This window comes from Candoia aspera, chromosome 1 (genome assembly GCF_035149785.1).
Source record: "Candoia aspera isolate rCanAsp1 chromosome 1, rCanAsp1.hap2, whole genome shotgun sequence".
NCBI classification, from domain to species: domain Eukaryota; kingdom Metazoa; phylum Chordata; class Lepidosauria; order Squamata; family Boidae; genus Candoia; species Candoia aspera.
In genome coordinates, this window is record NC_086153.1 from 293,970,628 (window position 1) to 294,042,716 (window position 72,089).

At 43.3% G+C, this 72,089-nt stretch overlaps 1 protein-coding gene across 1 annotated transcript; it reads left to right on the top strand.

Annotated features, from left to right (window-relative positions):
* Nucleotides 1–6,516: 6,516 nt before the first annotated feature.
* TTC6 (tetratricopeptide repeat domain 6) lies at nt 6,517–44,215 on the top strand. The gene is made up of 12 exons (XM_063288907.1): nt 6,517–6,574; nt 10,820–10,980; nt 14,262–14,411; nt 19,464–19,604; nt 20,101–20,214; nt 33,580–33,699; nt 34,451–34,524; nt 36,152–36,362; nt 40,053–40,205; nt 41,357–41,527; nt 43,281–43,506; nt 44,070–44,215. Exons 1-12 carry the CDS (start codon nt 6,517–6,519, stop codon nt 44,204–44,206), a joined length of 1,716 nt encoding a protein of 571 aa, XP_063144977.1. The 3' UTR covers nt 44,207–44,215.
* The last annotated feature ends 27,874 nt before the right edge of the window (nt 44,216–72,089 follow it).

Consider the following 72,089-nt stretch of genomic DNA (forward strand, 5'->3'; position numbering starts at 1 on the left):
CAGAGATACAAGGACACTTCTAGATGCTATCAGATTCTGCTTCAGATATTGGTGAACTATTCTACAATTGGAACTTCAATCAATATTAATATGATTAAGCTTCTTGTATATAGGAAAACCTCATTTTTCCCCTTTTCCTATCAAAGTTATTAATTTTTTTCAGAAACTCAAATTAACTCAAATTCAAGATTATAAGATATTGAAGCTTCTACCAGATCAGTGAAGAGCAAATTAACTTGATGCATGTGATTCAACATGCAAGTGAAACTTGTGCTTATATAGTATCACCTTGATGCAGTGGACTTTGCATGCAGCAGACTAAATTCTGCTATGCTTCTTTTTCATGACGACACTGTGATGCAATTGACAGCATTTGTGTCATTTGTGTGATGTGATGCACAGTGCAAACGACATCTTTTGTGTGATGATGTCACACGCATGATATAAAGTTGCCTTGATGATGTATTCTTCAATTGATGGGACTTTTGCCAATAAAGGATTGCCTCCTCCCAATTAACTTATTAAAATGAAGTTCATTTGGACCCCAAAATATATTAAATTGGTGAATATTTAGAGTGTTCTTCTCTTCCAGTCCTTCTCAATCACCAATACGAGAATCTTGGTGCTTTCCTTCATCGTGGAATCTTGTATGCAGAACTGAAACAGTGGATGCTGGCCATCTGTGATTTTGAAAATGCAATTGCTTTGGACAGGTATTCTTTACTGGCTTGCTTGCTTCTCTTAATCGCTCGCTCTTTAGCTTAGCATTTAGTCATAGAAACCAGTTGCAAAAACAACATATCCCAGAATAATTTAAGGCACTGAATAACTTTCACAAACACCCATCAGAGAAATTAATTAAACAGTGCTTTTCTACATTCTGAAATTTAAAACAAGCATAACCAGGTAGCAGCCTCTTATATAGTATCACCTGTAAGTCTTGAAATTATAGAGATATCGTTACAGTAGCCACAGAAAATGACAGTCTTGCATTCTTTCCCATTTTATCAGGCATATGCCTAACCCCAAGGTAAGGCAACAATTTCACTCCCTCCTAGCACAGCAGAAATTCTGCCATTTTCTACTGCAAATGGTGTTGTTCCTTCTCCAGTCATAATCTCCTTTGATTATGAACTTTTTCTCTACAATGGTTTTATCATCTGCCTCTACTCCAGTTGCACTGGTACCAACACAAGTGTGTTTCTTTATTCCTTTAGTGTTAAGTATTTTGATTAAATAGAGGACACACTGGAGCCAGGTCTGACTCCCAGTGACTAGATCCATCCAGAAGTGTAAGAGAAATAGTTCACTCCTGCTTTCTTCCAGAGGTTTTGTGACTTCTCAATCTAGAACAGCCCTGAAATTCTCGGGTAGTCTCCATCTAAGTACTAACCAGAGCTGACCCTGGAAACCTTCTGATATCAGTTAAGGACTGCTGGGACCACTTTAATTGCTGTGTTTTATTGTATATTTAAATTGAACTTTAGAACCTTACCATAAGCTGCCCTAGGAAAAACTGGTTTTGTGAGAGACATGCATTTATAAGCAAGCAAACAAATCAGATTTAATCCATCATGTAATTGCCTTTATTCCTATTGACCTAAACTATCACAGTACTTTTTTTTCTTAGATTGAAGAGCATTATAGGAGCATATTATTGTAATGTAGCAGAGATCTTTTGAAATCATGTTTTGGATCATTTTAAATTAATGCCTTCCAGCAGCAACAACAAAATGGCTTCATTCCGAACCATTATTGGGAGTGGGAATGGAAAAGTCACCCAGATGTCAGGTTCCATCTAGCCACCTCCGACCCACCCAGCCCCTGGTCATTTAACACTTTAGTTTTTTTTCAGGTTGCTTTGATTATTCAAGCCCCAGGCTTCAAGTAGTTTTATAGTCTACTGAAGATTCATGATAAAAAACAGTATCCAATCCCTTGATATCATGCTCAGAAATAAATAAATAAATAAATAAAATGGTTTGCACAACCTGATAACCTAAAATGTGTTGACTAGTTTGTGGCTCAGATAATTCTATTTCTTCAGTAAACTATACAGTTAACCACGGATTAAAGTAGTATACAACACTGCCTAAAGTTCAAGAGCAAGACTTCTTTTTACTGTTGAACCATTTCCATCTAATTTGCTGTTAGCATGTGCTGGCCAGGAAGAAGCTTGCATCTCACTTGGCAGCTACTGACTAAGAGATGGAAGAATAAAAGTTGTATATCAGTTGCTCTTTCTCATTTCACCTTTAGTGGTACAAAATAAACAACCCACCAGCAGAAGTCAAGAAGAATCTGCTTAACTTCCCAAAGCTATTTTTTAAAATATTTATTTTTTTATTTATTTAATTTATCCTCGCCCATCTCCTCCCATCCATATTCTAGGATGGGCCACATGTAATAACTAGATTAATTTAATGAAGTCCCAGGACTAATTTCCAAATCTCTAGGCATTAAATTAGTTCAAACCTCGGATAAGTGTTAACTGTTCCTTCCCTTCAGCTTGCTCCATGGGGGTGGGGGGGGTGGGGCAGGTTTTCGTCTGTCCCACCTGTAGTCCCCAACAGATCACCCTTTAGGGAATATCATCCTTGAGAGAAAAGAGGTTGCACTCTCCTTTTGGTAGCAGGAGATAAACACAATGAGGCATGTAGTAGTTTCTGGGCTCCATCCAACATCACGTGAGTTCGCTTTTACTTATGCAATGGGACATCTCCTTACTTTCTTATCTTTGCCCTTATCCTCTCCAGATCTTTTAATCTTCTTTGATCCTTCTTATAAAGACACAAATGTCTTTTGGTTGTCCAGTTACATTTACCAACTGGCCAAGTATCCTCAATCTATCAAGCATCAGTTTATGCTGCTGGTGTATATAGACCTGTCATATGGATCATTTCTTCATTGCTAAATTTTCCTACTGATTGTGTTTGTTAGGAGGTGCTAAAGTGGCTAGATAAAGAAAGGGCATCATTTCTTTGAATCTGAATGGGGAAGTACAGTATCAGAGACCTAATTAGAATTCGAAAAAGGACATTATAAAGGCAACTTTTTTGTTATAATATTTAAAAATGGATTGGATACAGGATAACACTGAAACCTTAAATGCAGTCTAGTAAGTAGCTGTTAAGCAATACAGGATCTTCAACATTGTAAGATGTGGTCCCATCAGTCTCTGTGTACAAGGAAACAGCCCCATTGTTGCAGTTTCTGAACTATTTTCAAAGCTGACTGTGAAATGCTACATCTTGCTGTAAAAGACATTCTGAAGTTCTCCTTGTACTTCAGGAAGAAGGGTGAAAATTAAGGGAGAGAGCATTGTTTTTGTCATGGAAATGCTTTTTGTAAAACTGTACATATCAGTGCTTGGAGACAGTAAATACTATGAAATGACATGCTGCAAAATGTAATATGTATACAATTTTGTCTCTGTTTTAGGAGTCTCACAACAGCTTATATAAACATTGGATTGATCATGATGTTGCATATTGATCAGTATTTTGATGCTATTCAACAGTTCACTGAGGCTATTCAGGTTGATCCATTAGATATTAGACCTTACTTGTGCAGGGCACAAGCTTACCAAAGGGTATTTATTCTATGTATTTAAGAATTTTGATTATACATATTTATCCCTAAACAGCTATTTGCCTGTCTATTTGTCATGAGAATGGTGAGAGATGTTTGATTCAGGGTTTTTGTCCTTCTGAATTGTTTGTGAACTCTTCTAGTTTTAAAACTATAACTAAAAAGGAACAGGCCTTCAGTCTTCTCATAAAAAGATAGGCAGCTGCATTCAACTTCCATTACATAGTCCAAATACTCTCTAAGAACGTCTTTTATCGTATTCCACGATCTCTTTAACAATTTCCCCTGGCTTGCCTCTATGCCCTGCTTCCTCTGTTTGGTCTTTGTCTAATTGCAAACCTGGGCACCAGAATCCTGGCAGCCAAGTTATTTCCTTGCTTCGCATGGCAAACCCCTAGCAGTTGGCACTAGTTTCCTCATTTTCCCAACTTTATTGCTACCTCCTGGTTATACTGAACTTATCATTTGACTAAACATTTCCAACACCATTGACAAAAAAGATTGATACGAACATATTATATGGAAACATAAATAGCAATAGGAAGCAATAGTAATTGGAGAAGTGGGCTTATGAATAAACACAGAAGTCCTCTGTAAGTGGGCCACTTTAGGAAGCTTCTAAGAATCCGGTTATCTAGATTAGGTACGACAGGGTAGATAAACTTTACATTTACAAGATCTCCTTGCTTTTTATTAGCATTCTTAGATCCACTGACTGCAGCCTGGCAGAACAGATATGCACTCTGAATTAAAGATTCTCATCCTGTGAATTTGATTTGACTTGAGAATCAAAACCAAATGGAACTTGCAGCCCCGTTAATAAAAACATTCACTTCTTGTTATTTCAAGCTTTCATTTCAACAGTATAATTTCCTACAGAGGGAGGGGGAGGGCATTTTTGTTATCAGGCATTGATGCTGATGAGGCATCTATAAGTAATCCAAGCCAGTCTTTTCTCCATCCCTGTGTGAGGAACTTATTCTACAAAGTGTGCCCTTATCCAAACTGTGTTTTCTACCATTTTTTTCTCCTCTGCACACCATTACTAAAACATTGTGTCACTGAACACAGCCTCTTGTTTCTCTCTCACCTTCATAGTGCTTCTTAGTCATCCAGGATTTGTCACAATATTCTGGTTTCCTAATCTCTTCTGTAGAAAATATATTGCTGGTGGATGCATATGCACTGTAGTATCAGATCACTGGTATAATCAACCACATGCTAAGGGAGAATGGGAAACTGAACAGCCACAGTTTAGGCAAGACAGCTTTTAATATTTCATCTAGATTGAAGAGAGCCAGTTTGCTGTAGTGGTTAAGGCACCAGACTGGAAACCGGGGGACCGTGAGTTCTAGTCACACCTTAGGTACAAAGCCAGCTGGGTGAACTTGGGCCAGTCAGTCTCTCCCAGCCCTAGGAAGAAGGCAATGGCAAATGACTTTGAAAACATTGCCAAGGGATTAGTCCAGACAGTTGCGAGGAGTCAAGACTGACTGGAAAGTACCAAAGAAAAGAAAAAAGATCTAGTTTGATCCTAAACATTGAAAAAAGAAAGAAATATTTGTTTTCAAACAGAATGTACTTAATGTCATATCAGCATCCAGACCTGAGAAATAAAAATGTCTGTCTTTTTTTCTTTAAAAAAAACAGGTTCATGATTTAAGGAATTCGGTTAAAGATATAAACAGAGCCATTCATCTCCATCCCAACTTACCCCATTTATGCTTAACAAGGTAAGCATTTATCATGATAATGGTCAGCGGCAGAAGTGTAACTTAGTGATGCATTTCTCCAGCACCTTGCTTCATTTTATTTGTTTTCCCTTTTTTCAATTTTCAGTATAAGAACACATTTTCAGTGGATGATAAGGACAGGGAGGGCAAAAGATGGAAAACCTGGTTGCCCCTCATGTCTTTCTTACCTTTCTTTATGCAATTTCCCCAACTATTACAGGCAGTCTGGCTCAATGAGTAGATTTTAGGCCTTCAAAAAGTGATTGTCTCCTTATAAAAGTTCTCAATTCTTATGTGCCATAGAAATATTAGTAATCAATCAGGAATGCTGTTCAAATTAAAGTGCTTTTTAAATGAGAGATTTTGGAGTGGATAGGAGCATGAAGGCAGTATCTGTTTTGCAATTCTTTAAGGCAGCCATAATCTTCGTTGGGATTATGCAGCTTCTCTCTGGAGCTGGTACAGGATACCAGGAAACGATGTGGCTACTTTAAAAAGTTGTAGAGAAGGGTGGCATTTATATTTCATGAACACCTCTTTGGAATGGACTCTGAAGCTCTGCACAGCAATAGTAGTTGATATCCTTCTTAGTGTGTATGAATTAAGGAAAAAATGAACTTTTAAAAAATTTGAGTAAACAAATTTCTACCTAAACCAAAAAAGATATTAATTTGATAATTAGAATCAATGGAATGCACCACTTACTCCTGAAGGATTTTTTTAAAAATCTAAGTAAATGAACTATTGTTGATGTATAATTAAATTTCTGACTCAGGAAAAAGTAAAAGGTTTTTTTTGGAAATTATTTACAGTAATAGAGCATTTCTAACCACAAGGACTGTTTAGATGAATTGTGGAAATACTAGAAATGTCCTCTTATTTTCATAGAGGAGTTCCACTGAGAGGACGAGGCAGTGCTAGCTTTCATATGTCTCTGTAACAGTCCATGATCATAGGGTTAGTACAGAACTGTTTCTCCTTTTGTGTTAGGCCTTCAGGAATAACATGGTGTGATCCCAGGATTTAGTTATTTAAAACTGTAGGCTTCCCTTTTGAAGCCAATAGAGGATTAAGCAGAATAATTGAATTTAGGAATGCCTCTTATTAAGATAGGTTTTAATAGCTTCATACATTTCCTGACCAATTTGTCTCTGTTAAAATGTTTTATTACAGGGGGCAGTATTTACTACAAATGAAACATTTTCAACTTGCAAGTTTCTGTATATACCAAGTGGCAGAAATGGACAAAGGTACAGCTTTTTCAAAGCACTGTGCAACTTTGGTCAGATTCAGCATTTGTTTCCCTTGCTTTTCTTTTTGCATAGTAGATCCCCATAACTGATTATAATTTTTTGAGATACCCTGGGCAGCTATATAAGCAACCCATGCTCCACGTACTGCAATTCTCTGGATGCTACCCAACAATCACTGATTAAGGACACCATCTAAAATACAAAATGGTGTTAGTACTATACTTGATATCCCTACATTTTTGTTTTGATACTCTCTCCATGGTCTTAAGCATATTTACATGGAAATAAAAACTGATCATTGAAAGAATGTACTGCTAATATGTGGTTCATGTAGTAGCTTGCAGTACTATTGTGCATGTGATGCTTATAGGATGTATGTGTAATGGTTTGTGGGAATGACCTTGGGAGACAGGGCAACAGTCAGATAAAAGGCAGCTAAGCCCACAGCAGGAATGTAGGTGGGGAAGAGGTTCAGAAGAGATCCTTCCTAGTTTCTTGGGTTGTAAAGGAAATGGGGGAGAGGTATACTTTCAGACTTGCAAGATTCTATTAATGTAACCTCACAATAAAGTAGAATTAGCTCATCTTGTCATGTTTCCTGTCTGGTCTACCTAGTAAGGCTGTGTAATTTGTCTACAATGTGGAATCCTTGGTGCTCTCTGAGCCTTGTTTTTTTGCAGATGCTTCATTGCCAGACTAGGCAACATCTTCAGTGCGAAAAGGGAGTGGGCCTTGCTCTCTGTTTATACAGTATACAGTTTGCTCAGCTTGTGTCGGTGGAGGAGCTTGCCATCATTTCCTCTACTGATGAGGATGTCCAGGAAATCAGTAGAGAAAATGATGGCAAGCTAGACACTCAAGTCTACCAGAAAGCTACCCACACTAACCAAGTGCTCCATTACCAAAGCAACAACCCAACCTCCCACAAGAGGAGCTGTGTAAGAACATTATTCAGACAAGCACCAATGCACTGCAGCAACCCAGAACACCAGAAGAAGGAAACAGACAACCTATACAGCATCTTCCAGCAAAATGGATACCCCCTCAAATTTATCAAAAAGTGCCTGACCACTCAACCCACTACAACCCAACCAACAGAAGCTATGAAAAGGATAACACTGCCATACATCAGAAACATCTCAGAAACTATCAACAGACTGTTACAACCACATGGCATCACCGTAGCACACAAACCAACTAAAACTCTTCAAAACATCTTAAATAACCCAAAAGACCCAGTAGCCCAATAAGAAAAAACAGGAGCTATCTACAACATACAGTGTAAGGGCTGTAGCAGCCACTATATACAACAGACAGGCAGAAGACTAGCAGAGCGCATCCACGAACACCAACTTGCAGTCAGAAGACACAATGAAAACTCCTTAATCTCACAACACATGGACAGTATTAATCATACTTTCAGCTGGGAAACTGTGAGCATCCTAGACCAAGCTAAATCCAAAAATGCTAGAGAATTCCTGAAAGCTTGGCACTCGGACAAAGCAGCCATCAACAGACACACAGAGGTAAATGACATTTATATACCATTCAAAAGAGACAATAGAAAAGCCAGAAGACCAGTACACTCCCTTGCCAGCAATCAACACCCAGAGATGCAAAAATCAACACTAGGATTAACACCAGATGAACCATCAAACAGCACAATACACCCTAATCAAGGAACTATTAACTCAGACAATCAACCAAGCTGCAAACAACAGCCCAATCAAGGAACTCCCAAGGAGAGAACGACATCTCTACCAACACAAGCTGGGCAAACTACGGTATACTGTATAAACAGAGAGCAAGGCCCACTCCCTTTTTGCACTGAAGATGTTGCCTAGTCTGACAATGAGATGTCTGCAAGAAAACAACAAGGCTCAAGAGCACCAAGAATTCCACAGTTCAACCCTGAGCTACAAATACTCGCTTCGATTGTCTACAATTTTTCACAGTGTGTCAATACATATAATAATAACTGTTTTATGAGAGTTTAATGTTTATATTTCGCGCTTGATTTTATTGTAAACCCCCCAGAGTCCCTCTTTTGGGGGAGATGGGCGGTGGCTAAATTTGATTAATAAATAAATTTAAAAAAAATAAAAAAAATGTATGAATGTTGCCTAAAACACAAATAGTGTCACAGTCATAGTCAGCAGCATCTGCAGGTGGGGGCAGTGGGGATCAGAATGATGACAGTAACATTGCAGCATGGTGATGCAAGCCCCATCCCTTTTGTACATGTGCACCTACAAAAGGGGCAGAACGTGTGGCACAACACTGCCTTTGTCATTCTGTCAAAAGCCATAACGTCCTGCGGATGCCACTGATCATAATTAAGAAGCTTGTATAGGTCTACTTTCCACCATGCATAAGTCTTGTTGTTATAAAGGAATATGTGAGTTATTCATGCAAAATATGAAGCTAATAGAAAATCCAGATCTGATCCTCTGAGTAATTACTGAACAGAAGTAATTACTTGTGAAAAGAAGTGGGTGACAGGAGAGGATTCAAATCATTTCCCTATTTGCTGTTTCCTTCTGAATCCATTGCTTCAGTCAATTTCCAAACGTGGAAAATATATTTGGAAACCTGTCGTCCAGGACTTGTCATCAACAATTTTCTTCCCCATTCTGCAGATTAAATATTTTTTTAAAGAACTAAATATTTCAGCCATATCACCTGTGGATTTACAAAAACCCACTTTGCCAGGCACATGCTGTATCTTAAAAGGTTACCTGGATAATTCCTGCATTCCTGGCTGGAATTTGAATTACTGAAGAACACAAGTCAAAGCTGCCATTCTTTTTGTTGTGCTTTGGCATCTGTTATTTCTTGATGAATAAAAATATAATAATAATAATAATAATAATAATAATAATAATAATTCATAACCGGGTAATACTTCTCTTTAGAACAAAAAAGGAGCGTGTAAGTTTTCCCATTCTGCAGACTCCTGTACCTTTAGGGAAAGAAAATGACAAAAAATTAATCCAGGCTGTAGTTCAAAGTTAAGTTTCAAGTTAAAGACTGAATACACAGGGTGTCTCAAAAGTCTTAGTGCAAATTTAAGCTTTCATGATTTAAAAATGCACTAAGACTTTTAGGTCACCCTGTATTCGTTGATGATAAATGTCACAGGTATCAGGTTCTGCTGTCTTGTATGCAGGAAAGAAAAAAAACTCTTACCAATGGGCTGTGATTGCTTTTTATATACCTGGGAAAAAAATTATGCTGCTGATGGGGTAAAATCTACCTTAGGAGAAAAGGGGTTTTCTGTGTCATGATGATGGACTTTACATGTTGGGGTTTTAATTCTGTTTAACCATTAGGCTGTATTATTCTGCTGGGCTTAACTGACTTGTTACCCAGTCTACTACCCAAAATTGTTCTTTCCTATCTAAACCTTTAATGCTTGTTTATTTCTGCTCGTTGCTAGGCCAGGCTAGGCCAGGAGCCTGTGAACTTCATCCATAGGCAAGAGGCAGAATGAAGACTTATGATCTTTGTGTTTTCAGAGCTGTGGTTTGGGAACCAGTTGTTTTCTTTGGTGTTTCGCCTCTTTGGAATGACACAAATGCAAGGAGACAAACAATAGAACTTTTTTTAAAAATTAGTCAATAAATCTAAGTAAGAAAAAGACAGAAAGATTTATCTGATTATAATAAAATAGCCTTTTTATTAAAATATTCAGTGTCAGAAAGTTCATGCATCTTTAAATCTTGTTTCTTGTAAGCTTAGTATGAGATTTACCCATGGGCAGCTTTTCCAGTAACTACCTGAAGTATTTAAAACTGAGAAAAGCTCCTCAGCAACATTTCCCAGGTTATTAAAGACTAGGAAATATTCCATCTGAAACCCTTGGGAAGCACTGGCAGTCAGTATAGCCAATATTGAGTAAGATAGGCGGGTGATTTTATACTGTATAAACCACCTTCTTATTAAATAGAACATGGATGGGGTTCTTTGGCATTATGAATGTTTATATTAAGTGTGCTTATGTTTTAAATAAGTATAACAATATTGATATAATTATAACTATAAAACTATAACAATTATAACTATAACTATAACTATAACTATAACTATAACTATAACTATAACTATATATATATATATATATATATATATATATATATATATGAATAAACAGCTTTTTCTCTCTCTTTCATTCTCTATATACCAGAGTGTACAATTATAACAACCTGGTCTATTATTATTATTTTTTAAAATATGCTACAGGATCTCTTGGATGTTCACTTGTTCAAGAAGCACTTGTTCAGTCATTTTGTCAGAACTATAACAAGGCTATTGAGTGTGCAATTGCAGCCACCAAAAATCAACCTGATCCTGCTATGTTTACTCTACTTGGAAAAATCCAGATGAAAGCCCGAAAATTCAAGGTTAAGAAAACAGTCATATTTATGAGCTTTTGGGGAAAAAATGCTTTGTAAAAAGCCAAATCCCTAAAGAATGAGTGTGGTAGAAATACTGTTTTTTACAATGGGATTTGATTAATATTTGCCTCCTTCTTCAGCTCTAATTCTCTATATCCAAATATTTTATTTTTCTGTTTTGATATCTAACAGACAGTGCTTTGCTAATTAAGCTGTCATCCCTTTAGTTAAGTAGTTTTTTTTAAATTCTGGTTTCATCTATACAATATGTCTAAAAACCAAGCAGTCATCCCTATTGGAAAGTAATTAATCACCTGTCTGTTCCTTCCTGCTCTCTTGCTGTGGATGGTGGACTATAGGATGTGTGTACAAACACTCTCATCTGTCCAAGCAAGAGAAAAATTTCCCTTTTAATTCCTTCCTGCCAATTTCCTATTCCTCTTTTTTTTTCTGCTGCAGCAATGGTGGCACTTCATCTTTGGCTATGTGAGAAGTCATATGAAAGGGGAAAGAAACTTTTCTCTCCCTTCCCTTCCCTTCCCTTCCCTTCCCTTCCCTTCCCTTCCCTTCCTTGACACTGATATTTATTTATTCAACTTGAGTTGTTCCCAACTCAAAGTGACTATGGGAAGTATAGTAAAGGTAAAGGTTTCCCTTGACATTAAGTCCAGTCGTGTCCGACTCTAGGGGGCGGTGCTCATCTCCATTTCAAAGCCGAAGAGCCGGCGTTTGACCGTAGACAATTCCGTGGTCATGTGGCCGGCATGACTAAACGGAACGCCGTTACCTGCCCGCCGAAGCGGTACCTATTAATCTACTCACATTTGCATGTTTTCGAACCGCTAGGTTGGTAGGAGCTGGGACTAGCAACGGGAGCTCACCCTGTCACGCGGATCGAACCGCCGACCTTCTGATCGGCAAGCTCAGCAGCTCAGCGGTTTAAAGCAATTATAAAAAACCCACAGTACAGATCAAAATAGCAGAACAAATTGGCAACTGAAGACAATAACCAATATACTAGCATACTTCCTACAGATGGGCTCATTCAACACTCCAGCCCTGTGCCCAAACAGCAGCCAGGTCTTTAGAGTCTTATGAAAGGACAATAGGATTAGGACCATATGAATCATGGGCCAAGCTGTTCCACAGGCAGGTGCCACGACAGAAGGCATACTTTCTGGGTCCCATCAAATGGCATTGCTTGATGGAAGGGACCTAAAGCATGTCAACTCTAGTATCCAACTAGGACAAAATTCAGTCCATTCTTCCTTTGAACTGTGCAAATCAGGCAATCAGAAATGTTCTGCAGGAGATTAACATTCACTTTTTCTTCAAAGAAATATTCCTACAGTCTGAATTCCAAGTGGGTAAAATATAATTAGGTTTTTGATTTTATCAAAAATTGATCTTTTGTTTTTCTTGTGTATGATCTGGTATCTTCCTTTCCTTCCCTTTCCCAAATAAATCATCTTTGTTTGAAAATCTCCATCTCACTGAATATTCTTTCAACTATAACGTTTTTATGCTGCCTATGTGGCATTCATAGCATTTTTGGAAGGTCCAGACAATGTTAGCTTCTGTTTGCAATCTTGCTTTGTCACATGCTGCTTCTCCTGTCTTATATCTTAGCAGAAAAAAGATTCAGTTGGGAAGAATAATGGAATAGTAGAAGAGCTGTGGACAATGCCATTTGGCTGGTGGTGCTATCAGTTAACAATATACTGCCTTTTTATTGCAGGATGCTCTGTCCAGTTTTAATGAGGCTTTGATGCTGCTAACTGGCACCGATAGATCTCCTCCTAATACTTTTGAGGCTGCAGAATTATATTTTTTAAAGGGCCAGTGCTACATGGATCAAGTCTTTTTATTAGAGGTATGCATTTTGACTTTGGCCTTATTCTTAACGAAGCTGGACATTCAGAAGCTTACAAGAATCTCATGGGTGTCCAGTTCATTCCCTAGCCCTACTCACAAACTGGTGATTATGATCCTTAACAGCCTGAAGTATTAAGACCAGGCTGACTAAAGAACTTTTTTTTCCAACATGACTTTTCCCACAGTTTCTTCCAGCATCTAATTTCCTCTGTGTGAACCAAGGAAGGAGTGTTTTTGGAGATTGCTTTTCAGGTTCAGAAAGGCTCACCTAACCCCACTGTTGTCACCTTGCTTCAGATGGCAGATTTCCTTCTCTTGCAGCAAGCTTTTGACCTGACAAGTTAAACTTAGTCTTGTCCCTGAGTAGAATTTATTTGATACACCACTCTTAATTTCCTACATGTAATCCTCGCTTAACGACCACAACTGGGACCAGAATTTTGGTTGCTAAGCAAAGTGGTCATTAAGTGAATCTGACCTGATTTTATGACTTTTTTTGCAACGGTCATTAAGCAAATCACCGCGGGCATGGGCATTAAGTGAACCATGGAAGATTGTCCATATTCCCAATTTTAAAGTTGCTTTAATGAAATGTATCAATTCTCAGCCTTTGAATTAGCTTTGTATCACTGGTGAGGCAAGGCCAGAAAAATCTGATTCCAAATGGTCTAGGCTCAACTCATTGTTTAAGAACTAAATCCCAACTTGGAAAAAAAAATAGTAGTAGTAATTCAATAACTATTTATCTTTTAATCTTTAAATGGACTTTTATATACATATATACATATTTTGAGAAAAAAAGTCAGATATTTAGGTGTTTTTCTCATATCAGTCAGACCTAAATATCTGACTTTTTTTTTTCTCTCTCTCTCTCTCTATATATATATATATGAGAGAGGGTTAGGTATCTACAGGCAGTCCTCAGTGATTGCCCTGTTTAGCAACTATTTGAACTTACAACAGCGCTGAAAAAGTAGTTTTACGACTGGTCCTTGAACTTACGACCATCACAGCACCCCTGTGATCACATGATTGCCAATTTACAAGGGTCGTTAAGTGAGGACTACCTATATTCTCAACTATATAGTAGTATCGTATGTTACTATAGTCTCTTCTTTGGGGGGAGATGGGTGATGATAAAATTTGATAAATAAATAAAATATTACATTATTATATTGTTACTTAGTTTTTATATAGTATCACAGTTAACATTTAAAAAATAAGTATTAATTGTAAGTTTTTTGAATATATATATTTTTAATGTTGGGATTGGAACTAAAAATACCAGCTTGTTTTCTCTAACTTAAACAAAAATGAAATATGAAAAATATAGGAAATATTCTCTAAATGTTGGCGTTTTATTTATTTTGAAGAAGCATGATTCAATTAAACCTAATGTTTAATCATTTTAGGCCTGTGATGCTTTTACTTCTGCTGTCAGGCTATATCCGCGATACGCAGATGCATTTTATCAGCGAGGGCTGTGCAGAATGCAACTCCGACAATCTAAATGCATCTTGGATTTTAACAAAACACTTGCTATTTTCCCAACTCATTTTCAGGTAAGAGAGATGATTTTGCACTTCTGAAGGTTTAAAATAACTCTTAATAATAAAGTTTTAAAAATAAACCTGAAAAATAAACCTGAAACAATCTTGTTTTTCTTCATTAATTGACTGAAAATGGAAGATTCACTTTTTTGGAAATTTAGCTCAACTGTAGAGAGTGAGATGGCCTTGTCAGAGATAGGCAGGATGTGTCACAAAAGTGATGTGGGAAAAAAACGTATCTTAAGTCCGAGACAAGCAGAAAATATGCAGAAGAGGCTCAGACAGACACCTCCCTAATTCATGGCCATAAGAAGGGGAGGCAGCATAGCACAATCAGACTTGCAAGATTCTGTTATTGAAGCCACTCTCAATAAAACAGTTGTAGCCTTCCTCGGGAATTGATTCTTGGTCTGGTCTGCCTGGTGCAGCTGACATTAATTAATTTGGTCCAGATCATCTCTTTTTGTATTCATAGATAAAACTTCCATTTCTGCATACATTTGTTTAAATGCTGGCAGGTTGTCCACAAGGGGAGTCAAGAAAATCAAGATGTCCACAAAAGGGGTTCAGAACAGGCAAGGTGATAGATGCTGGTTCATGATGCAAGCTCTGTTCCTTTTATGCAATAAGTGTGTGAAGTGCAGGACCCCCAAATCAGCAAACATTAGCACACAAAACCCTATTTAGGGTGCCCAATAGAATAGCCATTATAATTATAGATAGGACGCACAAAACAAGGTACTCCAGGGAAGGCTATACAAAAATTAGAAACAGGCTTTGTTTGTTCAAACTGCTGCCCTGTACAATTTGCAGAGAAAGAAGCAAATTAGAAATAAGCATGTATGATCTTGACCAAATTCATTATTGTCTGTTCTTAATTAGATAAGCCAGAAACGTGATGTACTGTTTGTAACCACCATGATAAGTTACTTGTTGGCTTGCTTGAAAAATTGGCATTACCTGTAAATTGGAATCAATATATTGCAGTGCCACATCTGCCATCTTGCTTAATTTGATGCACACAGTGGTGGAGTCAGGCGCAGTTTAAACAGCCAGCCGTGTTCTACTTTACAGTGAGCATTATAGGAAAATGTGGAGTAATTAAATTCACCTTTTAATCAATTTTCCCTTTTTGTGCACAGTTCCCCTGTGCTTCCTTCTAGTGTCAAATAGGCATCCAAGCATTATACACAACGTAGCCAAATTTTGTGCAGTAATGTAAAACCCAACTTATTATATTTTATGCTACGTTGCATTGTTATGACCTGTGGCTATACCAATAAACCTATTTACTTACTAAAACCCAACATGAGGAAACAATAGGCTGTCTGTAATATCCATATAAAATTTGGAGAATTTGGTTAAATTCAGCCTCAATATAGTTAGTATTGCCTTTGTTTTCTGTATGTCTTATTTATTTATTTATTTATTTATTTATTACTCATATTTAGCCACCGCCCATCTCCCCCAGAAGAGGGACTCTGGGCGGTTTACAATAAAATTCCCCATAAAACATAAAGATTAAAATCACATAAAACAATTATAATAAAACCCAATAAATAAATAAAATCCAAAAGAAATGTAAAATCCAGGCTGGTGGGAGGGAATCTAGGGTGCGAGCCATCCCCAAGAATGGTTATTCCCTTTCCCACCCCAGGCGAGATGGCAAAACCAGGTCTTCAGGGCCTTCCGGAAGGTCAGGAGAGAAGGGGCCTGCCTCACCTCCGGGGGCAAGGTATTCCAGAGAGCGGGGGCCACCACAGAGAAGGCCTGCTTCCTGGAAACTGCCAGATGAAATTCTCTTATGGACGGGGTCCGTAACATGCCCCCTCTGGATGATCGGGTGGGGCGGGCCGATGTAATGGGGATGAGACGGTCCCTCAGGTAACCTGGCCCTGTGCCATGTAGGGCTTTAAAGGTAATAACGAACACCTTGAATTGGACCTGGAAGCAAACTGGCACCCAGTGCAGCTCGCACAGCAACGGTGTTATATGTGCCCACCTAGGTGCACCAAAAATAGCCTGCGCGGCTGCATTTTGGACCAGCTGAAGCTTCCAGATACTCTTCAGGGGTAGCCCCATGTAGAGCGCATCGCAGTAGTCTATATGGGGATAACCAGGGTGTGAGTGACTGTTCGGAGGGCTTCACGATCCAGGAACGGGCGTCACTGGCGCACAACCCAAAGTTGCGCAAAGGCCCTCCTGGCCACGACTGCCACCTGCTCTTTGAGCAGGAGTCGTGAGTCCAGGAGAACCCCCAGATTACGCACTGAGTCTGTCTGGGGCAGTGCCACCCCATCCAGAACTAAAGATGGCAGTTTCCTGGAAGATGAAGCCCCATCAACCCACAGCCACTCCTTCTTACCAGGGTTCAGTTGAAGCCTGTTGTTCCCCATCCAGACCCCCACAGCCCCCAGGCACCAAGAAAGGGCAGTCACTGCATCACTTACCTCACCCAGGATAGAGATGTATAATTGGGTATCATCAGCATACTGATGGGACCTCAACCCGTGGTGACGGATGATCTTACCTAGTGGTTTCATGTAGATGTTAAACAAGAGAAGAGAGAGAACCGAACCCTGTGGCACCCCACAATGGAGGGGTCGAGGGCTGGATCTCTCCTCTCCTATCACCACCGACTGGAACTGGCCCTGGAGGAAGGAGGTGAACCAGCACAGAACTACGCTGCCCACCTCCAACTCCCTGAGCCATCCCAAACGGATACCATGTTTGATGGTATCGAAAGCCGCTGAGAGATCAAGGAGAGCAAGGATGGATGCACTGCCTCTGTCCTGCTCCCACCAGAGATCATCCATAAGTGCGACCAATGCAGTTTCTGTCCCATATCCTGGCCTGAAACCTGACTGAAAGGGGTCCAGATAATCCGTTTCCTCCAGGACCCTCTGGAGTTGTAACACCACCACCTTCTCAACCACCTTCCCTAAAAAGGGGAGGTGGGAGACTGGACGAAAATTGTCCAGCACAGTTGGGTCCAGAGATGGCTTCTTGAGGAGGGGGCACACTAGTGCCTCCTTAAAGGTGACCGGGAACACCCCCTCCCTCAAGGATGTATTTACCATCGCTTGGACCCAACCGCACGTCACCTCCCGAGCTGCCTTCACCAGCCAGGAGGGGCATGGATCTAAATAACAGGTGGTGGCATTCACAATCTGGAGGATCCTGTCCACTTCCTCTGGTCCAACTGCTCCCAAATAACAAGGCTAAAATGTTCCCTCGGTATCTCCACAGACCCTACTTCATGCATGGAGTCCAACTTAGACCGGATCTGAGTAATTTTATCCTGCAGATGCTCAGAAAACTCTTCCTCATGGCCCTGTAGGTGGGTCACTGGGCCCACCCTCCCCAAAAGGGCACGTGTGATCTTAAACAGGACCTTTGGATGACAATCTGCGGATGCAATAAGAGCGGAGAAATACTGCTGTTTCGCCGCTCTTACTGCCACAAGGTAGGCCTTAATAGTGGCCCTAGCTTGTGTTCGGTCGGATTCGGTCTTTGTCTTCCTCCAGCGGTACTCTAGGCGTCTCTTAAGCCTCTTCAAAACTCTCAGCTCCTCCGTGAACCATGGGGAGTGTCGGGTTGGATGAGGAAAGAGAGGCCACACAGGCGCGATCCTGTCCAAGGCCCCGGCCGCTTCCCTGTTCCAGGCAGCAGCCAGGGCCTCCGCTGGACTGTGCAGCAGATCCCTGGGCACCTCCCCCAGCTCCCTCTGAAACCTCACTGGGTCCATCAGTCGCCAGGGGCGGGCTAATCGAACGGGTCCTGCCTCCCTGTGGAGGGGAGCGGCATAAGAGAATCTCAGGGCCACCAGGGCATGATCTGACCATGACAATGGGGATAGATGCAGCTCTCCCCTCAGATCACGTTGCCACTGCTCCAACAAGAAGACCAAGTCCGGAGTGAGACCACTGTCTCGAGTCGGGTCCTGATGATCTGGGACAGGCCCATGGCTGCCATGGTAGCCATGAACTCCTGAGCTGCCTCCAAGGCACGCCCCAGGGAAGGCAGATTGAAGTCCCCCAAACCCATAAGTTTGGGGAGCTCCACCGCCAAACCCGAGATGGCCTCCAGCAGCTCAGGCAGGGAGGTTGCTATGCAGCAGGGGGGCTGGTACAGTAGCAATACTCCCAGCTGTTCTCGGGAACCCAACTTGAAGAACAGGGTCTCACACCCGGCAACTTGTGGGGCAGGGCCCCTGAAGGCCACAAGAGACTCTCGGATGACAACAGCCACCCCTCCTCCCCTACCCTGGTATCTCGGCTGGTGCCACACCCGAAACCCAGCTGGGCACATTTCCGAGAGGGCTACCCCGCCTTCTGAGCCCAGCCAGGTTTCAGTGATACATGCCAGGTCTGCCCTCTCCTCTGCGATCAAATTGCATATGAGGGGGCCTTTGTTGTTGACTGACCGGGGCTCACAATATTTTCTAGACAGAGGGCTATATGTGGCTTTTGAATGACATGTTAGAGTCCACACTTTAAAAAATAGCGAGTATAGTCAGAATAAAATCTAAATTGTATTTTATCTTCAATTTACTTTATAGATAGCTAATATGCTTGCTCTCCAGTTGTGTATTCAATATTTTTTTCTTTCCATCACATTATACTTTAGAGTTTAACAACTTTTGAAGGCCCCTGTGAATCACTGTCAAGGTTCATTGACAGGTCTTTATAACAAATCATATATGTCATGTATGGGGAAGTTCGTTTTTCTCTTTTAGAAAATCATGAGAATACCCATATTTGAAAGAGATGGTATGCTAGTGAAGAGTGTTACATGTTAAAGGACAAAAGGAGGGTGATTTGCATTAAAAGATAGATTCTTGGGCACTTTACATTAACAGTTTTATGACTTTGGAAAAATGATTGCAAAGCCTCTATCTGTTGAGAATATAAATGGTTCTAATGTTCCTATGGATTAAAAAAACTCATGGAAAAATCTGCTTGGAATCTGCCTTGTTAAGTACCACTGATAGAAGAAATATCCCTGGATATTTCTTCCCTGTTGTGTTCTTCAATGAGCTTGTTGTTGTTTTTTTCTGTTAAGGCTTACTTAAGTCGTGCTGCTTACTACGGTTGTAGAGGAAGATACTCTAAAGCAATAATGAACTGCACTGAAGCCCTCAAAATTGAGCCGCAGAGTTTGAGAGGGTATCTTTACAGAGGAGTACTGAAATTTTACAACAGGGTAAGCATGCTTACTGCTGTCTGAATTTGGGATACATAAGTGGAGCCTTTGCAGTTGTCTTATGAGTAAAGAAGGATATTTGAACATCAGAGCTGCTCGCTAGCTGTGTCCAAGAAAGTGAAATCTTGATTCATAGACCAATATTGCAATTAGTTGTAACACAACATGACTTCTGCATTGTAAAATCGTTGCCATTACATGGAAAAACATGCACTAAGGGAAAGTAGAGAAAGGAAGGTGCTGGGAAAATCAGGGATGAGGGTTGGGAGACTGATTAGATCTGCTGTACTTCCACTGAAGCAGAGTAGTGGCAGTGAGGGAGGGCAAGGACAGTGCTGAAGAAGAGAAGGGAAGTGAGGCCAAGGCACAGCAGGTTTGCCCTCATTGTTTCTGTTCTGCGCACACCCCTCACAAGGACTGTAATAAGTAAATGTTACTTTATTCTATGTGGTTTAAATAATTAATGCTATTACTATTATGCCATTTTTTCCCATAGACTTACAAACATGCTGTTGAAGATTTAAAAAAAGCCATAGACCTGGATCATGTGTGCGTTTTGGCATATTATAACAGAGCAATTGCCTTCCAACAATTGAAGGACTATGAACATGTATGGTTTGTTTTCTTAATAAGCAGTGATTTGTCATTGTTAAGTTGTTTTGACCCTGGATGTCTACTTACAAACTCGCTTTCCTGTCTTACTCACATTTTATGGTGGATCTAGGGAACAGACTTTGACCCTTGTAAACTTCTAGGGCTTGTTCTGTCTTTTTTTTTTATTATTTTCCACAGATAAATCTGGAGGAAAGGATAAAATAGTTGCATATCTGATTCATAATATTAGCATCTATCCATCATCTATGAATATAAATATCATTCTTTTAGTGATCATGCGCTTTATAGCTTGATTGTTTTTTTTAATCTGTACAATTGTGTCCGATTCTCGGAGACTGCCTGGACGAGTCCCTCCAGTTTTCTTGGTGAGGTTTTTCAGAAGTGGTTTGCCATTGCCTCCTTCCTAGGGCTGAGAGAGAATGACTGGCCCAGGGCCACCCAGCTGGCTTTCTTCCCAAAGTGGGACTAGAACTCACGGTGTCCCTGTTTCTAGCCTGCTGCCTTAACACCAAACTGGCTCTCTTCAGATTAATGATGGCTTTTAACACATTGCTCCAGTCCAGATTTTTAAGTAGCTCCAATCCAAAAGTTCATAGTACATGATAATATGCTGATTACATGTGCAAAAAGTGCACTCTCAGGGTTTTTATGGTACAACAGGGGTATCTTTAGGGCCCAATAATGCTCCCTTGCTTCTGCTATCACTGGCAGCCTCCCCCGCCTCCCCCACAGCTTTATCCTCTGCCGGGCTTCCATTCTGCTGCTTCCTCTGCCGCCTCATGCTGTAGGCCAAATGTTTCTACCTTCTCACTGGCTCTCCACTGCATATTTCTCACTCTCTCTGCCTTTTCACTTTCTTTGATTTTTCACTAAATTAAGCTCTTTTCCCTTCTCTGACTTTTCCTGTTTTCTGTGTCCTTGCTGGGTTCCCCACGCTGGCATTGTCTTCTTCCATCTGGATCTCTTCTTCTGTCCATACCCTGCTGCTGCTTCCGTGTTCCCAATCCTTTCCCTTCCATATTTTCTTATTCCTCTGAAGAGCTCTTTCTCCTACCACTGAATCTACTGTACAAAGGACAGTACAGAGGAGCGAGTCTGTGTGTGTTTCTGTCATGTTCCCCGTTTCAATGTTCTGTTAACATCGTAACGTTTCACATGTCAAACCGTTTTTTCCGTGTATACCCGCCTTCCTCATGGCTGGGTTTTTCCATTCCTGCGCTCTGCTTTGTTTTGGAACTTTGGAATGTATGTTTGAGTTTGCAATCCTATTCAAGGTTACTTTCCCAGGCGCGTGTAACGGTTCCTAGCACCTGGGAGGGGGTGCGTGCTGACGGGTGCTTGGTAGGGACTGGATTGAAGGCAAGGCTTTTAAGTTTGTATTTGGCACGCTTTTGCTCATTCTCAGCTTTCTCTGTATTTGCATACTATTCCTTTAATAAATCAGTTATCTTTAAGCCCGAGCTTGTGAGACTGAGTGTAATGGTTGCCTAATCCCAAATACTCAGTCTCACAAGCTCGGGCTTAAAGATAACTGATTTATTAAAGGAATAGTATGCAAATACAGAGAAAGCTGAGAATGAGCAAAAGCGCGCCAAATACAAACTTAAAAGCATTGCCTGTGAGCAAGTTCCGCCCCAATCCCTCGTCAGTGCGCACCCCCTCCCAGGTGCTAGGAACTGTTAGACGTGCCTGGGAAAGTAACCTTGAGCAGGAGCGCAAACCCAAACACACATTCCAAGCCCTCAAAACAACGGAGGGCGGAGGAATGGAAAAACCCTGGATGGGCGAAGGAACACAGAACAGCAGATGACATGTGAAATGTTACAATGTTAACAGAACATTGAAATGGGTGACATGACATATCGCCCCCTCCCCAAAAGAATGCTATGGAGCAGGTTTGTCAGGATAGGCAGAGTGAAATTGGGCCACTAGACGAGGCGAGAGTACGTCAGGAGCGGCGACCCATTCAGGATGAGGGAAATGTTTCCAACGAACGAGGTACTGCAAAGTGGAGTGCTGGCGGCGAGAGTCCAGGATGGATGTCACCTCGAAATGTTGCTGGTTATCAATCATGAGAGGAGGTGGTGGAACGGGTTGGGGATGCCAGTGGTCCGACGGCAGGTAGGGCTTGAGTAAACTACAATGGAAAACAGGATGTAAACGTTTGAGGTTGTGAGGCAAAGCAAGTTTAAAAGTAACAGGGTTAATTTGTGCTACAATTGGAAAAGGACCCACAAACTTAGGGCCAAGTTTTTTGGAAGGTTGTGGGGACTTGAGAAATTTGGTTGATAAGTAGACTTTATCTCCGACAGTAAAAGATGGTTCAGGTGAGCGCTTTGCATCAGCATGGCGTTTGTAAGTAGCCTGGGCATGGAGGAGAGCTTGTTGAATGTTGAGCCATGAGTGTTTGAGAGAGTCAGCCCAGTCAGTGAGTGAGGCTGGTAGAGGTTGTGGATGAGGAAGTTCAGGAATAGGAATGAAGTCGCGCCCAAAAACTGTTTTAAAAGGAACTTGACCAGTGCTTTGATGAACAGCATTGTTATAGGCGACTTCTGCAAAAGGGAGTAAGTCGACCCAGTTGTCTTGTTGGTAATTAACAAAAGCTCTGAGATATTGTTCTAGTGTCGAGTTAACCGCCTCTGTAGAGCCGTCCGTCTCCGGATGCCACGCGGTGGAGAGGGCTTGTTTGGTGCCTAGAAGTTTTAAAAATGCCCGCCAGAACTGTGACGTAAATTGTGTGCTTCTGTCACTCACCAAACGGGCGGGGATACCGTGGAGGCGGTACACGTGGATGAGGAAGAGGCGTGCCAGCTGTTGTGCAGTGGGGATAGAAGCGCATGGGATGAAATGGGCTTGCTTCGAGAAAAAATCCTTGACTACCCAAATGACTGTTTTACGTTGACTAGGGGGTAGATCAACGATAAAGTCCATGGATATGTCCTGCCAGGGGACAGATGGGGTGGCGACGGGTTGAAGGAGACCCTGAGGTTTGCCCGTTTTGCACTTTGTTGCTCCACAAACAGGGCATGATGTGACATAAGCTTTAAGGTCTTTAAGCAGTGTTGGCCACCAGAATTGTCGGCGAACAAGGTGAAGAGTTTTTAAATAGCCAAAATGTCCAGCCAGCTTGTCATCGTGGCAGCGCTGGAGTATGGTTTTTCGCATAGCATCTGGTACATAGAGACGATTGTTGTGCCAGGCAAGATCGTCGGTGAAAGTTAGACTGTTTCAATTGGCTTGTAACCAAGTATCTGTTTTAAGGTGGAGAAGCAACTGTTGTTGCAAATCTGATGGAATTGACAAGCGTGGCGAGTGGCTGGGAGGCGGAGCGGCTGGATATTGTGTTCGCTGCGCTCGCGTCTGGCTGCGTGTCACCGCCGCCAAACTTAATTGTTTGTCGGTCCAGACGGTGCCTTGGACCGTTGGCCCTGGGCCAGCATCTTGGGGTCGGCGGGAGAGCGCATCAGCCAAAAAGTTTTTCTTGCCTGGTATGAATTTAAGGGTGAAGTCAAAGCGGCTGAAAAACTCAGCCCAGCGAAGCTGTTTGGGGCTGAGTTTGCAACTGGTGCTTAGAGCCTCCAGGTTTTTATGGTCAGTCCAGACTTCAAAAGGGTTGGAAGTCCCTTCCAATAAGTGTCGCCACGTTTCTAAAGCCGTTTTTACAGCAAAAGCCTCTTTTTCTCAAACATGCCATCTCCTCTCTGTTTCAGTGAATTTGCGTGAGAGGTAAGCACAGGGTTTTAAGGCGCCAGAGTGGTCAGATTGCAGCAAGAGTGCTCCGATGGAGAAATCAGAAGCATCCACTTGTACAACGAATGGTTTAGAGGGGTCTGGATGCTGTAAAATTGGCTCTGTGGTGAAGATTTGTTTGAGCGCTTCAAACGCCTGTTGACAGGTTGGAGTCCATTTAAGGAGCGCTCCTGGGTTTTTTGAACGTCGCGTATCCCCCTGTGCTTTGGTTTTTAACAGTTCAGTGAGGGGGAGGGCGATTTCAGCAAAATTTTGGGCAAATGCCCGATAGAAATTGGCAAACCCGAGGAAACTTTGTAATTGTCTCCTGGTACGGGGAGGCTCCCATGCTATAATAGCTTCTACTTTTGCAGGGTCCATTTCAATGCCCTTAGCGGAAATTCTATAGCCCAGATAATCAATTTGTGACTGATGGAAGGCACATTTAGACAGTTTAGCATACAACTCTGCTTTTTTCAATTTAGCCAGCACCTGACGCACCAAGTGAATATGTTCTGACATGGTTTCAGTATAAATCAATACATCATCCAAATACACCAGTACCCCCTTAAATAGGTGGTCATGCAAGACCTCATTGATTAGTTGCATAAAAACCCCAGGTGCCCCTGACAAACCAAAGGGTAAGACTTTGTATTGGAAAGCCCCGAGAGGACAGTTAAACGCTGTTTTCCATTCATCCCCTTCCCTTATGCGAATACGAAAATAGGCTTCTCTCAAATCCAGTTTTGAGAAGATTTTGCCTCTGGCCAGATGTGATAACATATCTTTGATCAGGGGCAAAGGATATTTATTTAATATTGAGACCGCATTGAGCCCGCGAAAATCAGTACAAAGCCTCAATGACCCATCCTTTTTTGGTCTGAATAGGACAGGAGCTCCTACCGGGGAGTTAGCAGGCTCAATGAAACCCCTAGCCAGATTTTTGTCAATGAACTCCCTTAGCGTAGTGAGCTCTTTGGGAGACATGGGGTATATTTTTGGGTGAGGTAATTTTACATTAGGTAAGAATTCAATGGCACAGTCTGTTTTTCGGTGGGGTGGCAAGCGATCTGCTTCCTTTTCCCCAAATACCTCAGCAAGGTCCTGATATTGACTGGGTAGTCCCTCAAGGGGTTGAAGCGTTTGTACAGTAGTGTACGCTACCCCTCCACCCTCCATGTCTTCTAGAAGATCTTTTTCGGGTACTTTGTAAAATCCATCCGCAAAAGTCACAGTTCTATGTAGCCAGTTGATGAAAGGATTTTGTTGTACAAACCAGGGCATACCTAAAATAACGAGAGGACCCCCCACTGGAGCTACAACAAATGGCAATTTTTCCTGATGGGAGCCCATCTGCAAGGCGACCAGTCCCGTGGAATGAGTGACTGCTTTCCCTCCCGCCATAGTTCCATCCAACTGGGTGAAGATCATAGGTCTTGGCAAAGGAAACGTGGGCAGTTCCAGAGCCGCTACGACATCAGGGTGCATAAGGGAACGGGAGCAGCCCGAGTCGAGCATGGCCCAGACTTCCACAGTTTTGGTTTTTGATCCCAGTTTAACTTTTACAGTCAGTGTAGGGAAGTTTCCACTCACCGAATCGTGGTCACGCCCAGTTTCTTCCACCTGCCCTAGGGCACCCTTCAGGGCAGGTGGTAGGCTTTTCCCGCCGGCTGTTGAAATTGCAATTCTTCTTCCTCTTCCCCGAAGGGTAGTTCTGGTGGGTCCAATTCTGCGACGGCAGCTTTCAGTTTCCGCAGCAGAGCAGGCGACTTCACTGCAGGTTTCGTCTGCCGTTCTTCTGGACGGCGTCTGGGGCACGAAGTGGCGCGATGCCCTTCTTTTCCACATCTTAGGCATTGACCTTTGGAAAACCGTCGTTCCCTTTCCTCTTCCCAGGCTTTTGGTTTGGGGCGGCTGGCGAGTCCAGTCGTGCGCGCTCCTCTGGCAAGTCGGGATTGTCGAAGCTCTTTAGTATGGGCATAGGTCTGCAGGGCATTTTCTGCGCTGCCCGCCAACTGAATCCACCCGTATAGCGTCTTAGGATCGTCTCTTCCTAGTGCCCAACGGAGGATTTCTGGTTCTAACCCCTGCTTAAACATTTCAATTAAAGTTGGCTCAGACCAGTCTTCCACCTTCCCTGATAACGCTTTAAATTCCAGCACATAATTGGCAACTGAGAGGGACCCTTGGTAGAGTTTCCTCAGGGCGTTTTTGGCTGTCTCTTGGGCTAGAGGGTCTTTGAAACGCTGTTTAAGTGCCCACAAAAAGTCATCGAAGTCCTCTAACTCTGTTGCCTCGGTTTGGCACAGTTGCACATACCAATCAGCTGCCCTCCCTCTCAGTTTGTTGGCAATAAAATTGATTTTGCCGTGTTCTGAACGAAAGTTTCGGCCCCAATCCTCCATATAATGCTTAGCGTTAGTGATAAAAAAGGAGAGTGTAGTGGGATCCCCATCGAACTTCACTCCAAACGGTGGGAAGTTTCTTACCGGCTCAGCTGGCTGTGGTGGCTCCGTAAATGTCAGCGTACGCCGAGCCCCCATGGGTGGCCGATCCCTGGGAGGTCTTGCCTCTCGCCCCCCCACCTGACGGGATGATCGAGTCTTGCTTCTTCCCCTGGGTGGTAGGGTGCTATGCCTTGGGTACTGTGACAGCTCTTCCTCCCAATCTTCCTGGGCTGGCTCTGCACCCCTGGGGAGATCTTTAAGGATTGTCACTATTAGATTCATTTTGTCCTCTATTGCTTTCATACGAGCAGGAGTGACCGGCTCTTCTAGGGGTTGGTTGGTTACCACCACCCTCGGTGACAAGGGGATTTTGGGCTCCCAGGATAGTTGTGGAGACCCCCTCCCCGTTGTCCTCTCCATTACGGTTTTGTGTTCACTCCTGAGGCTCTCCTGCATGGATATCAGCAACTCATCTAATTGGACATCCCGCATCTCCCGACGTGCCGCTCTTTGCGCTCTCGAGGTAAGAGCTGGCCGGATCCTTGCCGACTCCTGCTCCTCCTCGCTCCCTTCACTCGCGCGAATTTGATGGTCGGTCATTGCTAGCGTTCCCTCTTATCCAACGTTTGGATGGGGCTAGCGGAAGATGATTGAAAAGATTCTCAGCTTTATGTAATGGTTGCCTAATCCCAAATACTCAGTCTCACAAGCTCGGGCTTAAAGATAACTGATTTATTAAAGGAATAGTATGCAAATACAGAGAAAGCTGAGAATGAGCAAAAGTGCGCCAAATACAAACTTAAAAGCATTGCCTGTGAGCAAGTTCCGCCCCAATCCCTCGTCAGTGCGCACCCCCTCCCAGGTGCTAGGAACTGTTAGACGTGCCTGGGAAAGTAACCTTGAGCAGGAGCGCAAACCCAAACACACATTCCAAGCCCTCAAAACAACGGAGGGCGGAGGAATGGAAAAACCCTGGATGGGCGAAGGAACACGGAACAGCAGATGACATGTGAAACGTTACAATGTTAACAGAACATTGAAATGGGTGACATGACACTGAGTATTTGGGATTAGGCAACCATTACATAAAGCTGAGAATCATTTATATCATTTCCGCTAGCCCCATCCAACGTTTGGGTAAAGAGGAGCGCTAGCGATGATCGAACCTCCGCTTCACGAGAGTGAAGGGAGTGAAGAAGAGCCGGACTCGACGAAGACTCTGCTAGCTCCAACTTCGAGAGCGCAAAGGGCAGCACGTCGGGAGAGGCGGGATGTCCAATTGGATGATCTATTGTTGGCAGTGCAGGGCGTCACAGGGGGTGTACCCCAACCCCAACCCGAAGTGGAAGCAGCACCGGGGAGGGGATCTCCACAGCCATCCTGGGAACCCGAAATCCCCTTATCGCCAAGGGTGGTGGTGACCAATAGACCCTTAGAAGAGCCTGTCACCCCTGCCCGCATGAAAGCAATAGAGGATAAAATGGATATGATAGTAACCCTCTTAAAGGATATCCCCAGGGGTCCGGGGTCCCTACAGGAAGACTGGAAAGAGGACCCCTCTCAGCTGGTTTTCCCAAGACAGAAGTCCCTGTCACTCAGGGCAAGAAGTAAGACTCGGGCTCCCCGACAATTGGGAGGAAGGGAGTCGAGGGCGTCCAGAGATCGGCCACCACTGGCGGCTTGGCGCATGTTGTTGTTTGCAGAGCCACCACAGCCGGTGGAGCTGGTAAGAACCTTCCCACCCTTTGGGGTGAAGTTTGATGGGGACCCTACCACGCTCTCCTTCTTCATTACAAATGCTAGACATTATATGGAGGATTGGGGCCAAAGTTTTCGTTCTGAACAGGGCAAGATTAATTTTATTGCCAACAAGCTGAAGGGGAGGGCAGCTGATTGGTACGTACAGCTGTGCCAAGCGGAGGCCACGGAGTTAGAGGATTTTGATGAGTTTCTGTGGTCACTAAAACAGCACTTTGAAGACCCATTGGCTCAAGAGAGAGCAAAAAACTCCCTGAGGAAACTTTATCAAGGAACCCTCTCTGTCGCAGACTACGCTTTGGAATTTAAAGCCCTGGCGGAAAAGGTGGAGGACTGGTCCCAGTCGACTTTGGTAGAGATGTTCAAGCAAGGGCTGGAGACGGAAATCCTCCATTGGGCTTTGTGTAGGGACGATCCTAAAACGTTATATGGCTGGATTCAGTTGGTGGGCAGTGTGGAAAGCGCTCTACAAATGTATGCCTATAGCAAGGAACTGAGACAAACCCGAGTCGCTAAGGGAGCTCGTGCTACGGGATATTCGAGTCGCCCTAAACCAAAAACTTGGGAGGAAGAAAGGGAATGACGATTTGCGAAAGGTCAGTGCTTAAGATGCGGGAAAGATGGGCATCATGCCACATCGTGCCCAAGACACCGACAAGAGGAATGGCCAGGAAAAGCACCAGGGAAATCGCCATCCCTCCCGCGCAAGATGAAGGCTGCCTGCGCTGAACTCAACCCTCCAGACCTTCCATTCGGGGAAGAGGAAGAGGAATTACAGTTCAACCAGCCGGCGGGAAAAGCCTTCCACCTGCCCTGAAGGGCGCCATTGGGCAGGTGGAAGAAACTGGGCGCGACCACGATTCGGTGAATGGGAACTTCCCTACAATGACTGTCAAAGTAAAATTGGGCTCTAGAACCAAAACTGTTGAAGTCTGGGCCATGCTGGACTCGGGTTGCTCTCGCTTGCTGATGCATCCTGATGTTGTAGCTGCCCTAGAACTGCCCACGTTCCCTTTGCCACGGCCCATGATCTTCACGCAATTGGATGGAACCATAGCGGGGGGGAAAGCAGTCACCCACTCTACAGGACTGGTGGCTTTACAGATGGGCACCCATTGGGAGAAATTGCCTTTTGTCATAGCTCCAGTGGGGGGGCCTTTGGTGATTTTAGGAATGCCTTGGTTTGTGCAACAAAATCCTTTTATCAACTGGCTGCATAGAACTGTAACATTTGCTGATGGATTTTATAAAGTACCAGAAAAGGACTTGTTAGAGAACATGGAGGGAGGACGGGTGGCTAACACAACTGCACAAACACTTCAGCCGCTAGAAGGACTGCCTAAACAATACCAGGATCTGGCTGATGTGTTTGGGGAGAAGGAAGCAGATCGCTTGCCACCTCACCGAAAAACAGATTGTGCCATTGAATTTCTCCCTAATGTAAAGTTACCTCATCCAAAAATCTATCCCATGTCTCCCAAAGAGCTAAATACGCTGAGGGAATTCATTGACAAAAACCTGGCTAGGGGTTTCATTGAGCCTGCAAACTCCCCGGTGGGGGCCCCTGTTCTCTTTAGACCAAAAAAGGATGGCTCGTTGAGGCTGTGTACCAATTTCCGCGGGCTCAATGCAGTCTCAATATTAAATAAATATCCTTTGCCCCTTATCAAAGATATGTTATCACATCTGGCCAGAGGCAAAATCTTCTCAAAATTGGATTTAAGAGAAGCCTACTTTCGCATTCGCATAAGAGAAGGGGATGAGTGGAAAACAGCGTTTAACTGTCCTCTCGGGGCTTTCCAATACAAAGTCCTGCCTTTTGGTCTGTCGGGGGCACCTGGGGTTTTTATGCAACTTATCAATGAGGTCTTGCACGACCACCTGTTTAAGGGAGTGCTGGTGTATTTGGATGATGTATTGATTTATACTGAAACCATGTCAGAACATATTCACCTGGTGCGTCAAGTGCTTACTAAGTTGAGAAAAGCTGAGTTGTATGCTAAACTGTCCAAGTGTGCCTTCCATCAATCACAAATTGATTATCTAGGATATAGGATTTCCGCAAAGAGTATTGAAATGGACCCTGCCAAAGTTGAAGCTATTGTAGCATGGGAGCCTCCCTGTACCAGGAGGCAATTACAACGTTTCCTTGGATTCGCCAATTTCTACAGGGCATTTGCCCAAAATTTTGCAGAAATCGCCCTCCCCCTTACTGAACTGTTAAAAACTAAAGCTCAGGGGGATACGCGACGGTCTAAGAACCCAGGAGCGCTCCTTAAATGGACTCCAACTTGCCAACAGGCATTTGAGACGCTCAAACAGATCTTCACTACTGAACCCATTTTGCAGCATCCTGACCCCACTAAGCCTTTCGTGGTACAGGTGGATGCCTCTGATTTCTCCGTCGGGGCACTACTGCTCCAGTCAGACCAGTCTGACACTTTAAAACCCTGTGCTTACCTCTCTCGCAAGTTCACGGAAACGGAGAGACGGTGGCATGTTTGGGAAAAGGAGGCTTTTGCTGTAAAAACCACTTTGGAAACTTGGCACCACTTATTAGAGGGGGCTTCACACCCTTTTGAAGTGTGGACTGACCATAAGAACTTGGAAGCATTAAGCACCAGTCGAAAACTCAGCCCCAAACAACTTCGCTGGGCTGAATTTTTCAGTCGTTTTGATTTCACCGTTAAATTCATACCAGGCAAGAAAAACTTTTTAGCTGATGCTTTATCACGCAGACCCCAAGATGCTGGCCCAGGGCCAATGGTACAGGGGACTGTATGGACGGAAAAGCAACTGAGTTTGGCAACTGTGACACGCAGCCAAGCGCGAGCGCAACAAACTCAGCCTCAAGCCGCTCCACCTCCCTCCTCTTCACCGCGCTTGCCAATTCCATCAGACTTGCAACAACAGTTGCTATTCCACCTCAAAACTGATACTTGGTTGCAAGCAAACCTACACACTGTAACTTTCACTGACAACTTTGCCTGGCGAAATGATCGTCTCTATGTCCCTGACGCTTTGTGAAAGACGATCCTCCAGCGTTGCCACGACGACAAGTTGGCTGGACATTTTGGATATCTTAAAACCCTTCACCTAGTTAGGCGTCAATTCTGGTGGCCAACTTTACTAAAGGACCTTAAGGCATAAGTCACTGCATGCCCTGTCTGCGTGGCTACCAAGTGCAAGACTGGCAAGCCTCAAAGTCTCCTCCAACCTGTGGCAACCCCGTCCTTCCCATGGCAGGACATCTCCATGGACTTTATTGTCGACCTACCACCCAGTCAACGAAAAACTGTCATTTGGGTGGTAAAGGACTTTTTTTCTAAACAAGCTCATTTCATCCCATGCGCCTCTATCCCCACGGCGCAACAGCTGACACGCCTCTTCCTCGTTCACGTGTACCACCTTCACGGAATCCCCGCCCGTTTGGTGAGTGACAGGGGCACACAATTTACGTCACAATTTTGGCGGGCATTTTTGAAACTGCTTGGCACCAAGCAAGCCCTCGCCACCACATGGCATCCAGAAACAAATGGATCTACTGAAGCAGTTAATTCTACACTTGAACAATACCTACGCGCTTTTGTCAATTACCAACAGGACAACTGGGTGGACTTACTTCCATTTGCTGAAGTTGCTTATAACAACGCCGTTCATCAAAGCACTGGTCAAGTTCCCTTTAAAGCTGTCTTTGGGCGTGAGTTCGTCCCAATACCTGAACTCCCGCACCCGCAACCACTCCCAGCCTCTCTCACTGACTGGGCTGACACCCTCAAAGACTCATGGCTCAATATTCAACAAGCTCTAAACCATGCCCAAACCACCTACAAACGACATGCCGATGCCAAACGCTCCCGCGAACCTACTTTTGCTGTGGGGGATAAAGTCTACTTATCCACAAAATTCATCAAATCGCCTCAACCCTCGAAAAAACTTGGTCCCAAATTTGTTGGTCCTTTTCCCATTGTTGCACAAATTAACCCTGTTACTTTCAAACTTGATTTGCCCCATAACCTCAAGCGTTTACATCCTGTTTTCCATTGCAGCTTGCTCAAACCCTACCTGCAGTCGGACCGCTGGCATCCCCAACTGGCTCCACCACCTCCAATCATGATTGATGACCAACAGCGCTTCGAGGTTACTGAAATCCTTGACTCCCGCCGCCAGCGTTCCACTTTGCAGTACCTCGTCCGCTGGAAACATTTCCCTCATCCTGAATGGGTTTCTGCTCCCGATGTTCGCTCACCCCGCCTTGTCGCTCGTTTTCACTCTGCCTACCCGGACAAGCCGGCTCCTTAGCATTGTTCTGGGGGGGGGGGCGATATGTCATGTTCCCCGTTTCAATGTTCTGTTAACGTCGTAACGTTTCACATGTCAAACCGTTTTTCCGTGTGTACTTAGCTTGCTCTTTGCTGGTATTTTCCATTCGTGCTCTCTTCTTTGTTTTGGGACTTTGGAATGTATGTTTGGGTTTGCAATCCTATTCAAGGTTACTTTCCCAGGCGCGTGTAACGGTTCCTAGCACCTGGGAGGGGGTGCACACTGACGGGTGATTGGGGCGGGACTGGCTCACAGGCAAAGCTTTTAAGTTTGTATTTGGTGCGCTTTTGCTCATTCTCAGCTTTCTCTGTATTTGCATACTATTCCTTTAATAAATCAGTTATCTTTAAGCCCGAGCTTGTGAGACTGAGTATTTGGGATTAGGCAAGCATTACAGTTTCGTATTGGGGAAAGTAAATTATCTATCATCCTTCTCTGTCTCTGTCTCTCTGTCTGTCTCTCTCATTGTGTGTGTGTGTCTCCCCCACCCCAATTTTATGTTGGTTTTATTCACTTTTGATCATGTGGTCCTCATGTTATTGTGCAACAGCAGATGCTTCACTCCAGCCAAGAGGAGGTGCACTCTTGATGCACATGATGTCCATTAGAAGAATAAATCAAGGCCCATTTATTTTCTCAACTGCCATAGAAAAAGAAATAGGGAAGATGAATAACTTGCTTCTTAGATAAGTGTAGTGTAGTTTCAATCAATTTCTAGCAGCAAATTCAATGTATTTATCTTCATAAGCAAACATTTCTTTGAAATGAATGCTAAAATGAAATGGATAAATATGGTCATTTATGCCATACTTTGCTGAAACTTATTACTGTAAATTCCTATGCTGGTCTATGACAGTAATAAAGATTTGATTTAACTCTAAATTCATGGTTGTAACCTAATTAAGGTATAGAATAAAAACAAATTCCTGATGTTATTATTACATTGAAAATCACAAAAGTCCTTAATCAGGTAATGATTCTGGCATATTTTCAAACAGGAAATAATTCCTTGCTTTAAAAAATGTTAGCTATGTTTATTACTTCACCAATTCCCCAGCTGACTTGGTGTTTTTTGTTTCGTTTCGGTTTTTTGCTTGTTTTAGAGTTTGATAGATTACGGGATCGTTCTTCTTCTTGAGACAGACAAGGACATTGTCTTGAAAGTGCTGAAAAATCGTGCCCTTCTTTATATAGAGATGAAACACTACAATTATGCACTAGAGGTATTTTTCCCCCTAAAATTATAGCTATGTTTGTTTCTACAATGTAGATTGGATTTATTTGAAAAACATTTTGTAATTTCTAGTATAAAAAGTGATAGAAGTAACAAAAAGTGCTGTGTATAGACATGGTTAAACTGTTCATTTTCATTTAGAAATTTATCTAACCACACCAAAGGAAGTTCTCAATGAATAGTCGATTTGCAATAAGCATCTAAATCATTAACTAGAAAATACAGAAAAGATCCAATAAATAAAGATGTAATTCTACAATTATCATTGACGTTTAAAAACAATTTTTCCAATATGTATTAAATAGGTTGAAATAATATCTTGGGCTTCTAGATATTGTAGTTAATTTTTAGAGCCTGTGCATTCATGAATTAACTAGAGAAGATTGCACCTATAATATGTTCAGTTGTGAGGAAATCGCATGGGTTACATCCAATCATTTTATTATTTTTTTGTATACTGTGTATTATTTGATTTATACTCTATGAGGTATACTACTGTATCTCATTCCATTACATCTCAAGGCTGCTTACAATATGAAAGATAGATAATGAAAAACAAAAAAGGAAAGCAACCATTGCTTGAAGAGATGAACATTTTTATCTCAGCTGTACAGTAGTGGCTTTCAGAGTGTAGGTATCACTCAATGGGTATCAATTTTGTTGTTTTTGCTGCAGCAGTTAAGTCTGGCTAATCCTTTGAAAAACAGCACGTTCAACGTATTCTCTTTCTATGTTTTCAGGACTTTGCAGAAGTGGCAGTGACCGAACACAAAAACAAAGAATTATTTAATATTATTGGGCTTTGCTATCATAGGTAATCTTAAACACTGCTGAGTATGTGTTTGGTGTCTTGTCTTACAGAGAAATTTTATGCAGCAGTTGTGGAGGAAGGAAGGCAACTGTGATGGTCCAAGGCATTTTATTTTCTGCAACAATATCCAAGTGCCTTACTCCCCAATCCTGAACTAGAATAAGCATTCTAAAAGTCATGAGGCATAATTCGAACAGTCCATTTCTGTTTTCATCTACCCCTTGTTTCTCTCCACTGCATGACAGGGCTAGCTCATTCATGAGACAACTTTCAGTCTGTTGCCTGGGTGTATTGACTTACCACTTCCATCATCCTTATTAGCAAAGCAGTTACCATGCTGTCTGGGAATGACAAGTGACACACATCTGGAGGTCACTAAGTTGGGGAAGGCCAATTAAGGGAAAAGGCCTATCCTATTCTCCAGAAGCCATGTGTGTCTTTATCCATTTTCACTGTTCTGGTTCAATTTCTAATGGTGGTTTGGAAACAGCATTCCATAAAGTAGGAACCAATAGGAAATCAGTATGTTTCTTATATACCTTTTTATATTGTACTTTGGGAAACCGAGTAATGCAATTTTTTTTCAAGGTATATATGTTATTCTATTTCTCAGTACTTGATAATAATAATACCATCTCATATATTATGAATCTTCTTTCTACAACAATAACGAAAGTACATTTTCATTTACTACAAAAAATGCTTGTCTCCAGTGAATCTGGCTAGGTTCATGTTTTATTTATGTATGTATTTATTTCTTTGATTTCTATAGCCGCCCATCTCAGCAAGTAACTAGAAATCAGCTTCTGATTTTTAAGTTCATCTGGACAGCACTAGGTTGAGGAGGTCTGATATAACATACAGTGGGTATGTAGAATATGATAGAATGAGTAAGTGCATGTAAAAGCACATAATCTTGCACAGATTCATTCATTCATTCATTCATTCAAATTTGTTATAGCCACCAAACTCCAATGGACTCTGGGGAGCATACAAAACCAAAAAGTAGTAAAACAATTAAAAACTAAAACCACCCAGACAGCCTGAATTAAAACACTAATAAAGGCAACAAAACCCACAACATTTCATAGAGTTAAATTTGAGGGTTAGATCTTCAATGTATATATATCTATATATTAAAAAATGATGAAAATATATAGCATTTTGTTCTTGGAAAGAAGAGGACATAAATGACATGGGAGAATGATTTGAGAGTGAGTATATAGGATGCACATTAGAAAGCAAAATGGCAAAAAGACTTTAAAAACCTAGAAAGAAAGATCACTGTTATTTCCTAATGACAAGCAGGCCGCATTCTGGTTTAACACAGGAGGAGCCTAATGAAGTATCTTCTTTCAGGAAGGCTGTGGATTAGCTTTGCTACTGATCTCATCTCCTTCTGATGCAGCCCAGTGCAATAGTTGTTGATGCTGAATGAGAGCTGAAAAAGGAGCGTGATGGTATTATAATCAATAAACGAAAGGGTAGAGGGAGAAAGTGGCTATAATCATATTTAGGCCTCTTTTTTCTTCTCTACTTCTTGTTTCCATGTTCAGATATGCACATCTCAAAATATAAAACATCATAATTACTGTTAAAATATTAACATTTAAATGGCTATTGATTTCAGACTTCAGAAATATGAAGAAGCTGTGGAATCATTTTCCAAGGTTCTTAAACTAGATCCCTTTTTTTTGGATGCCTACATTGGTCGAGGAAATGCATACCTGGAATATGGTCATAGCAAAGGCACTATACAAGCCTTAAAGGATTTCTTGAAAGCAGTGCATATCAATCCAGTGTGCATAAAGGCCAGACTTTGCCTAGGATACAGTTTGCAGGTAATATATGTGTGACTGTGCCATCATACTCTCTTTCTGAAAACAAACAAAAATAATTGCTGTTTTGCAAGTAGTAATTTAGGGCTACGTTAGAAGACTTCACTGCTTGTTGCTTTATTTTATATAGGTAGTTCAGATCTCTATTAATTAATGAGAACAAGCTGATAGCTTCTGCTGTATAATCTCTGTTTTAGTCAGTACTTTTGCATTTAGTCTCAATGAAATATGAACATATGTACAGTTTTAACTTTAGAAAAAAATCTTTCATGGAACTTATCCCTGGTAAACAGGAAAATATTTATTCCTCATATTATAGCTCTTTCTATGCTGTTTGAAGTGAATGTGAATGTAAAGTTGAATTATTTCCATGTGAAATTTCAGAAACAAGAAATGGTGGGACCTATTTTTAGCATAAGGGAAAAAATCAGAATTCCCATGTACAGGTAGACCTTGCTTAACAAGTGCCCTGTTTAGCAACTGTTCGAAGTTACGATGGCACTGAAAAAAGTAACTTTACAACTGGTCCTCACACTTACAACCATTGCAGCATTCCCATGGTCATGTGATTGAGATTCAGGCGCTTCACAACAGGTGGGCATTTACGATTGTCGCAGCATCCTGTGAGGGATGGATTCTATGCAAAGGCAAGAAGAAGATTGACTCCTTTGAGCTATGGGGTTGAAGAAGATTGTGTCACATTCCTTGGACAGCCAAGAAAATCAACTATTCAATAATAGAAGGAATAAAGCTAGAACGTTCATTGGAAGCAAGGATCATAAAGCAAACACTTTCATACTTCGGATACATCAGAAGGGCTGAGGGAAAAGATTATCACACTACAAGGGAGATGAAAGGTGAAGAAGAGGCTGACAGCACATGAGATGGGTAAACCAAGTACTGGAGGTCACAGAAATGGCACCTGCAAGAATTGCATAACATGGCAAGAGGCAGGACAGCTTGGAGAGCATTTATCCATAGAGTCACCAGGAGTCAGCTATGAATCAACAGAGCATAACAATCCAAGGATTAAGCCCTGTTAATGGAGATGCCCAAGGAGGCAGAAATCCTTTACTCTTAATACAAAGTAAAACAATGCAAATCTTTGAAGGGCATGCTTCCTTTTTTAAAAAAAAAAGCTTTGATGAAATAACCCTATTAAGGCAATTTGCATATTAAAGTGGTGACCCACTTCAGTGCAGTGAATTGAGACAGGGTTTCAACAAGGCAACATTTCAAAGAGCATTGCAGATTTAATTAGTTTTCTGTTGCTTCTGGAATTGTTACAAACAATATACAGTGTTCCATATGTAGAGAACTCTGGAGAGGGAAGAAGTTAAGTGATGTATTGGCTCTTTGATACTGACAGTCCATTTACTGACTAAGATTGAGAGAAGGCAGATCATTACCTGAAGATGTTACAAAGAAATATATTTGGGTGGCATCAGCAGTACTCAGTTCCAAATCTCCTCTGAACATTAGTAGTAGAACGGAGATTGAGGGATACCATACAATTGTCCCATTTCAAGGAGCAATTGTCTTCAAGCAACACCATCCCAAATCTAGCTTATAGATAGAGTGGAATGATTGCAAAGTAGTGTCTTCTATTCCCAATTCTTCCAGATGTTCCAAAAGATGTCATGATTGATGGTACCAAAAACCACTAACAGGTCAACAACTAACAGAACTACATGCCTTCTATAAGTCTCCAAAAATCACCCATTAGGCCAGCAAAGGCAGTCTCAACCTCATAGTCTGCTTTGAAGCAGTTTGAAATGGGTCAGAGTAATCTGCTTTCATGAGGACTACTTCTGACTGAGAAACCACCCCCGTTTGATCACCTTATTCAATCTTGAAAGATTAGAGTTTGGCCTATATTTTCCGTTTGTTGAGTGATCTAATGCAGGCTTCTTTAAAAGAATTCTAATTGCCTCCTTTCAATGGGAAGGCCTTCTGCCTTCCCTTAGATTGTCTTTTATCTGTAATAAACTAACTAAAACTTATAAGCCAAGTTGAGTAAAAATCGAGGACATGCTGTTGGACCTACTATTCCAAGTAGCCTATCCATGTATGAGGATGTAACAAAAATGAAATTGATCCAAACCAATCACTTTTGTTTCCAAAAAAATGAATTAAAACAGCACAAGCCCCCAAAGTTCTTTAGCCAGAAGATAGGAGCACAAGTCACCCCCCTCAAAATCTGAAACAACTCAGCAAGCTGTAAAGTTTTTTTTTTTTAATCATATGGCATAGCAGTTCAGTGTTCTTGCTGCTTTTTCTTGCTGGGAAATCCTTGTGAGGTCCAGCAGCCAGATATGTAGAGTATTTAGCCATGACAAGTCACGTTGCCTGGGGTGCACCACGAGGAGGCTAGTCTACGTTGCACCGAGTTGGGCTGAGAGAGAGTGACTGGCCCATGATCACCCAGCCGGCTTTCATGCCTAAGATGGGACTAGAACTCTCAGTCTCCTGGTTTCTAGCCCAGCACCTTAGCCACTAGACCAAACTGGCTCTCACAGCTGTAAAGTAATACATATATATATATATAAAAAAGAGTAGCTTTTTTTTAAATACATATTTTTAGCTGTAAAGTAATACATATAAAAAAACCCGACTCTTTTTGCTATACATATATTCATAGTATAACCCATCAGAGGGACAGATTGTCATGGAGAAAATCTATGCTGTTGCTAGGAGTCAAAGATGATTTGATGGCACATAATCAATCAATCATAACCCATTAAATGGGCTTTATCTTTCTTTATTGGGTTTGAGCTGAGTCTTCTTACCATCTGCTCTGTAGCTACCTGCCTTGCAGGTTCAACTCCCACTGTTCATTAATATATCAGGGTCCATCTTTGAAGCAGATTAGAGAGGACATTTGTGAACGATTGTATGAACTCCTCTGGTAAAATCATTATTCCAGCTATTAACCAGAGCATCTGCAGATTGCTCATGGGGCCAACCACATTCTTTCAAAGGATGCTTGGAATCTAACTAAATCCAATTGCCTTTTTGGCAAACTATCCAAAAGATCATGGCCCTTATAAAAGTGAGATGTTGCTACTAATCCAGTCTTAACTAGATGGTGGTCTGTCCATAGTCATGGGGAGACATGAAGAATTGAACCTGTATCATATGCTGGCATTGTGACCAGTTGGGATAGGATTATTGTTATCATGGCTGCTATGAACTTCTGAGCCACTCCAGACAAACCAACACCCAAATGGATATTGAGGTCACCCAGCACCATGAAGCTGAGGAATTCCAACACCCGTTCTGAAAACAACTCCCTTGAGCAGAATCAGAAATCCCATTAAGAAGTGAGATGGATGGTACACTAGCAGAATCCTCAGACTATTCCTAGTCACAAGACTGAAGTTTGCACAATTTCCTGTCCACTTTACTGCTCTACTGCAGGGCACCTAGTGGGGAGTAGTTAGTCCCATACAATCCACCTACTTCATTCTGCCAGCTCTCTGTTATACAAGCCAGTCAAATCTTTAAAGATACGATGCAATCTATTATATATCCCATTTATTCATGACTGGTTAGGTGCCACTGAGTTGAGTCTGACTCCTGATTACTGTAGGGACAAATGCTTGCTTTCAGCTTTTCTAAGAACATTCCAATAATCTCTTCTAATCTTGTACATCTTCTTTATTGATTAATGTTTTGGTTACATTTCTTCAGGCTCTTGGAAAATTTCAGAAAGCTTGGACTCAGTTTACAGCAGCCATTCATTGTGATCCCAGTTGTCACTTTGCTTATGATGGACGAGCTATAGTCTGTCTGCAGATGGGGGACACTTTTGCTGCTTTTCAAGATACAAATGCTGCACTAAAGGTAAATAGTGGTCTGTCAGTGAGCAGGACTGAAGAGTTTCTGCTCTTCCTGGTCGTGCACATGTTTCCTGCCAGCCTGTTTTCCATTGTTTCTTTAATATAATAATATGTAATATGTAAATATAAATCAACATCCTCATAATTAACTCCTTTCCTGGAAGTTTGGGTCATACCTGCTCACAAGGCCTTTTCCGGCATTCAGAAAGTGCACGCATGAGAAGGAGAAGAGGCAAGAATACGTGCTTCTCTCTTTCGCTAATCCCTTGCTGTTTAGAGCAGTGTCTTTCAAACTCGGCAACTTTAAGATGTGTGGTCTTCAACTCCCAGAATTCACCAGCCAGCATGCACTGGTTGCGGAATTCTGGGAGTTGAAGTCCACACATCTTAAAGTTGCCAAATTTGAAAAATGCTGGTTTAAAGCAAAGGGCGAAAGAAAGGCCCTGCCCCTCAATGAAGTTGGCCCCATCCCTGTTGGCCTTCTGGAAGGCCCTTTAAACCTGGTTTTTCCATCAACCTTGGGGATCCCATGGTGAACTTGCAAGATGGCTGTATGATGTCAAATGACTGTTGTTCTCCCACATTCCTGGTTTTTTTATGCTTTTTATTTATGTTCATGCGTTTTATGGTTTTAATTGTTAACATGTTTGTACGTGCCCAGAGTCATGTTCTGTGAGATGGGCAGCTATATAAATTTAATAAACAAACAAACAAACAAACAAATAACTTTGACGAACATGCTTCCAGCGCTGGGAACTTTTAAAAAACTTTTTTAAAAATGTAGCATCCCACTCCCACTTAGCAGGTTCTGAATATATGAAGATCTTTCTCACCATGCTCATGCACTATTGCCCCATTATGAAAGAGAGATTCAAGCAGCCCATTAATCCCACAGCGGTTTACTTAGTTTCCATCCAAGGCCTCCCCTCTGTTCATGGGAATAAAAATGCAGTTTAATTGCTGTTCTACATTTATTATCAGGTACAAAAGTAGTATGGGTGTGGGAAAAGGAATACTCTGCATTAGATCATTCCTGGGCAGATGTATTTTAGGCCGTAACTGAAAACCGTCTACAATATTAAGATGTACTTTCTACATGTATCTCATATGTCTTTTATACATTTTCATATAAAAACTTATTTGCCTGTATTTCAGATAACCACTAATGCAGAGTTGCTTACAAATCGAGGTGTCATTAATCAGTTTATGGGATATTTAAACTGTGCTATGCGTGACTATCAGCAGGCTATCACCACAGACCCCAGCTATGCTTTAGCCTATTTTAATGCAGCAAATATCTACTTTTTAAACAAGCAGTTCTCACAGGTTTGTATTTGATTCTGTGCTGATATACTTAAAAAAAACTTTTCCTTTGGGGAAGCTAATTTTTTTTAATGTGTAACTACAAATTGCTCCTTTTTGTCTTCATTAAATATTAGTGAATAATAATACAAAAATAAATTTCAAATATAGACTACATGACAATAGCTGAGTTGACAAGATAACAAGTATAATCTTCAATGAGTAAATGAAATGAAAACAGTTCCTTGAAAACATATAATCCTAGACCAAACAACTCAAGGAAATTTAACCAAGTTACTTTTTAGGGCCTTTGGCCTCTTTAAAAGATATTCAGTACAATAAATTGTTTTTATTAATTCTTTACTCTTTGTAAAGTGACAAATGACAGCCTATTTTGCAACTCTAGTTTTAGAGTGAAGGGCAATCGGAAGAAATTCAGATCTATCTTACAGCAGGGATTGACAATGTGCTGTATATGGTTAACAGGCAGTAAGATTTTTCAAATATAGAAAAACTGTCAAAGATGTTGGTATTTTGAATGTATAACTTGCAGAAATCTCAGAAGGATAATAAGGAATTTAATTTCTGGCAGCCAAATCATCATAAGTAATCCTGAAAAGGTTTGACAATTCAGTCTTTTTCATGCAGTAGCACAGTAGGGTGTGAAGAAGATGCTAGTTTACTCTGGCACATGCTTCACGCAAGTCCTTGCTTGTCAAGAACAATAAATTTAAGATCTGCCTTCTCCACATTCTGCCTAAAATACAAGGCTATGGATCTACTTGGATATGGTCATGCTACACACTGAGAACTGGATGACTCATTACAAGAGATTATTACACTGTATTTACAATGTCCAATGGTATGCTAAAGTATCTATTCTTTCTAAATAATTAAGAGTATACAATCTTCAGTTTAAAAATGGCAGCTGATCATGGGACTGTGTAGTAACATCGAAATAATATACGAATGGCCTTTTAATATTTCTTTAGTGAAAGGGAAGGTGAGAGAACTAGCCTGTTACCTCTGAGCTGGTTATACCCAGATTAGATTGTTGACTATTCTTGCTATATTGCTTCCTTTGACAGTAATGCAGAAACTTCATTTGCCCAGATGTTGATAGGACAGTGCAATACCAATATTATACCAGTTTGGTTGCCAATGCATTTCTGGATACAACAGATCATACTATTGATGTTTTTTTATTTTTTAAGCCCTATGTGATTTGGGGCCAAATCTTCAATTATACAAAAACTGCCCCTTCTTTAAGTCCAACTTTCGAAGCCCTGTTCATAGGCTTAATAATGAGATCAACTAAAATAGCAACAATAACAACAACAACAATGGTTGTAGGGTTTGAGTGAGTTCTGCTGGGACAAGAAAAATGGGACCAAAAGTTAATCAGCAATACCACTAACTTTTCTTTTGCCCAGATGAGATAATAATACTACAGTTTGTTTACAGCAATATTGTTGTTCTGCAACTACATGCAATTACAGTAGAAATTAATGTTTTTAAAAACATGAAAACAAAAACATGGGAATGCAACAATCATTTGTCTGAATTCTTCAGAAGAAATGAGTGAGCAAATGGTAATTGATGGGGAAAACTACTAACTAAAACAATACTGTTTTGTGGTATTATTATAGGAGAACTGTTGAAGATTAAGTTAAGATTATAGCATTCTACTTATATCTTATCCAAGGTATTAATGTCTTGATAAATCAAAAATCAAAAATAATATAAAATGATGCCATCATTGTATTTAATTTTATAGGCAAATGACTATTATACCAAGGCCCTGACACTTGACTCCCAAAATGAATCTGCTTTCCTGAATCGAGCTATTACAAATACGCTTTTAAGAAACTTTGAAGAAGCAAAAGAAGATTTTGAGAAGGCAGTTTACCTGTCTCCTTTCTCTGCAGCAATATATTTTAACAAGGCAAATCTCTACAGCATGTTAGAGCAATATGAGCAAGCTGAGGAAGACATTTCAAAAGGTAATAATCATTGAAGTATATACATCTGACACACTCATCATTTAAAAGAGGCACTGCAAGACTCCAAAATGAGGTGGTTTGACATACTGAATCACTTGTTGGGGTAGGTGGGAGTGATGGGCGAATCATTCTAGTATGAGGGTCTCCTTTATCATTTTGACAAACAGATCATCAGTGCTGCTCAAGTCTTCAGCACCAGCCGTCTGTTCAGCATGGGAAATCCTTGCATCCTACAATAAATTGCAACACGCAGGTCTTTATAGAGCACGCAGGATGATTTATTTTCCTACCCCACCACTTTTCAGTGTCATATTACAGAGCTGCTTAGAGATTTACAAAATCAAAACATGTGCTTTTAGGTCTAATGCCAGGCCTCTTGCTTAGACTTTTAGTCACTGGAATTCCCATCTTATTGAACTGAGTCAACCAAACAATGGGAAATATAATCAATTAATGTTTAAGGAATTTTAAAGATGAAATGCATGAAATATTTATAGTTGAAATGTTAGCATATAGTTATCATTTGCTTGAGAAATCACCTAATAAAATGTCACCTTTTACAGCACTCTCAATTCAGCCTTATGATGCCTTGATGTATAAGCTCAGAGCTGATATCCGTGGCAAAATGGGTTTAATTAAAGAAGCAATTGCTGATTACAAGAAAGCCATCAGCATCCAAGAGCTTATCAGCAGCAGCTGAAAAGATGTATAGCAAAACATTTATAGTATTATTTAAAACTGGGCAACATTTTGTTCTGCTGATGTAGGTAGCTTGCACTAGCATTTTGTACTTGTCAGTTTTAAAATGTTACGTATGTACATTTCTGTACTTATTTGCACAACTCAATCAGAAACATTAAACGAAGCAAAGTAGTGTTAATGAAATGAAGTAGTGTTATTCTTTGTTATATTAATACTTATATTCTGTTTTGCTACAGACAACCATATTTAAATCCACTATTTTCAATACAATTAGAGCTAAAATAGAAATCTACATTTTCTCCATTCTGCTTGGACCTACTGCAGGTCTGGAAAGTCTGGAGCATGGGTCGGTCAGGTATCTGGCTTTTCCTATGCTTGCAAAGGCCAGTCCTTTGCTTACACTCTCCAGGTTTTTCTTCCAACTCTGCCTGGATAGGCAAGCTTGTCCAGGCAGAGTTGAAAACAATATGAATTTGGGGCTCAGCTGTTAGGTGTGCAGTTTACAACTGGTTTTCATGAACCTGACTAATCTAGCTAGATAACACAGTTCCTTGCAGAATTGAAGGCTTTCTTCTCCTCACAAAACCTTGAACATTAATTCAGCCTAGAAGGGAAGAGGATAGAGATATAATTTATACTCACATGATGCTTAAGAACCTATTGTTTCTTGGGATAGATTTGAAAATTAATTCTGAATCTATTGAAATTGCTACAGAACTCCTTAGATGTGTGGCAGAGAGCACTGATGTAGTCAGTTTTGCAGCTGAAGAAATTCCTGACCCTAAAACCAAGTTCACTGCAAATTGGAGAATGGATTGTAGTAATTCCTCTCTATACCACCTTAGTCAGTCTGCACCTAGAATATTACATTCAATTCTGGATACAACATTTTAGGATGGACATTTAAAAACTAGAATGTACCTGTAGAAGAATAAGAAGATAAGAAGGAAAAACCAATGAGAAAGAATGGGAGGCTCAGATGTATTTAAAGATGTAATAGCTATCTTCAAGTATCTGATGGGTTGTCATGTAGAAGGCAGAGCAGAATTGTTCAGAGTTTTTCCAGAAGATAGAACAAGAAACAGTGGGTTTAAATTACAAGGAAATAGCTTTTGGTTGGACACCAGAAAAATATTCCTAATGCCAACAGCAGTTCAATAATGAGACAGACTGCCACAGGAAATGGTAGACTCTCTGTAACTGGAGTTCAAATAGAGGACATGTGGTCATCTGTTGGTGATGCTTTAGATTCCTGCACAAGTCAGAGAGTTGGACCAGATGATCTCCCACCCTTACATTCTGATTCAAGGCATTCTAGTTGGTCTGCTCTGATGTGAACTAAATTAGCCTCTCTCTCTACAATGACGAGAACATAGAAGGCATGTTCACACATTATTTATTTATTTATTATTAAATTTCTTTGCTGCCCATCTTCTGTATGATGTCTCTGGGCAGCTTACAAATAATAAAAATAGCAAATAGCTAAAACAGTTCAATGTAAATACATAAAAATACAAATATAAATATAAATATAGAATATAGAATATAAAATATAAAATTCCAGATGGGAAGATCTTAACCTTGGCACCCTCACAGGGCCAACCACCCCCATGAATAGCTGTTCCCCCTCCCATCCCAGGCCAGGTGGCATAACCAAGTTTCTACTCCCTTTTGAAAGGCTGGGAGAGTGGGGGCCTGTCTTACCCCTGAGGGTAGCTTGTTCCAAAGGGCAGGTGCTATGGCAGAGAAGGCCCTCTTCCTGGATCCTGCCAATCGGCAATCCCTCATGGACAGGGTCTGTAACATACCCTCTCTGCCTGACCGGGTGGGAAAGGTCAATGTAACGGGGGTGAGGCAGTCCCTCAGGTAACCTGGACCCATGGCAAGTAGGACTTTAAAGGTAATAACCAACACCTTGAATTGGACCCAGAAGCAAACTGGCACCCAATGCAGCTTGTGCAGCAACGGTGTTATATATGCCCTTCTAGGGGTTCCTAAAACTGCTTGTGTGGCCACATTTTGCACCAGCTGTAGCTTCCAGATACTCTTCAAGGGTAGCCCCATGTAGAGCACATTGCAGTAGTCTGTGCAGGAGATGACCAGGGCATGAGTGACTGTTTGGAGGGACTCATGATCCAGGAAAGGGTGTAGCTGGCACACAACACGAAGCTGTGCAAAGGCTCCCCTGGCCCCAACTACTACCTGCTCTTGAAGCAAGAGCTGTGAGTCCAGGAGAACCCCCAGGTTCCATACTGGGTCTGCCTGGGGCATTGCAACCCCATCCAGAACCAAAGATGGTAAGTTCCCAGATACTTGGGAGCCCCCAACCTGCAGCCACTCCATCTTGCCAGGGTTCAGCTGAAGCCTGTTGTTCCCCATCCAAACCCTTACAGCCTCCAAGCACTGTGAAAGAGTGGCAACAGCACTTATGTCACCCAGGGTGGAGATGTATAGTTGAGTATCATCAGCATATTGATAATACCTCACCCTGTGGCAGCTTAAGGTTAAGATCTTCCCATCTGGAATGATCTCACCCAGTGGTTTCATGTAGACGTTAAAAAGAAGTGGAGAGAGCACTGAACCCTGCGGCAAAGGAGGGGCTGCAGGCTGGATCTCTCGCTCCCTATCACCACTGATTGGGACCGGCTGTCATGGTCACCATTGCGATGTTCGCTCCATCATAATGGTTCACATGCCAGAGTGTTGATGCGTGTTCCTGGCTGGGAGGGTGCTGCTGATAAACCTTGTACAGGGAGATGTGTGGGGCTGTGTTTGGGTTATCTCTTAAATGTCAAGGTCTTTTTGCCCATCGATCAGCAGAGCTTGTTAGGAGCACCTGGGAATGTGGGATTGTTCTGTATGCAGGGGGGGGGTCGTTGTTGGAAATGGAGCTATTTAGTTTGAGTTTAGGCGCGCTTTTCTCATTCTCAGCTTTCTCTCTGTTTGCACCTTATTCTAAATAAAACCAGACCTTAAACTTGGATTTGGAGTCTGAGCATTTTATTCGAGTAGGGCAATCGTTACACCGGCCCTGGAGGAAGGAGATGAACCAGCGCAACACTAAGCCACCCACCCCCAACTCCTGAGCCGACCCAAAAGGATATCATGGTTGATGGTATCGAAAGCTGCTGAGAGGTCAAGAAGAGCCAGGATGGATGCAGTGCCCCCATCCTGCCTTCACCAGAGATCATCCATAAGTGTGACCAAAGCTGTTTCTGTCCCATATCCAACTGAAAAGGGTCCAGATAATCCGTTTCATCCAGTACCCTCTGGAGCTGCAACGCCACTTTCTCAACCACCATCCCTAAAAAGGGGAGATGGGAGACTGGAAGAAAATTGTCCAGAATAGTGGGGTCCAGTTATGGTTTCTTGAGAAGGGGGTTCACCAACACCTCTTTAAAGGCTGCCGGAAATACCCCCTCCCCTAAGGATGAATTCAGCATCACCTGGACCCACCCACATGTCACCTCCCAAGCTGCCTTCACCAGCTAAGAGGGACAGGGATCTAGTTGGCAAGTGGTGGCATTTACAGACCGAAGAACCTTGTCCACTTCCTCAGGCCAAACAGGATCAAACTGTTCCCAGATAACCAGGCACGTACACTCCCCAGGCATCTCCCCAGACCCTGCCCCATGCCTGGCATCCAACTTGGAATGAATCTGAGTGATTTTATCCTCCAGATGCCCAGAAAACTCCTCAGCACAGCCCTGTAGATGGGTTTCTAGATCCACCTTCCCTAAAAGGGATTGGGTGATCTTAAACAGGGCCATCGGGCAGCATTCTGTGGATGCAATAAGAGTGGAGAAATACTGATATTTTGCCACTCTTACTGCCACAAGGTAGGCCTTAACAGCGGCTCTAGCTTGTGTTCAGTCGAGTTTGCTCCTTGTCTTTCTCCAGTGGCACTCTAGATGTCACTTAATCCTCTTCAGAACTTTCAGTTCTTCCATAAACCACGGGGAATGTCGGGTTTGATTGGACAACAGAGGTTGCATGGGTGTGATCCTGTCCAAGGCCCCGGCCACCTCCCTATTCCAGGCAGCAGCCAGGGCCTCCGCTGGACTGTGCAGCAGATCCTCGGGTATAACCCCAAGCTCCCTCTGTGTAATGTTTGCTTACCCTAACAAAACCAGACTCACAAGTAGAAGCTTAATGATATCTGATTTATTAAAGAATAGTATGCAAATACAGAGAAAGCTGAGAATGAGCAAAAGCATGCCAAATACAAACTAAAAACCCTCGGCACAAACGTAATCCCTCCCCTTGCCCAACAGTTTCAAACTCCCCCGCCACCCCAGGTGCCGGTAACAGTTTCTGCTAATGTCCTGGGAAGGAAACCTTGAACACACGAGATAACCCAAACACATTCCAATCCAGCTGCATACAGATAACAAGCCCAGGAGACAGAATCCTCCTCCCTTCCCAAACGAAACACGCATCAGCAAAATGACATGCGAAATGTTACGATGCACTGTTAACATTGGAACGATGAACATGACACTCTGAAACCCTGCCGGGTCCATCAGTCGCTGGGGGCGGACCAGTCGAATGGGTCCTGCCTCCCTGTGGAGGGGGGCAGCATAGGAGAATCTCAAGGTCACCAGGGTGTGATCTGACCATGACAAAGGGGACAGATGTAAATCTCCCCTCAGATCACGTTGTCACTGCTCTGACAAGAAAATAAGTCCAGTGTGAGGCCATCTCGAGTCGGGTCCCGAATAATTGGAGACAGGCCCCTGGCCACTGTGGGGGCCATGAACTCCTGAGCTGCCTCTGAGGCACGCCCCAGGTATGGCAGGTTGAAGTCCCCCAGAACCATAAGCCGGGGAAACTCCACCACCAGGCCCAAGACAGCCTCCAGCAGCTCAGGCAGGGAGGTTGCTACGCAGCAGGGAGGCTAGTACAGTAGCAACACTCCCAACTGTTCTCGGGAACCCAACTTGAAGAGCAAGGTCTCTCAACCAGCCATTTGTGGAGCAGCATACTTGAAGGCCAACAGAGATTCCTGGATGATAATAGCCACCCCTCCACCCTTGCCCTGGGGTCTTGGCTGGTGCCATACCATGAACCTGGCCAGGCACATTTCCAAAAGAGGCACGCCCCCTTCAGAGCCCAACCAGGTCTCAGTAATACATGCCAGGTCTGCCCCCTCCTCGATGATCAAATCATGTATGAGGGGGGCCTTATTGTTGACCAACCTGGTGTTCAAAAGCATCAGCTGAAAGCCAGGGCCTCAATGGGTCTGCTGTCCAGGGCCCGGGACCAAACACTGGGGGTGTCTTCCCCGACGATGACCCGCCCTCCAACTCCCACCATGACACCCCTGACCCATCACCACCTCAATCATAACCCGCCCTAAATCCCTCAGAACTCCCATTTTCTCCCAATCCTGATCCTCCAGGGGCCCTGGTAAGGGGTCTCTCCATCCAAGCATACATTCCCAACCATACACCAAACAACCATGGGATGGTGGTGAGTCCCCTGGCACTCCAGCTTTCACTCTCAGTGCTGTGTGGACCCAGCCAACTCCCCATCTCCACAACTGCTCCGCCCCATTCACCGGCCTCTCTCACTAGTTGGCAGGGGTCTCCACAGTCTCTTCTCCTCCCCCTTGAGTCTCACTCAGGGAGGCAGGATTCCCACACACTTAGCCCAACCACTCTTGGGCTCCCTCCCTGTCTCTCACACCAGGGAGGGAGTACCCCCTCCTCACACAGGAGGGACCCCAGCCCCCTCACTTCCAGGGGTTTGCTGGTCCACCAAGATCTTCACTTGAGGGCTCAATCACCCCTTGTCTTGCCATGGCACTTCCAGGCTCAGTCTGGGTCCACTTGGTCCTCCAGTCCACCCCCAGGGCTCCCCGCACCATCCAAATTCGCCACAGCCACCAGTGGGTCGCCACTGCCCAATGGCCTCCATCCTGCCAGTACTCTCTCAACCCTAGAAGCCCCAGGGGGTGTCCACCCAGCTCCTCCGGCACCCAGCGTGCTGTCTACAGGGGCCACCGGTCATTTGCTGTGCTGTTGGCTGTTCTGGTACACTGTGAGGTTGCTCCCTTCACTGTGAGGCCACCCTAAGGCCCTCCGAGGCCTTCCTCATTCACTGTGGGCACCAGTCACTTGCCACACTGCTGGCTATTCTGGCGTGCTGTGAGGCCATTCCAAGGCCCTCTCCTGCTCCTCCATCACTCCGCTGCAATCTGCTCCAAGGCCGCCCCAAGCCCTCTCCCGCTCACCACAGCTGCCAGCAGCTAGCTGTTTTGGTGCACTGAGCCTCCGCGGGGCCACTCCGAGGCCTTTCAAGGCCCTCCTCCACTCACTCCAGCTGCCGGTCACTGCGCCACTGGCTGTCCTGGTGCACCGCAAGGCCACTTCGAGGCCCTCTCCCTTTTCCTCTGCCACAAGGCTGCTCTACCATAAGACTATTCCAAGGCTGTTTCGAGGCCCTCCCCAGCTCACTGCAGCTGCTGGTCATTCGCTCTGGCCATGGGTACCATGGGCTGAAGTGTTCCCAGACTTCCCCACCCCGTAAGAGGGGGTAAACAGAGTAAGCAGGGGGTGAGCATTGATCTTTTGGGGTCTTCTAGGAGCCCAACTGACCACCTTTCTTAGCTCGGTGGCCAGAATTGACTCCCAGTCACCATCTTGAATTCTCCTGTTAATAGCTGAAGCAGTGCTGCTCAGAAAACAAAACATTATGCCATGTTTTGTTTTAAACAGTGTTCAACAATAACATGTGAAACCATAAAACATGCTTTGCAAATTATTGTGGTTTTACTCACACATTTCACCAAGCCAATAGAAAATCACCTTATAGTTTAGTATGGTAAGCAGAACCAAGCTATGACTATATCTGCTATACAAAAACTTGTGGTGTTTTGTTTTTGCTTTGTCCCAACCAATGGAAAATGTAGGTTAACATAATTTAAAATAATCATTTGTGTAAGTGTTTTTATTCCTTTTAATCAATTAAAATAAATTGGGCTCCAATCCTTTGTCGTCCATTATAAAGTTATAGGTGATATCATGGAGCATTTTCATAGGACTTAAAAAGAATATTGGAGAATTTTGCACCTAATGGTATCTTGAGTGTTACTAACTTGCTGCTAAACTGTTGAACATCTAAATTATTTATGAATTAAATGAACAAACAATAGATTACAAAATAGTATGTAATGTTTGAGTTTTGAGCAGGCACCATTGGGCAAATTGGTTTTGAAAATAGGAGTCCCTCTCTTGTGGGGAGATGGGCGGTGGCAAAATCTGATAAATAAATAAAATAGAAAAAAGAGAGAAATAAATGCCTCATGTAATGCGATGTATCAGAGCCAGTTCTCAGTGGAATGTGGGAATAAGACTGCAGATATGCTAACTGGGTCCTATTGGGGACAGAGCTGTCTTGGAAGCTGCAGCTTGTAAAGAACTAATGACTAGGTTATTCTGTAGAGTTGTTCACTAGGGATATGAAAAACATTTCAACCTCAAAACCTTCTGAGATCAAAATAGTCACTGACAGTGAAAATGAAGTGTTTGGAGAGTTTTGTTCCAGTCATGGGGGAAAAAAAATTGGCTGTTTCAAGAAGCATAGTGTTGAGTCTTCCAATTGCTCTGAGCACTACAATAGGTCTGATATTTTGTAGCTAAATCCAGATCGCTGCTGTACTTGGTAACAGCACAGACCACCACCCCATTAACTTTACAGACCTGGGGTGTAATACGAGGCATCAGCCACTGCTCCTGAGATTCCCTTGTTTCCTATGGCCAGAACACTTTAAATGTTTTGAGTTTTTGCTTCAACAGAACAGATAACATTTTAGCTGTTTCAAGCTTTGTTCTGATGGAACACATAACACTCAAAACATTTCAAGAGAACATTTCAAGTAGGGCTGTTCTGTTCTGAGCTTGAAACAAATCCTACTATTTTGTGCACACCCTTGAAATTTACTGCACACATAACACCTGGGCTGGAAGTGCAATGGCTACATATTAGTTGTTGACCCATGTTCAGACCCTGTTTTATAAGGTTTTATAATGTGGTTCGCCCGAGTAACATCACTGCTGCTTGAGCTGCACTGGCTTCCAGTTGCTTTCTGGGTGCAATCCAAGGTGCTGGTTATCAACTTTAAAGTCCTCCATGCCACACTGCCTGGTTACTTGTGGGACCACCTCTGAGGGTATCTGCCCATCCTACTAGGTTAGATAGGGTGGGTGTGCTCCAGGTCCCCTCCCTTAAATATCATCTGATGGGTCCTTGGAGGCGTGCCTTCTTGGTGGCTGCCCCAGCCTTTTGGAACAGCCTCCCACCTGAGATCCGAGGGATCCCTACCCTTTTAGCCTTCCAGAGGGCTGTGAAGACCTGGCTCTACCACCAAGCATTGGGCTAGGATGGGGGTTGAGCTGCAAGGATGATTGGTCTGGCGCCTGGGGGGAAGGGTACTTTTGTTTTTAACTATGTTTTTTATGGATTGTTGTGAGCCGCCTAGAGTCATCATATGAGATAAGCAGCCATATAAGTCCTGAAAATAAATAAAATAAAATAATAAAATAAATGCTAAGGGACAGGTTATTTAAGAAGTATCCTCAGAGGTGTCCCTGCTTTCAGTTTTGTACAAGCCACCTTCTTTGTCATACATACCTTATTGATGCTTATTTTAGTAATGATCTGAAGGAAGATTTATTTTTTTGTTGTGGACCCCAATATATCAAATTATATACCCACTGAAATCAGGAAGGCTTCTCATATATGTCTATTGACCACTGGACAACATAGGTCCCGAATCCTCTGATTAATCATTCTTGGTCCTCAAGTACCAAAAAGGAAGTAAATAATATAGCTTATCTGAAAAAAGAGATTCTTGGGCTTCAAACTTGCCTTTGGATATTGAAGAAATATGGGTAAATACTATAATACTAAAGTTATATTTAGCCAGTTTATTCATTTTCTTGCTTGCTTTACACAGAAAGGTGGGGGGGTGGGGGTGGGGAGTATATGTGCCTCATCATGCCAGCTTTCCAGTTAACTACCAGTAGATGGCAGCATAGAATTTCTATTTCTATATAATCGAAGGATGGGGCAGTAATTATATTTTGCTTGTACTTCACGTATCTCCTGTTAATATATTCACCCAGAAATATCTGTACTATGTATTTTACATAATGAAAGACTGTTTTTTGCTATTTCTCTCTTCCTTTTTAATATGCATTACAAAACAAAGGATATATAAGCACCTTGGCACAAATATAGTCTAGATGGATTTATAGTGTAGATGGATTCCAAAAAGTGAATGACGGTTATACCAACAACTCTATTTTCTGCTAGCTAAGGTAATTGGCCATAAATTCAAGCAGCCTTGGTTATGTGGATATAAAACTGCAAAGTGACTACTGTAGTGAATCTTTCGTAAATAAGAAGACATTAATGCAATAGGAAGCAGTCCAGAAGTGAAGCAGCTGGAGTCTGCAATGGGATACCAAATGCTAGCTGAATTCTGCCTGCCCCCACCCCATTGAGGAGAAACTTAGAAAAGGAAAGGCAGTGGCCTTTCTCCACAGTCTTTAATTTATTGAGCATTAATTTAGGAAGTTAAGTAAAAATCCATCATGTATACTAGAATTAGATGTTGGGCATCTGGAAGAACTGTTAAGGACAGAATCAACATGACATATTAGAAGATGTCAAACAAATAAAATAATTAATGCTCCATTCTTGAAATGGAGGCGTTACTGTCATATCAAAAATGGAGAAGACATTTAAAAAATCTTAGGGGGGATGCAACACTGTTCTATCTGGTTCCCATTAATTTCTGATTTCCTAGGGGAAAGCAACGTGATTATCAGTGGGTTCCTTCATGTTCATGATGTGTTCTGTTCAGCCTTTTAAAAAATATTCTCTTAATTAAAAAGAAAATCCTGGGAATTTTAGAACTACCAAACTTTTTTTGCAGCCATCTAGTAGACATCTGGGTTTTTGCAGTTTAGCTATGGTAGCTCAAGAGAAGCTAGCCCGCGGTACAGAACCTCCCTCAGGTATAACCTGTGTTTCCAGCAATGTCTCTGGCCCTTCATGTCCCTATTGGCCCGAAACTTGGGGGATCATTGACCTAACTAGGCCAGACTAAAGACAGATTAAAAGCACATACATTTGAAAGAAATTTCACTTTAAATAAATTGGTTAAAAGTCCAGCCTGAGAATATATGTTGGATTTGCCTTTGAAAGCTTGAAAAAAATGTATGCTTTTCTTCCAGGTTGTTGAAAATCTTAGAATTGACAAGGGAGAAAAATAAGTATGGCTGCAAAGCAAACTCATGAGAAATGACAGATGAAAATGTAAAGCTGAAGTCTTTTTGTTGAAATCATTGAAACAAGCTAAATATAGTCACCAAACCTTGCAGTGTGACTGTGAGTAGGTGAAGCGTGTGAAGAACTGCAGTCAGCAGGATTTAGAATAATGAGAAAGCATTCTGAGAAAGATATTTTTCCCTTCTGAAGCTCTATGTCAATTTTTAGTTAAAAGGACTAACATTCTATTATTCTATTACCTTTAAGCAAAACAAGGAATCATATTTTCATAGAATTATCAATTGAATTCATAAACATTAATTATAACTGTCTCTTATGCATCCAAGAGCCAGCTTGGTGTAGTGGTTAAGGCATCAGGCTAGAAACCAGGTGACCATGAGTTCTAGTCCCACCTTAGGCACCAGCTAGGTGACCTTGGGCCAGTCAGTCTCTCTTAGCCCTAGGAAGGAGGCAATGGCAAACCAATTCTGAAAAACCTTGCCAAGAAAACTGCAGGGACTTGTCAAGGCAGTCTCTGAGAATCAGACATGATTGAACAGATTAAAAAAAATATGCATCCAAGAAAGATACTCAAGAATATCTTACGAAATACTTAGGAGTTTGTCTCGAAAAGAGTGGTCTAGTAGGGTTGCTGAAATTTCTAGGGAAATTACTAGATACATCTTTTAGTAGAAAGATTGTAGACTTATGGTTTTCAATAACTGGATACTTTTGAATGAACTGGAAAAGAATATTTTCTATCCATTTATATCTGTATGAAAAAAGCAAAGCAAACTGCAGCATAAATACTTCCAATAGAAGAGAATATCTGTAGTTTATGGTTGAATTATGGAGTCCTTGGTGCTCTCTGAGCTTGGTTGTTTGCTTGCAGACATTTCATTACTTGACTAGTGCTAGTGATGGACCACTGACTGCTCCTAGAACAAAGGAGGCGGGGGGAGAGAAAGAGAGGGAGAGGGAGAGAGAGAGGGGGAGAGGGAGGGGGAGGGGGAGAGATAGATAGAGAGGAAGTGTTGAGGGTGAGATATTGAGGTGCCTATAATCAATGTTGCTGCTGAGTCCAGATGGTGTCCCAGAACTGGAGAAATGTTATCCATGCCTCAGCAGTCACTTGAGAGCAGGTTGAAGCACCTCCAAAATGAATGCATACTCCTTCAGATAAACAGGATGGAAATAATTCCATCCTGAGGCAGATAAACAGCAACATTTCTGTCAGTCTTGCTCCTTACCAAGTTGTCAGGTTTACTTTCAGCTTATTAACTCTCATCCAGATCAACCATTTCCAGACCTCAGTTCAAAACACTGACATCCGAACTAGCTGGAACTGGGACTGAGGTATGAAACAGAACGCTATTTCCATACTGACGACACCCACCCCATGCTAAACCCCGTGATGACCTGTCCCAAGAGATTCACAGAATATTAAAAAGTATAGGAGAAAGAATGAATCCCTGAGGTATGCTGTAGAATACTAAGGCATATGGTATGGCAATGAACAGGCATCGCCCAGGACCACCTTATGATACTATGTATTAGATAGGATCTGATACTCCCTCCAGAACTATTCCTCCCAAGGAACCAGGATAATATTTTTGTTAACATTCGATAAAGTTTTTATAACTTTGAACATTTTGATAACTTCAAAAGCCACCTGACAAGGATACATTCCTGATGCAGATCATTAACCAGAGGGCCTAGGGCTGTTTCAGCTCCAAACCAAGACCTGAACATTAATTTAAATGAATCCAGACAATCAGTTTCTTCTAGAATCTCCTAGAGCTATGATACAGCACATTCTCTGTAATTCTGCCCCAAAGAGTAAAATTAGAGCTGGGTCAATAATTAGATTTAAGGGAGAATTTTAAAGTACAGGGCGAAATACAATTATTAATGGAAGCATGCTTGGATGCATAATTCAGTACACTGAGTAGCTCTACAGTTATGTACAAAACGTTTAGAACCAAGGAGGGGATTTCTATAGCAAAAAGAAAGACAGTCCCACACAACACGAACTAGGAGAGTTTATTAGTTGGCCAGGAGAATAATTTCAGGAGCATCATTTACATCACAGGACCTGTATCAGATTTTTTAAAGTAGCCTACAGAGTCCATTGGAGTTGGGCAGCTAATAAATTTAAATCAATTAATTAATTGTAGAAGTAGTAATAATAATGATGATAGGTGATCTGGGAGTTAAAGATCTTTGTGGGAAATACTTTTCAAGGTTTTCTGAATTAGTGGATTAATCTCTCTCTCTCTCATGTGTGTGTGGTGCATCATGCCAAAGCTTCAGAGGTAGTAGTACATCCATCTTCCCAACTCTAGTTTGGATCCTTTTCCCTATGGTTTTTTTTTTTTTTTCTGCTCACAATTGATTGGTATTTTAATATACATCTTAGCCAATCTAGGCTGATTTGCCTCTATGCATTTTTATAAATAATTGAAACAAAGAAGCCCAAATGCTCAACTTTATTTGATGACTTTATAGTAAACATGCAGTATTACATAATATTTATTTCCAACTTTCTCTCAAGTCTGCAATATCATTTATTTAGTACATTCTAATCCCACGACTTGCTTGAACAGCTCTAGGCAACGTGCACATTCTCTTTTACTTCCCTATTTTATTCTCATAACATTTCAGAACAGAAATTAGAATGAGAGAAATATATGTTTATATTTCTGAAATATGTATACATCACCTTTCCAAAGGAACTCTTTGCTAGCTAATATTTCAATTAATGAAGGTTAAAATTCATTAAACTACAAGTGTAAAGCAACCATATACTAATACACAGAGTGAACCCACATCAACACTAGTTTGGTCGAGTGGTTAAGGCAACAGGCTAGAAACCAGGAGACGGAGAGCTCTAGTCCCACCTTGGGCATGAAAGCCGGCTGGGTGACCTTGGGCCAGTCACTCTCTCTCAGCCCAACTGGCCTCACAGGGTTGTTGTTGTGGGGAAAAAAAGGAGGAGGAAGGAGTATTAGGTATGTTCTCCACCTTGAGTTATTTATAAAAATAATAAAGGCGGGATAAAAATAAAATAAATAAATAAACAAATACCCCAAACCCTGGAACATGGGTATGTTAATTTGGCAATGAAATCCTGCCAAGAAGACAATGAGCTGTTTGAGATCACAGAACTCCACAGACTCTGCCTGATAACACAAGGATGTTCATGAAGGGGGTGGGGTCAAAAAAGTCAAGATGGTGGTAATGATTAAGGTCCCACCCCTTTTTTATCCACAATACATGTGAAAAAGGGGCAAGGTTTCAACTGTGCTGTTGCAGCTGCTATCTTCACTTCTCTTGCAAATCACAACAGCACATAAAAATGCCATATGTATTTTCATGTGGATTCATTTTTAACAAAAGTTTCAAGATATAGCAATGGAATGAACTGAAAAACAACAAAAAAAGAGAAACTAAGGATGAAACTGCACAATATATTGAATATGTAACATACAACTGCCCTACCATTTTGTTTTCTTTAGAGTGAGTAAAACTGCTTAATCTTTAATCCTTGTCCCCCAGGCCTTCTCACTCCCCAGCTCTGCAGACACAGTTTACTAGTGCAATGGAGAATGAAATTACTCAGTGCAAAAATTAACCTCATTTAAAACTCCAGCAGCTATATTCTGAACCAGCTGGGCTTTAGAAATAGTTTTGAAATGCCCATAAAGTATATAATACAGTTATTCGGTTCTGACTTGGTACGGGAGGAGATGGGCGGGGATAAATTATATAAATAAATAAATAAATAAAACATGCACAATCACATTCAAGCTCTACTATTCTGTAGGTCTGCATCCTAATTAACTCAAGAATTTCATAGCTAAGTGAGAATCTGACATCTAGTTTCTTTTCTAAAACTAACACTGTGTATAGTGACAGTTGCAGCTTCTAACTCAATTCTCATTATAAATTGGTTCAGAGACCGGAAGGCATAGCTAAGTATCAAAAATAACAATACATTTACTGTTCAGCAAGATAAACAGAAATTAGAAATGGACTTTAGTCTGCCTAATGAAGAACTTGGAAGAATTCAGAAACTTGCCCACTTGTTAGGATTTTGAGTTTGCCTAATGAAGAATTGCCGTAATATGATACTCTGATATGCAGAAAGATGAGCAAATGTACATTAGGTAAGCTAGAACTCTGTTTTGGCTTTAAGGAGATGTAAATTACAAGGCTAATGTATCTGGAGAATGATTACCCTTCTTCTACACATTCCTCTTTACTCCACAGAGTTGCCAGGTATCACACAGCTGGAGTGTTTATGTTCAAAAATAATTTCTTTTAATTAAGCTTATAGCAACTTTCATGGAATGAGAGTCAGTTTGGAGGCTGGCTCTAATTAGATGGAAATATGACCTCCATCCCCTTAATTAGAGCTGTCATAAACAGTCCTTTGAGTATTACTAATTCAAAGCAGTCTTCCGTGCCCTCTCAGAGGCATTTAGTTTTGCAGTTTTTGACTTGTCAGGGAGTTGAAAAAACTTGCAGGATCATAAATCCTAAAACTACATACTGAAATTACATACTGAGAATAACGGCAACAGCCACTGCAGTACCATAGTAGAAGTGTTAACATACAATGGAAGCAGCAAATGCCACATGAAGAAGAATCTCTGATTACTTGGATTTTGTTCCTGTGACGTTTTTAATCAAAAGTATCTACCAGCCAACTGTTAGCAGCCAGAGGACCAAAGATGATCAGAATACTGCATTTTCATCCTCTGGGATTGTTGTTTTTATCTTTTCAAATCCTTATTAACAGTATCATCAAAAACATCTGCAGAATTTTTTAAAGTTGATGGGAAGAGGGGGCTTTTTTGTCAGAGTGTGCTGGAAAGCGTGTGGCCGAGAGATCAGAAAAATCACACACACCAGGCATTTCTATAAAAATAACTGTATTTCAGAAAGCACAAAAACATATTTTACAAGCTGTGCATTCACACGTGCTCAGAGAGGATGGGGAGGAACTGGGCTGCAAGGCTACAAAAGCGAAACTAAACAGGTCCGGGCAAGTTCCTCCCCCAGGCAATGCAGCTTTTAACATCCAAATTGAGGACAATTAAGTTCGACCTCTTCACCCTGCCAATACTTAAGGAAGTACTCAATTACCATAGTAACCTAGTGGCTTGGTCCAAACAAAAACAAAGAAATGCTAACATTTTTGTCCCACAATATTGTTCATGAACCTATATGAGCCTATATTTCAGCTGGAAGAGAAAGAAAATCACAGTCCTAGAAATATGAAGAAAGAACATCAAGAAAGGAAAATAAAGAGTCCCCATTTTCAAAGGTCTCCAGTTATTCTTCACCAGCTGAACTACCTGGGTATAATTCTAAAACACATTTCTTAGGAATTAACTGTCATTGGACACAGTAGGACTTACCTCATAGTAGGACTTACTTCTGAGTAAACATGCCTAGGATTGCATCATAGAGATCAATCCTATTTACATACATATTTTTTGTATTTAAAATATTTGATTGCATGTAAAAATACAAGCAAAAGTCCAGGAAGCCTAGAACATGTCCCCTCCAGCAGTCAGGATTCAGATAAGTAGGAAACAGCACCAGAATTAGGGAAGAAACAATACTCTAATCAAGGAATCGTCAAGGAGGAGGCCGTACCCTCACCAAGACTGGCAGGGCAAGCTAGTATTTATAAACAGCCAGCAGACCCCACACTCTCCTGCACTGATGATGTTACCAAGTCTGATAATGAAGCATCTGCAAGAAAACAATTAAGGTCAAAAGGCACCAAGGACCAAGCATATATGAAATAGCTAGACAAGAGCATCCAATGCCCAGGTCCTCCCTCCCTTCCTCCCTCCCTGCCTTCCTTCCTTTTGGTTCACACAGCACATTATGCTAAAATACAGTTAGCTAGTTTGTGACAAAATGTATTGTAATTTGTTTAAGATTCATGCAAACCCAGAATATTTTGTTAACTGCATAAACCCTGGTTAACCCTGGTTGAGCATATCATATGAACACAGCTACTTTCTTCTGCAGTTCTGTTTTTCCTTCTTGAAACAGTATTTTATACTTGGTTCCAGTCAGTAAAACTCCGAGTTCAAGAGAAAAATCACAGCAAATCCCACAGCACTAAGGTTTGCTTTCCCTGTGTTGTACAACGCCCTGGGAGCAACCTCTATCAAATGTGCTATGAGCCATCAGAACTGGGCTCAAAAGTATGGACTAGGTGGCAGCAAATGCTTCGGTTTTTCTGTATCTCTGATGCTCTGTAGTGGTCATCTGGATTTTTGCAGCTCAGATCTGGTAGCCCTATTTTATTTGGACATCTTTCTAAGTAGACTCATGTGAGTGTGCTATATAAGTTGGGAAGACTTGGTCAAGTATTTCCTCCTGATGTGGCAGTCCTGGTGCTGGCCTTTTCTGAGGCACATTACTCTCCTCAGATACCAGATAATCTAATTAAGGGGGAAACTCTGTACTTTGTGGTATTCTAGCTGTAATGAAGTATTTGTTTCTTCTCATTCCTGATAAGATTTTCAGCTCAACCCAAAGTATTCTGCCTCTGAAGAAAGTCCTATGGAGTGCAGTGAGATTTACTTCTCTATCTGAGGGACCATCTGTCTCCTGGGGCATCTGCCCATCCTGTCTGAGCTGACAGAGTTGGAGTACTTTGAATCCCATTCATTAAACAGTGTCATCTGATGCAACGCAAGAAATGGGCCTTCTCTATTGCAGGACCTGCTGTCTGGAACAGCATCCCCTCAGGGATCCAAGTGGCTTCTACCCTGACCCTGTTTAAACAGATGCTTAGAACCTGGCTCTTCCCCCAGGCTTCAGGCTAGGGTGGTTGGAGGGCCCCTCGGGGAAATGTTTTATACAAAAGAAGTACAGCATGTTTTGCATTTCCAAACTGTTTTTTAATAGTGTCCACCTTCCAGGCTTGATATGGAGTTAAGCAACCTTACAAATTTGGTACAAATAAATGTGCACAAGTTACAGCTCTAAAGAGTAAAGCCATATGAATATCATGGGAAGATGGCAGCATTATGGAGCCACGGTGACTTTTGGACTTTTGACTAAATTTTTTGCAGCGGCTTCTCTTCAGAGTAGCTAATTTCCTTCTTACGTTTTCTCCACCTCCAGGTTTCATACCAAAAGTGATTATTTCACAGCAGTACAATAAATCTTTTTAGTTCACTAAAAATAATTGATTGGGCTGATAGGCTAGGATGCATGGCTAAAATATGTAATCTTTTGTTTAAAAATTATAATAATAAAATGTCTCCTTGGCACTTGATGATGTTGTTATTGTTACTGACAACTGAAACACTGTAAAGGGGACCCACTTGAATTATGGTATTGTATATAGCTGTTGTTAAATATTTCCACAGAGCTTTCATATCTCATCCGTGTCATAGACTCCAAAACCTTCAGTGTTACTCATGAAATCAAGTGCTCAAAGACAGAAAATATTTATTAGAAGATATAAATGAAAGTGAAAATCAGGCAGCCAGACAATTCAAGAGCTAGCAATCTGAAGGAAGACAAGATGAAGTTACAAAAAATAAACCTGCAAAATCCATATTGAAATATTTTTCTTCAACAATTTACAGAATAGTTGTAAAGTTTATAAAACAGTTCCAATTGTTCACAAGCTCTTTTTAAAGAGATATTTAAAAATCCAGACCACCACAAATTGTTTGCTGGATATTGGGATTGACCGATTTTATAGCAATTTACACTGCTTGATGATGGAGTGGCTTTGGTGGTGTCTTGTTTTTTGTACCAGTGGCAAATTATGCCACTAAGTATTGTAAAATATGTGGATTGGAAACTGAAAAAAAAGTGAGAAAATTGAGAAAGATACTATACTTCTTTGGTCATTTTAAACATAGCTTTTTTATTTATTTAAAATGAGAAGTTTATTCACTTTCAACGTATATTGTTAATACTCTCTTGCATTTTAAACATTGCTTTAATGAGTTCAGTACAACTTGCAGGAAGTGGTGAGCAGCTCCTTCAGGCTCCTAGAAGCACGGGTGATGATCTCTACATGTAATGCATGCCTGTCTGCAGCAGAGAGGCTTTATGTATTCAAAAGAGATCCCCACAGAACCAGGTTCCACTGCAGATAATTGTCTTTTTTCAATTATCATACTAAACTAATTAAAAGAAAGTATGTATACAAGCAACAGTATTAACAAAATAATGTGACATCAGTGTTAATTATCCTGATAATCATAAAAAAGAGGGGGGAAAGGAAAAAGACTAGGAAGAATTATGGTTATAAACAGAATAACCATATTGCTCAATCTTCTTTGCCCCTTTTGTAGGAAAAAACATCTAATTCAGCTGTTGACAGACAAGCCACATCAATAATTGATTGCTGCAGATAAACATACTTTAAGTGTGGAGGCTATCTTCCCTTACAGCGATGCAATGAAGAGATTGCTCACCACACTTCACAGGTGGATTGAGTGATTGGTAATGCCTGCTTTATTCTGAGCAAAACAGAATAAAGTAATTGTTGCAGATTGATTGGACCGTGCAGTAGCCTTCCTCGTGGCACACTGAAATCCAGTGCATCTGGAAGGCAGCCAGCTGGCATCTGAGGGGCCACAATAAGATGAAAGTCATTTGGACCCCAGAATTCAGAAATCACTAAGAAGAAAATGTGAAATCAAAAGCTTTGTTGTGGTGGTTGTTATTACATTGAGTTGATAAAGGCTTAGAGAAGAGGACATTGGCTTGAAGATATGAGAAAGCTCAGTGTCCATTCAGGGTTTCAGGGAGTCTTCAGCAAAGTGACTAGTTGTGATCCTCACTTGGTGCCTGCCAATGGGCCTCTGTGCCTGCAGAAGTGACACCTAATGCCTTGTGCGGGATCTTTGGGCTCTGTCTTAACAGCTGCTTGAAAATGCAGTGTTGGGATCAGACTTTAACAGACTGTTCCAGCCAGAGGAGCACCAGAACAGAAGGTACCAAAGTAATTGCAAGACAAGGAGAGAAGGAGCAGAAAGCATATCAAAATTGTTCAGGGCTTTAGGAACTAATGCCTTTCTTTTCAACATTTAATGATCTTAAAAATTAGTGCTTCTGTGGCTTTTATATTTTTATGGTTATGAGGAGGCAAAGAATAGTGCATATAATGAGAGCACTGGAGAACTGCTACTAAATGGCTGGTGCTTTCATGTCAGTTCATAAGAAACCTGCTAAGAAGGGGGACGGAGAGTACTTTGTCAGAATGGATCAGTTTGAGAGTGGGAGTTCTGGGCATAACATCCCAAAGGCATGACAAAATCCCACCCTTGGCCATCTTTCATCTTAACTTTAGTCTTAGGACTATTTCAGAATATTGTAGAATCATAGAGTTGGAAGGAACCTTACCAGTCATCTAGTCCAACCTCCTGCTCAGAGAACAGGAGAACAGTTTCATTTGGTTTTCTTTAAAAGAAAAAAAAAATGTTTAAATAAATAAAACAGCATTTTGCTAAATGAATTTATTTATAAATACCTGATAAATAAAAGCAATCCTCAAAGGTTTCCATGCCACGCTGAGCTTTTTAGTTGGCAAAAGAACACAACATGCGCGATCACATTAGAGTAGGCTAATTAAAGCTGTTTATTTAACCACTCGCACTTTTTTTTTAAAAAAATGTATTCATCAGTACAGTATTATTTCATCTCAAAACAAACTGACTATACTGTACTCCTATATTACAGAGATGAATACTGAAAATAACTGCATTTTAATTGACATTCACAGCAACCCAGAAACTATCTCTGAAGGCCTGTGTGATAAATGACTTGTTCGCTAGTATTTCTATAGGTGTATGACAATCATGTAATGAAAAGGTTATTTCACTGGACATGGTCACGATGGCAGATACACCTAAAGTAGAGAGTTAAAAATTATACAAGGATGATTGTCTAGTGAAAGAATAGTGGCAGAGAACTAGAGGCGCATACATAAATACATTATTATTGACTAAATGATTGTTGGATCAATGGATGCTGAAAGCAGCTGTATACTTACCTATTTCCTAAGACTTTTTCCTTGTTCCAACTTTTGTGCATTTCTTTCTTACAGCCAAGGGTATCCACAGAATATAGCAAAAATATTCAATGTTCAACGTGAGAGCCAGTTTGGTCTAGTGGTTAAGTCTCCAGGCTAGAAGCCAGGAGACGGCCTTAGGCATGAAAGCTGGCTGGTTGACCTTGGGCCAGTCTCTCCCTCTCAGCCCAACTCACCTCACAGGGTTGTTGTTGTGGGGAAAATAGGAGGAGGGAGTATTAGGCATGTTCCCCGCATACCTTGAGTTATTTATAAAAATGGGATTAAAGGTGGGATTAAAAAAAATCTTTAAAAAATGGCAGTCACCACAATCACATTATTGTTGCTGCCATTCTGATTTTTTTTTACTACAATCTGCAGACACCCATACCTACAACTCTTCCTTTGATTAGTTTGGAGTGTGTTTTTCTGTCTTGCATTCATTTCCATCTTTCCTTGGGGCTGGAACATTTTAGATAATGGGCCTCCATGAGGAGGTGTCATGCGCTGCCTACCGTTGAATAATGCTCAGACACTGGTTCGGTGGATCAGGCTCTGGTTTATTCACAGCGCAGGTACAGCGTCGGGAAAAAAGCTGAGAGTGACAGGAGCGCGCCGGTGCGGGGTTTAAATACCCCGCGCCGGTCAGCGCCCCCTCACTCGCGGTCACGTCACCCCCCTTTGTCCAATACGTTGCCCTGCCGGTGGGTGAGGGGTTGCGAGGCCCCGCTGGCGTTCCGGGATCGCCCATCATCGGGTTTTCTATTCATCCGGTGATTGCTGTCAGCTGGGCGATCTCCGTTGTATTAGCGCTGATGGCTTGGGTGTGCTCCGTGATCCATTTAGCTATTGTTTGTTGGCCGTTAGTTGTTGTGAGTTGATGGCTACTTATCTTGAGCCCCTTCTCCTGTTTCCTTGCTATTGTCATGTGTGCCATTGCGCTGATGGCTTCAGCTCAACGGCACTCATGACATACTGCCCCCTGTCCGAATAGTGCTCCCCCCGGTTTTCTGGTTTTTTCCTTTTTTCCCGGTGGAGCTGTCAAACGGCACTTTTTTTTGTTGTTGTTGTTGAAATTCCCGCCGGAGTAGTTGTCGCCCCTCCCTTTGCTCCTCCCTCTACCATGTGCCTTCCCAGGGTGTGTCCTTAGTGCGCATGCCCGGGTCACGCCCTGGTGTGCGCATGCTCCAGCCACACCCTGTTTGTTTGGCTCAGTTCGGCGAGGAGAGAGGCGTGGCTGGTCGGGTGCTTATCAGCTCCAGGTAGGGCCCTTCTTTTTTATTTAAAGTGCGTCGCCTTTGTTATTTGTGCTCCTGGGCGTTGCCCCCAGGTTGCCCTGTTGACTTGCTTGCCGCTCCCCCGTGGCCGGGGGCGGGGGGAGGGTGCTGGCGAACGCTTGTCACTGCCTCGTGGGCCCGGGGCGGGGGGAGTGAGTCCCAGGGGGGGGAGGTCCACCCAAGTCGCGGGCTTGGGGGGGCCCTTTCCCTTGGGGCACGGTAGGTGGGGGGGGGCCACGGGGGGGGGGTTTTGCAGGGGACAGCTTGCTAACCTTGGTTGTGGCTTGTCGGGGTATGCCCGGTGAAATGCCCGGGTCAGGTCAGGCGCGTTAACGTTGTGCGCCGCCACCCATTCCGGGTGGGGGAAGTATTTCCACCTGACCAAATAGTGTAGAGTTCCTCGTTGCTTGCGGGAGTCGAGTATGTCCCTTATCTCAAAGTGATGTTGCCCGTCGATCATCACCGGTGAGGGCTGTGGCGTGCTTGGGTGCCATCGAGAGGTGGTTGCCGGTTTCAGGAGGCTGGTGTGGAACACCGGGTGGAGTCTCCGTAGGTTGTGTGGCAGGTCCAAGCGTATTGCTACCGGGTTCACTATTTGCGTGACTCGGAACGGCCCGATGTACTTAGGCCCCAGTTTTTTCGAGGGTTGGGGTGACTTTAGGAATTTGGTGGATAGGTAGACCATATCCCCCGCTTGGAACGTCGGTTGTTGGCGCCGGTGCTTGTCGGCCTGCTCTTTGTAGGCTGCCTGTGCATCCTTCAGCGCCGCCGTGATTATTGGCCATGATTCCGCGATCTTCCGTCCCCAGTCGCTAGCGTCCACCTGGGGTTCCGGGGGTTGAGGTAGCTCCGGTATGGGGACGAAGTCGCGCCCCGAGACTACCTCGAACAGAGTTTTCCCCGTGCTCGTGTGGACGGCGTTGTTGTATGCGACTTCGGCGAACGGGAGCAGTTCCGCCCAGTCGTCTTGGTGATAGTTAGTATATGATCGTATGAATTGCTCTAAGGTGGCATTGAGGACCTCTGTGGCTCCGTCCGTCTGGGGGTGCCAGGAAGTGGATAGGGCCTGTTGGGTCCCCGTCAGCTTTAGGAAGGCCCGCCAGAATTTGGAGGTGAACTGTGTGCCCCTGTCGGTCACCACACGTGCGGGACATCCGTGTAGCCTGTACACGTGGATGAGGAAGAGTTTGGCTAGTTGTTGTGCGGATGGGACCGACGTGCAGGGGATGAAGTGGGCCTGCTTTGAGAAGTAATCCTTCACCACCCAAATGGCCGTTTTCTTCTGGCTGGGTGGGAGGTCCACTATAAAATCCATAGAGATTTCCTCCCATGGGCGGGGGGGTTCTGCCACCCGTTGTAATAGCCCCGCGGGTTTGCCTGGTGCCCGTTTGGCCCTAGCGCATGTTGGGCAGGACGCTACGTATGCTTTTACGTCTCGCCTGAGTGCGGGCCACCAGAATTGACGCCGTGTTAGGTGTAGGGTCTTGAGGAACCCAAAGTGTCCCGCTTGTTTGGCGTCGTGTGACCTATGCAAGATCGCTTGGCATTGCGAGTCCGGGACATAGATTCTGCCTTCCCCCCATGCCAGGTCCTGTGCCATCGTTACCTTGTCGGGGTTTGCCAGGAACCAGGGGTCGGTTTTGAGGGCGGCGGCGAGGTCCGTGCGCATTCCCCCTGGTAGTTGCGGTTGGCTTCGTCTGGTCGCAGGTTGTCCCGCCGTCGGCTGCGCCGTAGAGTCGAGCTGCCTCTGAGCGCCGCTTCGGGTGGTCACGGCCATCCCCAGTTGCGAGGCGGATAGGACCGTCCCAATGGTGTCTGGGGCGGGCTCTTCGTCTTGGGGCAGTCGGGAGAGGGCGTCAGCCAGGAAGTTCTTTTTGCCCGGCATGAACTTCAGCTGGAAATTAAAGCGGCTGAAGAATTGGGCCCATCGGACCTGTTTTGGGCTAAGGCGTCTGGGCGTTCGTAGGGCCTCGAGGTTCCGGTGGTCGGTCCAGACCTCGAATGGTTGGGTGGCTCCCTCGAGTAGGTGTCGCCATGTTTCTAGCGCCGATTTTACCGCGAAGGCTTCTTTCTCCCAGACGTGCCATTGCCTTTCTGTCTCGGAGAACTTCCTTGACAGGTAGGCGCATGGTTTCAGGAGTCCCGTGGGGTCCTTTTGGAGTAGGATGGCTCCCAGGGAGAAGTCTGAGGCGTCGGCTTGGACCACGAACGGCCGTTCTGGGTCCGGGTGCGCGAGGATTGGCTCCGTAGTGAACAGCGCTTTCAGCTTGTTGAATGCGGTCTGGCACGCGGGAGTCCAATTCAACACTGTACCCGGGTTCTTGGCGCGTCGGGTGTCCCCCACCCCTTTGGTTTTGAGGAGGTCCATTAGGGGGAGGGCTATCTCTGCGAACCCCCGGGCGAATGACCTGTAAAAATTCGCGAAGCCGAGGAAGCTCTGGAGTTGGCGTCTGTTGCGGGGGCGCTCCCAGTTTAGCACCGCCTCGACTTTTGCGGGGTCCATTTCTATGCCATCCCCGGAGATTCGGTACCCCAGGTAGTCTAGGCGCGCTTTGTGAAACTCGCACTTTGTAGGCTTGGCATAGAGCTGCGCCCTTCTGAGCTTGTCGAGGACTTGCCTAACTAGGTTCACATGTTCCTCGTGCGTTTTTGTGTAAATAAGGACGTCGTCGATGTAGACCAGGACCCCTTTGAACAGATGTTCATGCAGTACTTCATTGATGAGTTGCATGAACACCCCAGGGGCCCCCGCGAGTCCGAAGGGCAGCACTTTGTACTGGAAGGCACCTAGGGGGCAGTTGAACGCAGTCTTCCATTCGTCCCCCTCCCTGATTCGGATGCGATAGTACGCCTCGCGAAGGTCCAATTTGGAAAAGACTTTGCCCGTGGACAGGTGGGCGAGCATGTCCTTCACCAGGGGTAAGGGGTATTTGTTGGACAGGGAAGCCGCGTTTAGGCCCCGGTAGTCGGTGCAGAGCCGTAGGGTGCCGTCTTTCTTCTCCCGGAATAAGACAGGGGCTCCGACCGGTGAGCATGCTGGCTCTATGAATCCCCTGTCTAGGTTTTTATCGATGAACTCCCGGAGGGTTGCCATCTCCTTCGGGGTCATCGAGTAGATCTTTGGTCTAGGTAAGGGGACGTCGGGCAGCAGGTCGATCCGGCAATCCGTCTTGCGGTGGGGGGGTAGTTGGTCAGCTTCCGCCTCTCCGAAGACCTCGGAGAAGTCGGCGTATTGTTCCGGTAGGTCTGCTATGGTAGCGGCGTTGTCCTGTGTAGTCGCCTCCGCTCGTCCTACAGTGGGGTTGGTTCTGCCCGCTGGAACTGGTGCCCGATACTCGCCGTCGCCGAATGTGAAGGTGCGGGTCTCCCAGTTGATGCGCAGGTTGTTTGTCGCGAGCCATGGCATCCCCAGGACTGCAATGGGCCGTCCGATGTGAGTGACGACGAACGATGTGCGTTCGGTGTGAGTGCCCATTTGCAGGGTGACCGGCTCGGTTTGCAGCGTGGCTGGTTTCCCTCCCGCTGTAGAGCCGTCCAGCTGGTGGAATGCCAACGGCGTGGGGAGGGGGAAGCAGCGGAGGTCGAGTTTGGCGACTAGGTCGGGGTGGATGAGGTTTTTTGAGCACCCCGAGTCCACTAGTGCCGCGGCCGTGGTGGCTCCGTTGCCGGCAGAGAGTTTGATTGCCGCCATTATTACGGGGCTTTCATCGTTCCGTCGAGGTGGTCCGCGCTGCTGTCCCACCGCCTGCCTCGCAACGCGTTTCAGGGCAGGTGGGGAGCTTTTCCCGCCGGCTGGTCAGGGTCTACGTTATCCTCTTCCCCCCAGTAGGCGTCCCAGCCTTCCTCTGGTGTCGCTGTGGCCATGGTCATTCGGCGGTGAGGGGGCGGCCCCAGGTTGGGTGGTTTGGGGCTAATTTTCGGGGTGGGTTTAGGCGCACTGGTCGGCGGTCGGTTGGCGAAGCAATCCACTGTCTTGTGCCCTAGTTTGCCACACTTCCCGCAGGCCTCCCGATTGAATTTCTTTTTTGGGTATATGGGGCCGGCCATCCCCACGTGTGGTGCGGGTACCTTTTTGCAGGCATAGTTTGTGTCTTCCGTGGTTGTCATGAGGAAGGTGCGGTGCGCGTGTTCGGCCTTCCCCGTGAGGTGGATCCACCCGTGTAGCGTTTCTGGGTCGTCGCGGTAGAGGGCCCATTGGAGAACGTCACGATTGAGCCCCCTTTTGAACATTTCCAGCAGGGTGGTCTCGGACCAGTCGCTGACCTTCCCCGCGAGGGCTTTGAACTCCAGGGCGTAGTCTGGGACAGTGCGTGTGCCCTGTTTAAGTCTTTGGAGTGCGCTTTTCGCCCTCACTTTGGCTAGGGGGTCTTCGAAGTAGGTTTTCATCTCATTGATGAAGTCAGGGAAGTTGGCGAGGGCGGGGGAGCTGGACTCGTACAGTTGGACGTACCAGTCCGCCGCCCTGTCTTGTAGTTTGATCGCCACGGCGGCGATCTTGTCGGCTTCGGAGTCGTAGGAGTGTCCGTGCCTCCCCATGAACTCCCTGGCGTTCGTTATGAAGAACGACAGTTTCGTGGGGTTCCCATCGAAGAAGATGGGGAAGTCCTTTGGGGCCCGGGCGTTTTGCGCGGCCCTTCCTCTCGCTTCCCGGCCTGTGGTGTCGTCCACCTGGGCCATCTGCTGACCTTCCGCTGGCCCGTGGGGGTTCGGTGCTTCGCTCGGGGTGTGGGCCTGTGCAGGGACGTCGTTGGGTGGCGCGGGGGGCATAAGCGACTGGAGCATGGTCCGGAGTTCCGTCAGTTGGGCCCGCATGGCCGCGAGTTCAGCTCGTGCCTCCTCGTCCACGGTCCGCGCCGCCGCTGGGGCCGGTTCCATCGGTGTGTCGGCGGGGGTGGGTTGCCGGCGGGGTTCATCCTCCCTCTGCCGTTGGTCCGCTTGCTCCGCCGTCTGCTGGGTGTCTCCATCGTCCTCCTCCGTGCTGACCGCCGTTGGGCTGTCGCTCCACATCTGTTGCTGGGGTGCGATGTGGGGCGCGGGGTCCTCCGCTGGTTTCGGAAGGTATGTTGCTCCCTCCCGCGGTCGGGTTGCCTCCGTCGCCATCTCCCCTTGGGGTTGGAGCTGCGGCTCGGGTCGGGTGGGGTGGGCGTCCATGGCTCCAGGAGTCCGCGGTGCCTCTGGCCTCGGTCGGTCCTCCTCTGTTTCTTGCCGTGCGGCTCGCCCTCCTTGCCCGCGTCGCTCTGGCTTCATCTTGCTGGTCTTCTCGCCGTCTATTCCTCCCGCGGCTCGTTGTCGTCCGGTGGGGCTCGGCGAGGCTGAGTTTCTGACTCTCAGCTTTATGTCATGCGCTGCCTACCGTTGAATAATGCTCAGACACTGGTTCGGTGGATCAGGCTCTGGTTTATTCACAGCGCAGGTACAGCGTTGGGAAAAAAGCTGAGAGTGACAGGAGCACGCCGGTGCGGGGTTTAAATACCCCGCGCCGGTCAGCGCCCCCTCACTCGCGGTCACGTCACCCCCCTTTGTCCAATACGTTGCCCTGCCGGTGGGTGAGGGGTTGCGAGGCCCCGCTGGCGTTCCGGGATCGCCCATCATCGGGTTTTCTATTCATCCGGTGATTGCTGTCAGCTGGGCGATCTCCGTTGTATTAGCGCTGATGGCTTGGGTGTGCTCCGTGATCCATTTAGCTATTGTTTGTTGGCCGTTAGTTGTTGTGAGTTGATGGCTACTTATCTTGAGCCCCTTCTCCTGTTTCCTTGCTATTGTCATGTGTGCCATTGCGCTGATGGCTTCAGCTCAACGGCACTCATGACAGGAGGCAAGGAATAGTGATCTATTAAATTGTATCAGTGGCCCAAGTTACTGTGTGGGCCTAGTGACTGATAGAACTGAGACTTCAAACTCTAACGACATGAGACCATAACTAACCAGACTATCTCCAGCACAGTCTCTGGCCAGCAACAGAGAAAACAGTTTTCTAAAGACCATCAGCACACCTTGATGCCTCTTTCTCAACAGCATGACAAATGGGGCTGGTCTAGCCCACTTTCAGCTCATTTGTAAAGTGTAAAATGCTTCCTTAATTCTGACAGTTTGGTGCTTGTGGAATCTTAAAAAAAGGTTTTGTTAAAAGTGGCAATCAGTAGGGGATCTGGGCAAACTCCAATCCTGAATAAGATTTGTTTGGCTGGAAAGTTTGGCAGAAGTCTTATTCAGTGTAAGCATCTCCCCAAGTGGACTGTTTGCAATTTGGAGAAATG

Excerpts from the sequence above, each read along its gene's own strand:
- TTC6 (XM_063288907.1), top strand. The coding sequence starts at position 6,517 with ATGAAACATTTTCAACTTGCAAGTTTCTGTATATACCAAGTGGCAGAA. Across the intron at positions 36,363-40,052 it reads GCCTAGGATACAGTTTGCAG|GCTCTTGGAAAATTTCAGAA; the intron begins GTAATATATGTG and ends ACATTTCTTCAG. Across the intron at positions 41,528-43,280 it reads TAAACAAGCAGTTCTCACAG|GCAAATGACTATTATACCAA; the intron begins GTTTGTATTTGA and ends TTAATTTTATAG.